Here is a 72,089-nt window from a genome sequence, read left to right on the forward strand (position 1 = left end):
GGATCCCAACTATCAACTGCGGGGGTTGGGGGCCTCCCAGCATATGGAGGTGGCACTGTTTTGGACACTTACACCCTCTGGTGATAGAAAGGTGTTAGTAGCAGTCTCCTGTAGAGGTGGTGCTGTTGGTTGGACACTTACGCCCTCTGGTGATAGAAAGGTGTTAGTAGCAGTCTCCTGTTGTAACTTTTCCCCTGGTGGCTTTTTCTGCTCAAAACTTTCTTCCTCTGTCTGACTAGCTCGAAAGATCTTCTCTTTTACTTGAATCTTTTCCTCTTTCTGACTAACTTGAGAGACCTTCTCTTTTACTTGAATCAATATGTCTTCTCCTTCCTCTACCTTTGTCTGAACTGAAGGCTTTGGACTAAGCAAACAAGATAACAACACCCACAATGTCAATGTGCCAACTGGCAGAGTTCCTGGGCTTTTTCTATTCTTTTTAAATCTTCACCATGATGGTTCCATTGTGATATATTCAACAACTTCTCCTTAAAAAGCCATGGGCTACATTTTTGTATTATATCAACGTATGCCCTGACTGCTCTTGATTTTACTGGGATGCCTCCTTCCTCTAACAATTTACTTAACACTCTTTTGGTTTGATTTTTACTAATTTCTGATCCCATATTTCTACTATAATACAACCCAACAAGATGACGCCAAACAAAACCGAGACAGAATGAAATAAAAATGGAACCACACAAAATCATTATATCAGCCTTTCTATCCTCCTGAAATGTACATCGTCCTTTCTCCCTATCTGTTCCTCAGATGCAAATAGTTTTTCCTCAGATGTGAGCGGTTTTTCTTCAGTCTCACTCATCTCCAGGGACAGGCAACTTAAAACAAAAGTGAAACAAAACAAAAAAAGAATCTTAAAATGGCTACCCATCCTCTCGCCCTGCCCTCAGGGGCAAGCAGTTTACCTTATCACTTACCCTCAGTTGTTCCCCTTGCGGCCCACCAAATGCCGCAGTCTGGCTGGGCACAATTCAGGAGCCACTTGTCAAAAGAAATGAACTTTATTTTTAGAACACACACACCAAACCACACAGCTCCTCAGGAAAACCTTCAGAGCCCAACTGCCACCACCAGCTTCCCACAAGCCTCTCAACCTCCCACACTCCTCCTGCTCGAGGCCGATTGGCTGGGTCGTGTGGGTGGAGCCAAAAAAAGTCCCCCAATGAGCAGCTCTGTGGTCTGAAAGGGGGGGGGGGGAACAGCCCAATGAGCATCACCGCAGAGGACCCAATCAGTTGGCAGCTAGAATTTTGCTGGGGCCGCTGTGAGCCAATCATCAGCTGGCAGCTGGAAGTTTGCTGGCAGCTGGAAGTTTGCTGGGGCCCCTTCAGCTGTGGCTCTCAACACCAAAGGCCAAATGTTTTCTCTGATATGCAGATGCTAATTCACAAAAAGGGTGGTGGTGGGGAGCCTAGGGAAGAATATAGGTACTTTGGATTAGATAGACAGGAGTGAAGAGAGGGAAGTGGGTATGGGGGTAGAAAGGACAATAGAATGAATGAGACATTGTTACCTATGTGTATATATGATTACACAATCAGTGTAACTCTACATCATGTACAACTAGAAGAATGAGAATTTATACTCCAATTTCATAGACTGTATCAAAATTCATTCTACTGTGTATAATTAATTAAAACAAATTTAAAAATAGGAAAAAAATTTTAAATTAAAAATAAAATAAAAGGGCTGGGGATGTGGCTCAGTGGTTAAGTGCTCCTGGGTTCAATCCCTGTGCCAAGAAAAAAAAAGCAAATAATTTTTTTTTTAAAGAGAGAGAGAGAGAGAGAGAGAGAGAGAGAGAGAGATTTTTAATATTTATTTTTTAGTTTTCGGCAGACACAACATCTTTGTTTGTATGTGGTGCTGAGGATCGAACCCAGGCCACATGCATGCCTGGCGAGCGCGTTACCACTTGAGCCAGATCCCCAGCCCAAAAATAAAGTTTTTCTTTCAAAAATATATGGCATAAATTTATTTTTTTGCTGGTTGGTTTCTTTCTAATAATCATCACTCTATATTCGCACCTTTGCTTCAAGGGCATGTCAGGGTTTTATAGAGATAAGTATTTCCCTTATATCAAGAATTTTAGGGTCAAGTGTAAAAATAATAACCCTGTTTTATCTTTTATAATATGGTATCTCAGTAGCCTATCTGCTACTAGAGGGCAGGAGGTTGTGTGCCAAGTGAGGGATGTAGAGAACAGACTCACTTATTTGAAAATCTGTATAACAAAATGAACCACAGGAGGACAGTGCCGAACAACTGAAGTTAAAATAGGAGCATTCTGGGCTTGGGTGAAGTTTCCAAGAAGCAGTGCTACACATGCCATGAAATTTTTTGGCCTGCAATATTCAAATGGTCCCAATGGAAGAGGGGGGGGGTCTCTGAGGAGGGTTTGCAGAGGCACCATAAGAATAGTAGTTCGGTAGTCCTTCAACACTTCAACATTTATTAATATCTTACTTGTAAACTACTAAAATCCAAGAACCATGGCTGTTCTGTTAATCACTGTATCCTTAGTGCCTTCACCAGGGTCTGCCACACAGTTCAATATATATTTACCAGTGAGTAAGAGACTCTCCTAAGCTCATTTTGAAAAACTTGATCTGACCTCAATATTCTGATATCTAATTCTGACAAGGTCTGCTTAGATTTTTTTTTTTTTTTAAGTTTTTGTTTTGCTACAAGAGAAGACCAACTCATTTTCCAGAACTGGCCAGTTACACAAATAATTCTTTGTTGCTTTCGGTTTCAATCTGAATTGCATTCCAGGAAAAGCCATTTCAAATACGCCTGCAATTAATCAAGAGGTCATTTTCCCAACTGGAAAAACACTTCTGCTAGGTCATTTTAAAACAGAATATCTGAAAGTGTATGCAACGTGGAGGGAGGAAGGGAGAAACGCCACACGTCAGACTTCCAACATAGCCCTATTTTGCTGCTATTTTACAAGCATGTGGCACTGAGCTTCCAAAAACAGCTTGCAGATCGGGCCCATTGCCAGGGCTATCATAACTTATAATCACATCTGAGTGTCTTTAACTCACCTCCATGCAATAAACATGATGACTTAAAAACAAAAACTGTGTCTTGTCACTTTTTTTGCTCAATAGATTAAAGCTTCCTGTTTTATACCATTCTATGGTTAGAACTATCTTACTTGTCCCTTTCCATATATATCCAGTCTATTTTTCACCACATGGACTTTCATCCTGACCAACCATGCCTGGAACTTGTTTTCCTCATTTCTTTCCTGAACACATTGTACTCATTAAAAATTCACCATAAGTCTCTTTTCCTCAGGGAAATATTTCTGACCAACTAATCTTAATTGGGTCTCCTTTCTATACTTACTCATAACACCTTGAATTGTTCACTTGCAATGCTTAGCAGAAATTGAAATTTTACGTTTATTAATATCTTACTTGTAAACTACTAAAACTGAAGAACCATGGCTGTTCTTCTGCTAATCACTGTATCCTCAATGCCTTCACCAGGGTCTGGCACACAGTCCAATACATATTTTCCAGTGAGTAAATACAATCATGTTTAAAAATGCCCACTCTCTTTTCAGTAACATATGAACTTTGCTCTTTGCATCCTCACCTTTCAGCCTTATAGATAAAATAAAGAAATTCTGTTCACAAACACAAAACATGAATTCATGGATGTGGGCTCATGTTACTATCATGTATCTTATCATTGCCATAATCATGAGCATCATCCTATTCTTAGCTTTTGAAGATTCCATAACCCTAAAACAACCCCTATGTCACCAAGATAGATAAATTTCACAAAGAGCAAGGGGAGCTCAGGGATTTCACTTAGGCTTCCTTTACAATATTAGTGATTGTGCTGGATTCTAGGACTCTAGTCTAATATCAGCTATTTTCTTAATATTATTGTCAATAGAAAATCAAAACAATAACAGGAGACTTCTGGTAACATTTTGAATTGCATCATATGAAAATTTTCTCATCATCATATAATGGGAAAAAAATTCAATGAGTTATGGCAAACAAGCTTCCTTGTCACATTAGCTTGCTAGTACTGTCAAAAAAAAAAAAAAAAAGAATTCTACCGTTCTCCCTTTGGGTCCCCAAAGCTCATGTCCTTCTCACATGCAAAATACATTCGTCCCATCCCAACATTCCCCAAAGTATTAATGCATCCTAGCATCAACTCAAAATCCAAAATATCATCTGAATATCATCTAAACCAGGTGGGAGGGAGTAAGATTGCAGGTGTGATTCATCCTGGGTAGAAATTCCTCTCCAACTGTGAATCTGGGAAACCAAATACATGGTTGGTCAGGCATCAGTTCTCTTCCTCTCTCTCTATTATAGCTCTTGCTAGAGACTTAACATGTAATTTTAAAGGACTCCTTCTGCTTTATTGGAGAAATCTTCTGTGGAAATCTCACCAACAAAATCAGATTCATATGGAAGGAGTCAAACTAAATTATCTTATTTCAGACATCAAATGTATATGATAAAATCCAGCAGGAATTCAAAAGTTGTGATATTGGTTGTCTCCAGCAGGGCTGTCAGAGGTTGTTAATACACTCCTTTGAGGTTTTAGCAATGGTGAATTTATGTCTAGGGTGTGGTTTTGTAATTTATATTATTTATATGCTTTATATTTGATGCACTCCTCTGAATGTGCCATATTTCATAATTTTGAAAACAGGAAGGGGATGTAATTTGTTAAAATATTGCTTTGAAAGGATCAAGAGATTTTGTTGTAACTGATTGAGTTGAGATCAAGAGACATTTCAAAATAGATTTGACTCACAGAAAGGCCCTCTCCTATAAGTTCATTAAAAAAACGCTTATTTTTAAAAATGTGTTTTATATCTTTACACTTCAAATCTTTTGTTGTTGTTGTTATTAGTGAACGATGTAAAGGCTAGTTCTGATTTGATCTTTTTCTAAGTGGCCATGTAGTTGTCTCTTCCTATTTAAAAGTCCATCTTTACCTTCCATACTTCCTACATAGTCTTTTTTTTTTCACTTTCTATTCTCTTCCATTGGTGATATGTATATTCAAGAGACATTACCAACATATCAAAATCTCTGGGACACTATGAAGGCACTACTAAGAGGAAAGTTTATTGCATTGAGCTCATTCATTAACAGAATAAAAAATCAATAAATAAATGATTTAACATCACATCTCAAAGTCCTAGAAAAAGAACAAATCAACACCAAAAGCAGTAGAAGAAAAGAAATAATTAAAATCAGAGCTGAAATCAATGTTATTGAAACAAAGGAACAGCTGAAAAAATTGACCAAACCAAAAGTTGGTTCTTTGAAAAAATAAACAAAATAGATAAGCCATGCTAACAAAAAGAAAAAGAGAAATTCAAATTACTAAAATACGTGATGAAAAAGGAAATATCACAATGTCACATCTAAAATACAGAAGATAATTAGAAACTATTTTGAAAATTTATACTCCAATAAAATAGAAAATATCAAAGACATTGACAAATTTGCAGTGGCATATGACCTACTCAAACTGAATTAGGAGGTCATACATGATTTAAACAGATCAATTTTAAGTAATGAAATAGAAAACACCATCAAAAGCCAACCAAGAAAGCTCAGGACCAGACAGATTCTCAGCCGAGTTCCATGAGACATTCAAAGAAAAATTAAAGCCAATACTCCTCAAAGTATTACATGAAATAGAAAAGGAAGGAACCCTTCCAAACTCATTCTATGAGCACCATCAGTACTTGGGCTCATTACACATTATTACTTATGATTCCTATTTACAAGCTCTAAAGGATTATAAATATGTAATGCAAAAATATTAAGTCACATGTAAGTTGTTACCTATTATAAGTTATGAATTAGTGAGGATTAGAGAAAAGGAAAAAGCTTTTTGTTTAGTCCTTAAGCTTATGACACAATTTCCATAGTAGTATTTCCTTTCATCCTCTAAAGATTTCCATTTCATGTTAACATTGTTTCCTTTGAATTTGGAATTTCTCTATGCAGAAGGCCAACTGAGAGTGCTGATAATTTTCACCACTGCCCATAGTATAGCAGTCTCCAACCAGGTAAAAACTGTGGATTGTTCCATGGTACCATTGGTGCCTCCCTGTGATGGCATCCAGCACATGACCATAAGCAGTAGTGATGCTGAACAGGGTACCATTCCATTTGACTGAGCCCATGTGATAATTTGCAATACCTAGACGCCTGGGTGACTTGCAATATCTAGAGACAAATTAGAAGACTAGGCAGAAGGCTTTGGGATTATTTAAATGTTGATTGTCCCAAGTTCTTTGTGTCTTTAGTGAAAAGAAATAAGGAAGCTTTGATGTACTTTAGAGTATGATACATCGAGCAGCTTGTGGCTCAGACATTGTTCTGTGGATATGCTGGATCTGATCTTGAAACCTTGACATTTCAGCTTGATGCATCAACTTGAGTTTTTCGGCTTCTTCCTAAGTGAAAAATAGACACACTAATACTTAGCAAAAAGTGAGGTCCGCTTCATTCTGATTGTCTAAACTATTGATTTGTCCTTATTTCCTTTAATCCACAGGAACAGTAAACAGTCCCTGAATCTCCCCACTCCATTCACTTACTCCAGCTTACTTCTGAAGTTATTCACACTACTACTCTTCATCTACATCCAGAAACATTGTTTCAGTCCCTGAAATATAGCTGTCCCTAGAATTCCATCCTAAAGCTCCCTTCCCATTTACACTACACAAGTTCTTTGAGTAATCTTAGTCACATCTTGACCTCAATCCTCTTTCCCAACTTTCTTTTTCATTTTTAGAAAAATATTAACTGTGTTTGTAAGAGGAAAAATTGACACAAAAACAGAATGTCTAAGTGATATGCAGCCAGGAGGCATCTGAGCCTTAGATGAGGACATGTTCCAGGTCACCACACTTTGGAGGGAAAAATACAAGAAAATACTGAGGAGATCAAACACCAGAGTTTGCCCATAATGGCCTTCAGGTTAGAGCTCCAATCTCCCAATACTCTAGGGCAGTTACTAAAAAACAGGTACCTGCAGGTTCCCCGATAAACCAGAGGGAAGGTTGGGGTATTGTCTGTCTCATCAGAGGCTCACATAGGAATTCCCTAAAGGATTTCGGTAGTAGCAACACTGTAGATCCCACTCACTGGAAAGGCACTCAGAAGACTATGAGATAATGGCCTTTAGTTATCTCCTTGGGGCTTCATTCACCACATATAAACTGGGGACAGAACAGTTCTGCTTGACGGTAAACAGATTAGATGAGCAAATGCTGCAGAGGGCTTTGTACAGTGCGTGGGAAATAAGAACTGCTGCTTATTGAGTGATGATAAACTAAAGGACTTGGTGAAATAAGCACTGAGTTCAAGGCCATCAGAATCAGATATGACTGATGCAAGGACAAGAGCAAAGACACTGAAATATGAAATTGACATAAAAAAGTATGATCAGAGCAAAGAATTGTCCAGAGTAATTAACAAATTAATAGAAAAAGCAAGTTACTGTGGGACAGAAATACCATGGTTTATACTTAAAATTCATATTCTTACTATATGCCAAACACCATTCTAAATGCAAATACTAAGGCATTTCATTATGACAATACCCTTAGAAAATATGTGTAACCACCATTTCCATTCTAGACAAAAAGAAAAGGCACAGAGGACACAGATAACTTGCTTAAACAATGCATTTGGTAAAGGTAGAGCTCGGATGCACACCCAGCTGTCTGGCTACACAGTCCCTGCCCTTAGCCACCCTAGTAGTCTGAATCTCCCCCACGGGTACTCTTTCACGGTCTTATCCTTATAGGGAAAGGACAGAAACACAGTCCTGAGATGCAACAATTGATCAATACCCCCAGATGACGTTCCTGCTCCAACTGTTGCTGTGCCAGACTCTTTGCTCTTTCTATCTCTATTTGTCTTAGTTGCTGCTCATGGAGTCTCTCCTTCTCTTCCATCATTTGCCGCATATGCCTGCGAATCTCCTCCACACTTTCTGCTTCAGCCTTGGCAGCCTCTGCTTTTGCACGTGCCTCTGAAGAGAAAGAAAAAACAAATAAACCTTCTAGGACAGCTCTGTCCCTCCCTTGGGCCTCCTGTTCTCATTCATTATTGTTCTAAACCATAGAGAAAATTCCCTGCCATTGTTTTTCCTTCCAGATTACCATCTGCAGCTGATCCTGCCATATTCAGATACCACCTGAGGTTAAGAAGGTTCTTTGTCTGTCTTGCTTCAGGTGAATCATCTCAGCTAGGCCAGGACACATGAATTTCAAATTTCTGGACATTTCTTGTCTTTTTTGCATTACTTCTGTTCTCTTCTCACCTTCCATCTCCTTTTCCTTGGCTGTGAGCCTGGTCTGTCTGTAGAACAGCTTTACTCACAGACTCTTTGGACTTTAAATACTTTTGCAGAGCTTCCTCAGCCTAGGAACCCCAAAAACATGCAGTTAGAACCTGGCAATGGTGATTGGCAATATGATAAAATCATGATTACTTTTTCATCAAACATCTTTTCCTGTTAAAAGGCGCTTTGCCTGCACCTGATGGAGATGTCCATCAAGCCTCTCCACAGGTGGGGTCCCAAACCTGGCTTAGCCAGTCAGAGCACCCAAGGCCCCTTGTTGAAAGGTGGAAAAATACTATGACTTTAATGTTATAAAGGCTGATATGGGTGCTGGCAAAGACACCTGTTCTGTCACCAGGGCTGTAAACTTGGGTTAGACTTAGACCCAGCAGTATCTCTTTGTAGCCATGTGGGTAAGTTTACTTGAAAATGAAGCCAATAGTCAGGAGAATGGAGCACACTAATGAAGTAGGATTTGGAAAGAAAAAAGGAAACAGACAACTGCTGATGCTGTTTGAACACTGGAATGTGACCATCATTTTATAGTCTAGTTGGAATTGCTTTTCTTAAACACTTGAAACTAAATACCAGGCACATAATTCCCAGGCATGCTCAGTGACAGAGTAAGTCTGAGCCAGATGAGACATCAATCTCATCTCTGTTCCTATACGCATGTCCTTTCTTCTGTTCTCAATGCTTTTTGTTAAAGAGGGGCCCCAGGATTTATCATAATTAATAGGTAAAACCAGGAATACCTGTATTCCTTTCCTGAATTGCTTGTGGTACTTTGTCTTCAGCTTCTCTGTCTTCTGAAGGTAGAGGTTATGGCCTCCTGGTTTAGAATAAAGCCCCTGTTTCACTACTTCTTCTAGAGGACCAAAAATATCCTGAAGAAAGCTGAGCAATGATCTGAAGAGGCTTCTTCATTCACTTACAAATGTCTTTCTGCTTTTCATCTAATAGGGTCTTCAAAGGGACAGGAATCCTCAGAGATATTAGCCACACCTCAGTACTTATGGAATTTATCTTACAGCAAATCTCTATTATTTTTGTTTAAGAAACTTCAAGGAATATAAGCAAGACTGTGCCCTTCCTGAAAAACTTTCAAGGACTTGAGAGTCTATGAAAAATGACATTTAGCTGGGCACAGTGGCACATGCCTGTGTGCCAGTGGCTTGGGAGGCTGAGGCAGGAGGTTAGGGAGTTCAAAGCCAGCCTCAGCAAAAGCGAGACACTATGCAACTCAATGAGACCCTGTCTCTAAATAAAACACAAAATAGGGCTGGGGATGTGGCTCAGTGGTGGAGTGCCCTTGTGTTCAATTCCCAGTACCCACCTATCCCCACCTCCCAAAAAAAAGAAGAAAGAAAAATGACATTTACTTTCGGGTGTGAAATTTTCTGAAACCCCTCTATTTCAATTTCTGCTTTAGAGGTGATCTTATGACCATAGACCTCTAACCTCAAGCCCTCGTTTTAAATGCAGCCTACTTTTCCATCATTTCTGACTTCAGTGTTTTCCACCCTCAAGGAGAAGGTAGAAGTCAATAATTAGCTGGAATGATGTCAGCTGACTAAATTAATCCTGGATACATTATACTTTAGTTGATCCACAGGGAAATTCTTTCTGCTTTATTAATAAAAGAATACTTTGCAAATATAATGATATAAAGGGATGTACTCAATACTTTGTAAATGCAATGTGTTAAATACTTTGTAAATACAATGTTTTAAAGGAATTAAATCAATTCAAATTAGCCAATTGGTGTAACATGGGAAAGGTTGTGTGCACATTTGAAAATTTCAGATGCTAAAAGTCCAGAGTACTTTTATACATTTGTTTGTTTTCAGAATGAGAGTGATAATGTGGCCACATAAGTGACCATCATTTTATAGTCTAATAGGAATTGCTTTTCTTAAACAGGTTTTATTATACCTTCTTTTCTATTAACCCTAATGCCCATGAACTAGAAAAACAGTTACCTATAATTGCTTCTGGAAACTTTGGTCCTCATCCTTGAAACAGTTCTTTGTGAAGATTTCTATGGCCTCTCTCTCACTGGCCCTGTGCAGGTCCAGCAGCTCTTGGAGGGTCTCTTTGGACAGCTGCACCTTCTGGCCCATCAGCTTTTCATAGTGGGCAAGGACCTTTTTTATTGCAGCTGCATTTTCTGTCTGGGCAGTGCCAGGACTTTGTTCTCCATGAATGGCAAATCCCCACTGTTGATAGTGTTGATGTAGGTCAGCACCAAGTTCTCTAGACCTTTACCAAGGAAAAGATGCTTGTGTTATTAGAGAGATACTTTATTATCTATGCCATTGAATTCTGAGAACAGCCAGTTGTAATGGTGCACACCTGTAAGCCCAGGGGCTTGGGAGGTTGAGGTAGGAGGATTGAGTTAAAAGTCAACCTCAGCAACATAGTAAGGCCCTGAGCATCAACTCAGCAAGACCCTGTCTCAATGTATTTTTTATAAAAATATAAAGAAGGGCTGGGGATGTGGCTCAGTGGTTCAGTACCTATGGGTTCAAGCCCGAGTACCAAAAAGAAAACACAAAAATTTAAGAACATTCATTTAACAACATACTGCCCCCAATTTTTCAGCATTCTAAACAGTATCCAAGTAGTCTAGATAAATTCCTTTGGCAAATTATGAGAGTAAGAAGTCGGGTGTTTCCTTTTTTGAGAAAAAAAGCAGGGTTCAAAGAAAATAGGAAAAATGTCAAAATGTAGCTCATAGCGGATGGTCCACGTTTACTCCTTCTCTGGAGAAGTAAAAAGTCATGCACATTCATTTGATTAGAATGCTATATGGTTTCGCCTCTTTAACCTCCCTTTCTTTCCTTCTTCCTCAGTTATCCATTTTTTTCAAAACTCTTTCACTTTTCACAGATAAACCAGTATGGGAGATACCATCCTCTGAAAAAGGGTTGATTGAGCAATTTAGAACAGGTTTCCGTTATTCTTTGTTGGAACTTCCCTGATTTACTTCTTGACCATTTACATTCTACTTCCCTCTATAATATAGCAGTTGTTTACAAAGTTCTGAAAGAGATGTTAGGAAACCTAGAGCCAGAAGTGTGCTTAGATATCTTTAGAGGTTCTAGATTTGGGGGCCTTAGTCCCATATTTATATTGTATTTAGATTAGAAAAATGTGGAAACTTCCAATTATGATCTATACCAATTACCTACAAAAAGAAGTTATATAAACCTAATCTACACACAGATATTGTGGGCTTACAACCTCTCATGCTCTATGGTGAATTTATTAATATGGGAGAGAACAACTTTGAGGTTTTGGACTACATGGTTAATAGCATGTGTATCTATATTAATAATAGTATTTTATATGTTGTTCCCAGATGCTATCTGGATAGCATCTTTAGTGCTTTTAGAAGAGCCAGATCTCTGACACATCTTTGAATGTTTACAGTGTTTGAGCCACACACATAACTACTGCTCTACCATTTACAACTCAGCCTGTGTGTACCTCTGGGATGCATTTTCTCCAATGCTGGTAGAGCCCATGACTTTTATAAAAGAAAACAATGCAAGAGAGGATCAAAACACATAGAAACAAATACACATTTTAGCTTTATTGTAACCTAGATTTAATTTCTAATCTCATTCTTGCCCTTTCTCATGAAAACATTGAAAATTTCTTCAAACTGTCAGATTGCAGGTGAAACCAGATTAATCAGGTGTCAGAGAAGACAAAGATAACTTAAATTGCAAATATGAACCCTGTTAGAACCTTAGATGGCAAAGGAAGAAAAATAGTATTAAGGCATTTCAAACTCTGTGTTAGTCCCCGCTAGTATTGTGTCTAATTAAGCAGGGAAAAGGAGGAGGAAAAAAAAAAAAAAAAAAACCTTACCAGACAACTGATGAATTCTGCTGCCTGTCTGAACACCAAAGTTCACTTTACTCCTGCTGTGTTTCCTAGGGCCCTTCAGGCAAAGCTGCACCCAGTCCTGATAGATGTTTCTTTCCCCTCCCCGGAGTCCGCGGTGCGGCTGGGGGAGGCGCCATATTGGAAGGTATAAAACTCCAGAAACGCGGAGTGACACACACACAAAAATACCCTAGACCGGCTCATTCCCCCATCTTTAAGGGCCAAGGCGCAGTACCCAGAGGACCTCCTGGACAGCGGGGGCATGGCGCAGGCCAGGCCGCGGCGGGACCTGCGGGGGCGAGAGCGCCTGCGCAGCCACAGGAGGGCGGGGGGGGCGGGGCGGGAGGCAGCGGCTTCTTTCTCATCGTAACCTGCAGCTTCCTCATGAGCTGCCGGTTCCCTTGACCTCCTGGGTAATTTTAAAAACTAACTGAACCTAGTAAATCTCTTCCCACCCCTGCTGGCGATCTTACCTTATCTAGGTAAAATCCGGAGCAGAGATCTTTTAGAACAGGCAGAAAACCTGCTTTAAAGGAGGGCTTGGTCAGGGTCAGTACCAACAGTTGTCCTTTAGTTTAGCTGTGATGAGTTCTGATGAGCATCTTCCCACAATCCTGGGGATTTTCCTTCTTCTCCAGCTCCCACCTCGCAGCAGACCCTTGGATATGGAGTATACGCACGCCAAAAGTCAGAAGAGGTTTTCAAACTTCTCCACAGGAAACGGAAACCACAGAGTCAATTCAGTTACTAGATGGTGCCCAGGGGATATTCTGAGCACCTCTTGTGGAAGGTTTGGATATATTTGGCCTAATTTTCCAGAAATTGCAAAGCGTTCCTGAAGGAGAAATGTTACCAAGGAGAGCTTCTGCAAGTTTTCCAAGTGTGTTTTACCTCTTTTGAAATATGATATTTACCTCCAGTTGGGAAGAACATATTTTTTGAGGTCTGGTTTTCTGAAAAGGTATTTGCAGTCACATAGGAATTAGTTTGTTGCTTTTACAGTAGGTTCCATAGTTGAGAACTTTAATTTACAGGAAATGACAAAAGGTCTTGGCACTTAGTACACAATGAATGCAGGCAAGGAAATTATTTTCTAAACATCTGCTATATTCCATGCACAGTGTTCACTGGTTTATGTGGAGTAAATATTCCACAAATATTTTCTCCCAATTTAAAAGAGCTAGGGCCCTGAGAGATTTTTAACTTGTTCAAAATTATAGAGCTACCAATTAATTGATCTTAAGTTTCAAACCCAAGCACTCTTTGAAGTCCTCTGGTTTGTGGTGTGTATTCTCATGATTGTCACCAGTACCATGATTCTTTTTAATAATTAAATCTCAATTTATTCTGTCTTTGGTTCTTTTGGATAAGGGGGCAGTACTGGGGATTGAACCCAGGGCGTCATGCAGGCTAGGCAAGTGCTCTACCACTGACTACATTCCCAGCCCCTAGATCTCAATTTTTTCTGACAACAATGCTACAGGACTGTTGCTTTTATCTGTAATTTAAAATAAACACAGGGGTTCTTAGACTGTGTTTCCTGAGGTTCCAGTCCTGAGCCCAGGATTTGAGATTGAGGGATTTGCTAAGAAGGTGATCCTACAAAGCAGAGTAGCAGAGAGGGAAAGAGAAGATGGGAAGAGAATAAAACCAAGTTACAGAGTCAGAAGATCATTTTGTGAGCCCAGCCCCGTGAGCTAACTCTAGGAAACAGTATAAAATCTGCCTGGGAAGCTGTCCTTTAGGATGGGGGCTTTTGCCTTCCATTTCCTTTCATATCTGAATGGGGATTACTACTGGGAGTATTGACCCTCTAGCATTGCTGGCCTGGCCCACATGTGGGTTGAAAGCAAATGCTCAGATAGGGTGTCTCTGATGTTTGCTGTAAGATGCCATTGGAATGTGCAGAAAGGGTAAGAGACATGGGGAGATGGTTGGAACACCCACACCATTTGTGAAGACCCCTTTCTCTCTGCCCAGATCTCCTCATATTTCACAGAAAATCCACTTCTTTCCTTCAAGACTTCTTCAAATGTTCAGCTAGTCATAATTTTTTTAATGTATCTAGTATAGGAAAGTCTAAGTGATAGTCCTCATTACTGCCATCGATTTCAGGTCATAATTGATATTCAAGATCTTTCCCTCTTCTACCCATTCTAAATTGTTCATACTTAGCCAGAAGTTCTTCTTGTGCATTCATACGGGACAAAAAAAAAAAAAAATCTGATTCTATGTTCCATTTAGGCTATGCTTGCTTCCAATACATTTGAACAGACCACAGAAATAACACAAGACTCCCAATGAATCCTTGAGTAGCATCATGCACAATATCCTCATTTAAATCATGGTCAGTTAAGTCTGCCAGTAAAACAACCTCGTTCATTGCCTGCTGGTTAGTGTAATAGGAAGTTTACAACATAGCCACATGGCAGCTACAGATTTAAATTTAGTGCAACCTTACTATGACCCTTGGGAGAAATACTGCCTAACTCCACCCTGATAATCAACTCTCTGCTCCAGTAGGAACTCAAGAAGTGTTTAGAGGATCAGAGATTCACAAATGAGTCCATGGGAACATTTCTATTTTAATCCCTTGGTTCCCAGGCCTATATATTTAGCCAGCCTGCAATGGCTGTTCGTTCATCAATTGTATACTACACCTTGAATGCCAGTGAACAATCCCACAGTGTGTCTTAGTTACATCACTAAGTGGATATTCCTTTTTTCTAAAAGCCTGACAGCTTCTCCATGATGTATCAGTACTAGTGCATCCTTGCTTGACTTGCTGCTCCTCTACCTAGAACCCTTATATTTTATCTGTTCATCACTTTTTTAAAAAGAAAACTCTTTTCATTCAGACCTTTCTCTCAGGCTTTGAACTGGGGGTATCCCAGGCTATGGCCAACAGTAATGGATATTCTAACAAGAAGCTCTATGTTTTAGAAATTTGGATTAGAAATATGTAGGAACTTCAAATGACATTTATAAATGGGATCTGTAGGGTTGGCCCAAGATGATTATAGTTAGGCTCTCTCCTCAAGCTTTCTGGTGGGCTATTTTTAGTATGTAGCCAAGGTCATAAACACTTTGATGCAGCATATGTACTCAGAGTCATAAACATGTTCTTGTGGGCATGGCCTCACTTATTTAATCTGTTAGCAATATGCCTTCTTATTTTCTGTTAGCAATGTGCCTTCTTTTTGGCCGGCATATAAATAGGCCTCTGGAATGATTGGTGCCGCAGTCTGGCTGGGCACAAATAACCGAGCCGCCACGAGGCACTTGTAGGTTCAAACAGGAAACTTTATTGCCTGAACTCCAACAGCACTCCATGCACACTCCCCGGGAACTCTCCCAAACACCACCCACGTGGCCCCTCTCAGGCACACCACCCCAAGTGGAACTCCCTACACTGGAACTTCACCAACCAACACGAACTCCCCAGGAATTGCTGGGAGAACTCCAAAATAGTGGGCGCCCAAGGCGGACAGCAGGGGCCTATATACGATTGAATAAATCCAGCATCATCTTAATGGCTCACCTCTCAACCATTACTTCTGGCAAAATGCCAGGGGCCATTCCAACTGGGCTGTGGCTCTCAACAGACTGGGGTGGGGGAAGATATTGCTGCCTCCAAAAAAGTATGTCTACTATCACTACTGCACCTGGCATGTTCATTCACCTGCCAAAATCCTGAATCTGTTTTCAGTGTCTGAGACCATGAAGGACAGGCCCATGTCTCTAACTATCCTCAACCAGGCCACAGATTGTGGACCTGTAGACAAGTGCACTTATCGTCTGAACACAACAGAGTATTTTCAGTTGGAACCACTTGGAGCAGAAGTATCTCACAGCCAAACTTGACCCAAATTTCTGACCAAAATACTGATTAAATCACTATGAGAAAATATTTTTTGTAAGTCACTATCTTTCGGAATAAATTTTAAGCAGCAATGTGCCACTACTTAAACACTGGTAGTTATAATTTACCTTGATTACAATGAGGAACCATAGTTACTTCTTCACAGTAGAGGTATAAGGAGTTTATTTGGAATACAGGGCACGACATGGCTTTTCTGTGGTCCATGTTGAACTGACAGAACCAGCAACCACAGTTCAAAATCAATGTCACTGAGAATTCAGACTTCTTAAGGTGATGATTTGGTTCACCTCACAAAGAACATAGAACATCTGAAGTGTCCCTGAGAATAAGGAAACCTACTAAGCAGTACTATAATATGACTATATGTGTCACTCCAACATTCATATGTCCCCAAGGTGATAGTATTAGAGGTGGGAGCTTTGGATAAATAATCAAATCATGAATGTTCTGCCCTCATGAATGGTGTTTGTCATTACAATAGATGTCAAAAGGGACAAACAAATCATTTTACCATTCCCCCATGTCAGGACACAGCAGCTAGGGGCAATGTTGGATGCAGAAAGTGAGCCCTGAGCAGCAACTCAATCTTGGACTCTCCAGGGTCCAGAATTGAGGGAAATAAATTTCTATTATTTATAACTTTCAAGTCTATGGTGTTGTTAGAGCAACTGGAATGGACCAAGGCAAGTGGGAAGACAGGCAAATGAAGAATATCAGTTATGGTTTTAAAAGCAGCTACTGTAAACAGGAAGTTAGTTTTCCACTAATCGTTCTTTAATAAATCCTTGCAGAGTTTCCTGGTGACAATGAATTTTTACACCTTAGATATGAGGTGTCCTCCAAAGCTCTTGTGTTAATACATAAGATGAAATGATTATATTATGAGAGCTGTAATATAATCAATAAATTAATTTATTCAATGGATTAATATTTGAAAGGACTACTGTACTGGGAGGTAATTCAAGGCAGGCATGGCTGGTAGAGGTGGATCACTGTGGTCATGTCTTTGAAGTATATGTTTTGCTTACTCTCGCTCCCTCTTTCTGTCTCTGTCTCTCTCCACCACCACCACCATATCTCTCTCTCCTTCTTGGCTACCATGAATCAAGAAGTTACCTTCCACTGTACTCTTCTTTCATGATGTTCCACCTCATCTTGGGCCTAGAGATATGAAGCTGGCCATCAGTGGACTGAACCTCTGAAACCAGGATCTCAAAAAAAAAAAGTCAACTTTTCCCCACCTCTAAGTTGTTCTGGTCAGGTGTTTTGGTCTCATAAATGACCATAACCCATACGGATACACTTTTTGAAGAGACTCTATCATGGACTGGTTCTACTGCAGAAGAGGGAGACTAAATTATATTCCTTATAGTCCAATTTGTACTCCAGATTATGTTACTGCATCCAGTTCTACCTGGGCTGGAACAAGTTTCATGCTGGTGAGTACTCTGCTTCAGGCCTATGCCTTTGCTATTTTTCCTGCCCTAAGACTTCTCTAATGCTCAGACTGGATCTCTCATTAGAACACACTTAAAATCATTCCTGTACAAACTAGAAGATAAGTCTGTGGGATCAGTCTTCATCCCAAAGGGACGGAAGTTGATGAATAAATGCTTTTCTTTCTTGACTTCTTGGGGTCGGAGTTCTGAAATGCATTATGTACCATTCCTCAAAATATTCCAGTGTAAATGAATGGTTCTAACACAGCTGCCTAAGTCTTTTTTTGTGCACATCTTGCTACCATGGGTCCTAGATGCTGTATGTGGAGATATAGGATCTGTTTGCCTGGTGAGGTTTTGATCTTGTTTTGATCCCATCCCTTTTTCTATGCCTCAATTCCTCCCTTTTAGAATGGAAAGGTTGACTCTGTGCCATTACTTATTAGATATATGTAACGTGCTTTTGGTTTTTATAGAGTTTCATAGCCAATAGTTTCCCAGGAGTGTCAAAAGAGACTTTGGATGTGGATATTTGGGCAATCTGAAACTGTAAAGAAAATAATACTATTAGTAATGGACTGAATGCATTTTGCATTGTGAGATGGACATGAGCTTTTGAGAATCAGGAGCAGAATATTTTGGTTGGGATATGAGGTATACTCCAAAGGATCCTGTGTTAATGCAGGAATTATCAGAAGTAAAATGATTATAGATCATTAGAACTGTAAAGCAATCCTAGTTTCAATGTCTAAGTCGGTGGTAAAACATTTTTATTGGAAAGTTCACCTTTAAAGTGAATGTATAAACACTCTTTCCTAACACAGCTTTTTAATTGTACTCTTCTTACACAGCATCAAAGTAAAATTTCATGATCAAGTTTTTCAATTGTCTTTATATAAAATTGAAAAATGCTATTTTTTTCCTTCAACTATTGAGGGCATATTATACTGGTAAAATGTAATCCAATGTGAGAACCACTGAATATGTAAAGAAAGACAGAGCAAACTTCTCAGTTCTTTTTTTTTTTTTAAGAGAGAGTGTGTGAGAGAGAGAGAGGGAGAGAGAGAGAATTTTTAATATTTATTTTTTAGTTTTCGGGGGACACAACATATTTGTTTGTATGTGGTGCTGAGGACCAAACCCGGGCCTCACGCATGCCAGGCGAGCGTGATACCGCTTGAGCCACATCCCCAGTCCACCTTTTCAATTCCTAATAAAACTTTATCTTGAAGAGGGCATGAATTACAAAACAAAGTGAGAAGGGATCTGTGTTAATGTTACAAAATGTTTGAGCATCTCTATCAACAATGATAAATTATATTGGATAAGTTGCAGAAGTCATCACAAGGAGGCTTTATTTCTTTAGAATCTTGAAGGATTCCTCAAATTTAGCAAGGAGATATTGTAGAACATTTATTTTAGAGCAAAGAAATGGAATGAGAGAGAGTATATAATGACAGAAAGTAAATGGTTCAGGTTAACCTGTGTCACTGCAGGTGGTGGGCTTACTGAAAGATCAGTGGCCACCTGGGCTATGGACTGTCTTTCAGAGGCATGCTTCAGCCTTTATTTTTCACTACTGTCAATCTGATAGCAGGAGCAAAGAAAGCATAAAGAGGAGATAATGGAGAAAGAGAGAGCTCATCAAGAGGCTGTTGCTACAGTTTGGAAAATATGTTATGTCCCTGCCCCTTTGGCTTGAGGGTAAGCCCTGCACCACAGGACCATCCAGGGAGGCTGGTTCCTGGTATCCCTTGATTCTATTCCCAAGAAGCCATTTTACTCATCTACAAGGTTCAGACAGAAAGAGAGGAATGAGGAATTTGTGAAGTGCAGACTCAAATTCTGTGACACAGATGTACAAATAATCTATATTTACTCTCTTTGGCCATACCAGCTTGCAGTGCAGTTAGAAAAAATATAACCTCTCTCTAGGTTGCCGTGAACTCCTCATGTAAAATATAATCACAGAATATTTAAAGGCAAACGTTTAGTATAACTCTGAGATATATGCAACCATATCTGATAGAGATTTCTTTTAATCCTGAAATTAAACTTGGCAATTTCTGGAGACGAATCCAAGCTGGGCTAAGTACAGTGTTCTCATAGTTACTGAGACAGAGAGGGACATACCTAGTAGACACGCACATTGTCCAAGCCTAAATAACAACAGTCCTTTCTCTATTAATGGGATCTAAAATGTCAGTGTCTTTCTGTCTGTCTCTCTACCTCTCTTATATATTTTGTTTGTTTTCATTTTGTTCATGCAGGTATAAGACATGACTCTACAAAAGAAGATACTCAGGCTTATTTGTTCTTTCTGACCACAAGGAAGATTTATGATCATTATTTGATAACGGAAGAAAAACGCAAATTTGGCATCATTCTTCTCATTCCATGATTTCAAGCTGTTGCAAGAAAGAACATCTCTTAAAATGATATTTGGAAAGCCTCATAAAAGTTAAAATATTGATTAAGGAAAGCTTGTTGAAATAGTTTCCTAAACTGATAGTTTAATGACACTTTATTTAACTGAAATAAAGTTCTTCTCTGTTCCATTAGTTGAATCCCCGAAATAAATGTAGTATCTTCTTTAGAAATAGTTTTGCTTTAATTTGTGGTTTTCTTTGATTGTTTGTTTGTTGTTTTTACATGTACTCAATTTGGGGTCTGGAGAATATACTCAGACAGGATTAGTATCACTTTTTTGATATCCATGTGAGATAGCTATGCAGAGTCTGCTAAAACTGAAATGTCACAGCAATATTGAGACAGACTTTCTAGCACACCAGACCTTACATAAAGATTAATGTCGTTACAGAACGTCACTGATGAAAGTTCAGGCTTGTGGTACTTTCAAGGTAGCTATCCATAAAAACGAAACTCAAATCCAGCTGAAGTACGATGACACTAAACCCTTGCTTGCCCCAAACATCTTAATACAAAAGAGCTATGTCTATTTCCATCACAAATATTATCATACAATTCTCAACTATTTCTTCAGCAATGAATGATTTAAAAAATTGTGAGACACATGGGAAAATGAAGTTAAAACATATATAGAATTATATATTATGATGAATTATATATGTATGATGTTTAAGGATTCTAGCAGAAAGGTGATTAATATACATGAACAGATGTGGATTTGCAGGAGGAAAGTGGAAATTGTTGACAGTCAGATGGAAACTCTGTAAACCACAAATCACAATATTAGTAATGAAGAATTCTTCAGTGGGCTCAACAAAATACTACACATGAATATAACAGAGAGAAGAATCAGAGCCCCTGAAAAAAGTTCAATAGAAATTAACTAAACAGCAGCACAAAGAGATTCATGAGTACAGTCAATGATAGCTGAGTTCCCAGGAGCTTGGGGCATCCCCAAAACCAATGTCAAAGAGTTTACTGTAAATATGATTGAGATTCCAAAAGACAAAATGGAAAGGGAAGAGAACATGGCTGAGAGCTTTCTGAAACTACTCAAAGACAACAAACCACAGGTCCACAAGTTCAGAGAACCCGAGTAGAATAAATGCAAGGAAAACACACTCATGCACATCATAGGCAACATAATAAAACCTAATATAAAGTAAGCATTTTGCAGGCAACTAGAGAAAATGTTACATATGAGGAATTAAAAATAAAAATAGGAGCAGTTATTTATGGAAACTCTACAAGTGAGATAAAATAGAAAAAACATCTCTAAGATATTGAATAGAAAATGGCAATTCCAAATTCTTTACCTAGTGACAATGTTTGTAAATAAATGTAAATACAGAGATTTTAAAATTTTTATTTTATTTTTTATTAGAGCTTAATGATTACACATAGTTTCTGGGTTCATCCTGATAAACTCAAACATGAATGAAAATCCATTTCAGTTCATGATCTCCATCTCCCCTCACACTTCCCCTCCTCTCTCTTCCTCTATTCTACTAGCCTTCGTTTTACTTGTCTATTAATTGTAAATACAGAGTTTTACAAATTATAAAAACAATGAAAACAAATATTAATGGATTCAATGTAATCCAAGAAAAAATATGATTTTTTTCTGGGAGGTACAGAATGATCCAATAATTTATATAGAAATGCAAATGTTTAAGTACAGCCAAGAAATTTTTGATGAACATTGTAGAAAGACTGAGCACAGTAGAAATAAGACATAATTCTTATGATTCTTTAGTTTGTAATACATCATTATATTTGTGCTTGAGTGGGTCAACAGGCCGAAAGAATTGGGAGAGTTGCAAAAAAAACAGTCATATATTGTTATCAAACTTACAATTTCTTCATGAGTTTGGAGACAAAGACTATCTTCTGTTTAAATTGTTTTGGGAAAATAGGTCATCCTTTTTCAGAAAAATACTTTGAACCCATAATTCACACTACATAGATCTTAAATTTTTGCAGAAATTTATACAGATACATATGAAAGGTCAAATGACACACATTTAGAGAAATAAATATATAAGGAGCACCATGTCGATAGATGTGAAGATACACACAGGCAATCACACATACATCCCTCCTACCATAAAGTAAAATGTTGTTGACTACAGTCAAAAATTCTTTTCACAAAAATTCCATAAAAGGTGTTAAAGCAAATCACAGAATGAGAAATGACATTGACAAATCATATAACACACAGGAAACTCATATCCTTTATATTTAAGGAATGCCTAAAAATCAAGAAAAAGACAGAATATGATAGAAAAAGACATCACAAAACATGAGAAAGAACTAGTGTACAAACACATGAAGAAGTGTTGCACCTAATTTATTTGAGAAAAATGCAAATTAATATCTCAATAAGATACAACACATTACCATATACAGTACAGCCCCTGTACTTCAAAATGTGGGCAATTTTGGCGTGGAAACAATCATATTATGCAAGAAAGACTCTGAAGTCATGGCAAAGCTGATGTAGAAGGACAAGATTCACTTCCTCTAACCTAGGAAGTCCATTCCTAGGGGTGTTACACAAGGCAATTGTGCATACATACACACACACACACACACACACACACACACACATACATATTTCAAAATCAACTGAATAATATTTCAGAAAAGATAAACCTGAGAATTTATATATTTATCAATAGTAAAATAAACAAAGTCATTTTATTATATACAATATATACATTTCCAACTACACAATGAAATAGAAGAATCTTATTGATATCTTTTTGGAAATGAAGCAAAGTACAAAAGAAGACATGCAATAAAATCTGATTTATCTAGAAAGAAGGTCAAACTAACTTACGTTATTTCAGACATCATTTGTGTATGATATAATCCATGAGGAATTCAAAAGTTGTGATACTGGTTGTCTCTAGTAGGGTAGTCAGAGGTTGTAATACACTCCTTTGGGGTTTTAGCAATGCTCAATTTATGTTTCTGGGGTGTGATTTTTATAATTTTTATGCTTTATATTTGATGTACTCCTCTGAATGTGTCATATTTCATAATTTTGAAAAACAGAGAAGGCGATATAATTTGTTAGAATCTTGCTTTGAAAAGGATCAAGGGATTGTGTTATAACTGATTGAGATAGAGGATCAAGAGAAGTTTCAAGATACTTTTGACTCATAGAAAGGCCCTCTCCTATAGGTTCATAAAGAATATAACCTTGGTTTTCTTAAATACAGTTTATATTGTTACACTTTAAACTTTTTTGTTGTTGTTGTTTCAGTGTAGAATGTAAGATCTGGTTCTGATTTGGTCTCTTTCTAAGTTTGCCATGCAGTTGTCTCTTTCTATTTAGAAGTCCACCTTTACTCTCCATACTTCCTATAGAGTTTATTTTGGACTTTCTATTCTGTTCCATTGGTGATCTATACATTCAAGACTCATTACCACATTTTTAACCTTTATTTTTAACAATGTATCTTCTTTTTTGTGTTGAGTACTTTTATGTTGTTTTCACACTGTGCTTTTGGTTTTCATTCTTTCAGTAATTCTCTCTACATTTTAATATATTACTTACTATTGTTTTATTAAGCATGACAAGAAAGACAATATCAAAATGGTTATTAATGTGGGGTCCAGATTCAAAAGCCCCCTGTGGTATTGCCTTGAGATGACTTAATTATCTTCAGTGCCTTAAATTTAATAACTTTAATAATAGTCCCACTAATAAACATGAAAATGTTTTAAATAATGATAATTACAATAAAGCAATACTTCATGTTCATAGGATTTTGTGAGCAATAGATGTGCTATTACAGGGACCACAACTGGAACATGGTGAATCCTGAAAAAATATTAGCTGCTATTACTAACTATTTACGATGCTAAGGAATAAAGAAGTTGTACACGTTTACTATTGCTGTTGTAACAAATGACCACCAACTAAGTGACTCAAAACTTATAATAAGAGTGAGATCTGAGTTTCTAAAAAACATTTCAGTAATAATAAATTAAAATGCGGCTCCGGGCGGAGAAGCTGAATGTGTAATCAGCAGTGGATTGTAAGTACCCGAGGCAAAGAAAGCTCAGTGCGCCCCGCCTTTTTTTTTTTTTCTTTTTCTTTTTTTTTGAATACTTTTTATACAGGGAGAGTTTGTGGATTGGGTTTGTTGGAGGGGCTGTGGTTTCTGTGCCGAAAATCCACTCCGCGGGAGCCGCCATTTGCTTTCTGCTTGCTGTCTTGATGGCTCTGTATACACTGTCCGGCAGCCGCACCTAGAGGTTGGAGCTGGGCTGCGTGCCGAGCCCTGTCCTCCGAAGGCTGGACTGCAGCCTCGAGCGTCTCGGTGGCCTGTTCGCCGCTGCACCTTCGGGCAGAGCCTGCTCTGGGGTCGTTCTGCACCCCCCTGCCAGGGGACCCGTGCTCCGGAGGAGGGGGATGGAGAGCCGCGGCGGCAGCCGCTTGGGCCCCTGGGGCCGGGCACAGGGCTGAAGAGCTGCAGAAGCCAGGGCGGCTCTGCTATGGTCGCAGACAAGCATGGCCCAGAGACAGCGACAGCGGCAGGGTTTCATTTCTAGAAATCTGGACTGGAAACAGAAGCAGCAGTTTGTATAATCCCAAGAACTTGCTTATACCAGGAAGCTGTAAGGGCAACATGAATAGCATTGAGGAGATGTAACATGGTGGCAGGCGCAGAGAGATCAAGTCTCTGACATCTTCAACTGCGCGGGCATAGGGAGCCGTAAACTGTCTAAATGCTGTTTGCTCAGGAACACTAGGCAATGCTGAGCTGACGTGGATCTGGGGTGTACAGGCTGGGCCCCTCAGAACACACACACAGAGCCCGAATCGGAAGCAATTAAGCTCCGGTTCGCCTGCTTCGTCTGCTTCGTGTGACTCAGCACTAACGACCCCGCTGAAATAATTGGCCGGCCCTTAGGAACTTACAGAGGTAAAAGCCAACCGAGCCTTCATAGGCAGTGGCCACAGGACTGAAACGGGGATTGGGAGAGACAGTCAGGACCCACCCGTTGCATTGGTCACCCGGCAAAGGGAACAAACGGTCACCATTTGCATGGGATATCACCATGGCAGAGAAACGGCGTCACGGGCGGAGGAGATAACTGCATTGAAACCAGCGCGACAGGTGTGTAATCCCCTAGTCATCTCTCTCCACACAGCAGGGAAAACTTAAGGGCCACTCCCAGCTCTCCTGTGAACGCAATAACCAGACCGAGGGAATCAGGAGTGGCGCTGGACTCGCGGCGCGGAACTCCCGGCTACCGCTCCCACCAGTGCTGACAACTGAGGTCTCTTGCACCAGCTACCGGGGGCGTGGCTACAGGAGGGCAAGCAAATTCGCTGGGGGATCTCAGCCCCAAGCTCTACAAACTTAGGGTCTGAGGGAGGCAAACAGGGAGAGTGAGCCCAGGTGTTCATGAAAACAGGGCTCCCAGGAACAGCAGACCTGGCGTGTAGCCAGTATTGTGGTGAGCGCCACAGGTGAGCACGGCCTGGCTTGAGGAAACACAAGACAAGGCCCTAGACACTCAGGATTGGAGACCCGCCCAGTCTAGGAGAAAGAGCTGCTGCACAGTGAATGGTTCCCACCTATTGAGAGGAGAAGCTTGGCCCAGTGGGCACAGCTCCACCTACTGGAAGAGAAGTTAATAGAACTCTAGGACTGCATTTATTATTATTATTATCATTTTTTTTCTTTTTCTTTTTTGTTTTTTTTTCTCTTCTTTTTCTTTCATTTTCAATTTTTATTTGTTGTTGTTCTTTAACTTTTTTTCAATGTTTCTATTTTTTTTAATTTTTTTTATTTTATTATTTTTTTTTTAATTTTAATTTTCATTTTTTATTATCACTATTATTTTTCTTAAAATTTTTTTTCATCTTTCCTTTCTTTCTTTATTATCTAATCTTTGTTATTCTTGTTTCTTTTGTCTTTTCATTTCTTTTCAATTTTCTTATTCCCCCTTCCTTGAATTCTACCTGCCTACTCTCATTCTCTTTAGTGACTTCTTCCCTTCCCTTCTAATATCTTTCCTCTCAAGCATCAAATAAATCTATAAGAGTAAACAGTAACTCAGCAGTCAAACAGAACAAGAAGAAACATGAGCAGCATAAAAAAGCAAGGAAGAAAAGTAGTACAAACAATGAAGGACAGCCTAAATATTCAGGAGGACCTAGAGTCAGCAGAAAAATGGTCATATAAAGAACTCAAGGAATACCTTAGACAGATGGAATGGAACCTTAAAGAAGATACGAGACAGCAAATTCAAACAGTGAAAGAACACTTTGAAAATGAATTACATAGACAGATAAAAGAAGAAGTTAAGCATCTTTATCAGGAGATTGAGATTATAAAAAAAAACCAAACAATAATTCTAGAAATGAAGGAAACGATAAACCAAATTAAAAACTCAATTGAGAGTATCACTAACAGAGTGGAGCAAGTAGAAGCCAGAACATCAGATAATGAAGACAAAATATATCATCTTGAAAAGAGCCTAGCCAACTCAGAAAGGCTGGTTAAAAACCACGAGAAAAACATCCAAGAGATATGGGATAACATAAAGAAACCAAACCTACGAGTCATCGGGATAGAAGAAGGTACAGAGATTCAAACCAAGGGAATGAGTAACCTGCTGAAAGAAATAATTACAGAAAACTTTCCAGAAATAAAAAAGGAAACGGATATACAAATTGTAGATGCATACAGGACACCGAGCACACAAAATCACAGTAGACCAACGCCAAGACACATTGTTATGAAGATATCCAATATACAGAACAAAGAGAAAATACTAAAAGCTACAAGAGAAAGGAGGCAGATTACATTCAGGGGTAAACCAATAAGGTTAACAACGGATTTTTCATCACAGACGCTGAAAGCGAGAAGATCCTGGAACAACGTATTTCAAACACTGAAAGACAATGGATGCCAACCAAGAATTCTGTATCCAGCAAAATTAAGCTTCAGGTACGATAACGAAATAAAAATCTTTCATGATAAACAAAAGCTAAAAGAATTTGCAGCCAGAAAACCAGCATTGCAAAGCATCTTGAGCAAAACACTACACGAGGAAGAAATGAAAAACAATAACCAAAACCATCAGTGGGAAGTGCCTCTATAAAGACAGAGGGCGGGGGGAAAGCTAACCATGGAGAAACAAACTAAATTAAAAAAAAAAAAAAAAGAAGAAGATAAATAATCAAACATGGCTGGAAGTACAAACCATATATCAATAGTAACTCTAAACATTAATGGCTTAAACTCTCCAATAAAGCGACATAGGCTGGTAACATGGATTAAAAAAACAAATCCAACAATATGCTGCCTCCAGGAGACACATCTGATTGGAAAAGACATACACAGGCTGAAGGTGAAAGGTTGGGAAAAAATATACCACGCACACGGTCCTCGTAAGCAAGCAGGGGTGGCCATCCTCATATTGAATAAAATTGACTTCAAGACTAAATTAATCAAAAGGGATAAGGAAGGACATTATATACTGTTAAAAGGAACCATTCACAAACAAGACATAACAATTATCAATATTTATGCACCAAATAATGGTGCTGCGACGTTCATAAAACAAATTCTCCTCAAGTTCAAGAATCAAATAGACCACAACACAATAATTATGGGTGACTTCAACACACCTCTCTCACAATTGGACAGATCCTCCAAACAAAAGCTGAATAAAGAAACTATAGAACTCAATATCACAATCAACAACCTAGACTTAACTGACATATATAGAATATATCAACCATCATCAAGTGGATATACTTTTTACTCAGCAGCACATGGATCCTCCTCAAAAATAGACCATATATTATGCCATAGGGCAACCCTCAGTAAATATACAGGGGTGGAGATAATACCATGCATTTTATCTGATCATAATGGAATGAAACTGGAAATCAATGATAAAAGAAGGAAGGAAAAATCCTACATCACATGGAAAATGAACAATATGTTACTGAATGATCAATGGGTTACAGAAGACATAAAGGAAGAAATCAGAAAATTCTTAGAGATAAATGAAAATACAGACACAACATATCGGAATCTATGGGACACAATGAAAGCAGTTTTAAGAGGGAAATTCATCGCTTGGAGGTCATTCCTCAAAAAAAGGAAAAACCAACAAATAAATGAGCTCACACTTCACCTCAAAGCCCTAGAAAAGGAAGAGCAAAACAACAGCAAATGTAGCAGAAGGCAAGAAATAATCAAAATCAGAGCGGAAATCAACGAAATTGAAAGAAACTATTGAAAAAATTAACAAAACTAAAAGTTGGTTCTTTGAAAAAATAAACAAGATCGACAGACCTTTAGCCATGCTAACGAAGAGAAGAAGAGAGAGAACTCAAATCACTAACATACGGGATGGAAAAGGCAATATCACAACAGACACTACAGAAATACAGAAGACAATTAGAAATTATTTTGAAAACCTATATTCCAATAAAATAGAAGATAGTGAAGACATCGATAAATTCCTTAAGTCATATGATTTACCCAGACTGAGTCAGGAGGATACTCACAACTTAAACAGACCAATAACAATAGATGAAATAGAAGAAGCAATCAACAGACTTCCAACCAAGAAAAGCCCGGGACCAGATGGGTATACAACGGAGTTTTACAAAACCTTTAAGGAAGAATTAATGCCAATACTTTTCAAGTTATTTCAGGAAATAGAAAAAGAAGGAGCTCTGCCAAATTCATTCTATGAGGCCAACATCACCCTGATTCCGAAACCAGACAAAGACACCTCAAAGAAAGAAAACTACAGACCAATATCTCTGATGAACCTAGATGCAAAAATTCTCAATAAAATTCTGGCGAATCGGATACAAAGGCACATCAAAAAAATTGTGCACCATGATCAAGTAGGATTCATCCCTGGGATGCAAGGATGGTTCAATATACGGAAATCAATAAATGTTTTTCACCACATCAATAGACTTAAAAATAAGAACCATATGATCATCTCAATAGACGCAGAAAAAGCATTCGACAAAGTACAGCATCCCTTTATGTTCCAAACATTAGAAAAAATAGGGATAACAGGAACTTACCTCGACATTGTAAAAGCTATCTATGCTAAGCCTCAGGCTAGCATCATTCTCAATGGAGAAAAATTGAAGGCATTCCCCCTAAAATCTGGAACAAGACAGGGATGCCCTCTATCACCACTTCTATTCAATATAGTTCTCGAAACACTGGCCAGAGCAATTAGACAGACGAAAGAAATTAAAGGCATCAAAATAGGAAAGGAAGAACTTAAATTATCACTATTTGCAGATGACATGATTCTATACCTAGAAGACCCAAAAGGGTCTACAAAAAAACTACTAGAACTAATAAATGAATTCAGCAAAGTGGCAGGATATAAAATCAACACGCATAAATCAAAAGCATTTCTGTATATCAGCGACAAAGCTTCTGAAACGGAAATGAGGAAAAACACTCCATTCACAATATCCTCAAAAAAAAATAAAACACTTGGGAATCAACCTAACAAAAGAGGTGAAAGATTTATATAATGAAAACTACAAAACCCTAAAAAGAGAAGTAGAAGAAGATCTTAGAAGATGGAAAAATATACCCTGTTCATGGATAGGCAGAACTAACATCATCAAAATGGCGATATTACCAAAAGTTCTCTATAGGTTTAATGCAATGCCAATCAAAATCCCAACGGCATTTCTTGTAGAAATGGATAAAGCAATCATGAAATTCATATGGAAGAATAAAAGACCCAGAATAGCAAAAGCAATTCTAAGTAGGAAGTGCGAATCAGGCGGTATAGCGATACCAGACTTAAAACTATATTACAGAGCAATAGTAACAAAAACAGCATGGTACTGGTACCAAAACAGGAGGGTGGACCAATGGTACAGAATAGAGGACACAGAGACTAATCCACAAAGCTACAACTATCTTATATTTGATAAAGGAGCTAAAAGCATGCAATGGAGGGAGGATAGCATCTTCAACAAATGGTGCTGGGAAAACTGGAAATCCATATGCAACAAAATGAAACTGAATCCCCTCCTCTCGCCATGCACAAAAGTTAACTCAAAGTGGATCAAGGAGCTAGATATCAAATCAGAGACTCTGCGTCTGATAGAAGAAAAAGTTGGCTCCGATCTACATATTGTAGGGTCGGGCTCCAAATTCCTTAATAGGACACCCATAGCACAAAAGTTGATAACAAAAATCAACAAATGGGACTTACTTAAACTGAAAAGTTTTCTCTCAGCAAGAGAAACAATAAAAGAGGTAAATAGGAAGCCTACATCATGGGAACAAATTTTTACTCCTCACACTTCAGATAGAGCCCTAATATCCAGAGTATACAAAGAACTCAAAAAATTAAACAATAAGAAAACAAATAACCCAATCAACAAATGGGCCAAAGACCTGAACAGACACTTCTCAGAGGAGGACATACAATCAATCAACAAGTACATGAAAAAATGCTCACCATCTCTAGCAGTCAGAGAAATGCAAATCAAAACCACCCTAAGATACCATCTCACTCCAGTAAGATTGGCAGCCACTATGAAGTCAAACAACAACAAGTGCTGGAGAGGATGTGGGGAAAAGGGTACTCTTGTACATTGCTGGTGGGACTGCAAACTGGTGGGGCCAATCTGGAAATCAGTATGGAGATTCCTGGGAAAGCTGGGAATGGAACCACCATTTGACCCAGCTATTGCCCTTCTTGGACTTTTCCCCGAAGACCTTAAAAGAGCGTACTACAGGGATACTGCTACATCGATGTTCATAGCAGCACAATTCACAATTGATAGACTGTGGAACCAACCCAGATGCCCTTCAATAGATGAATGGATAAAAAAAATGTGGCATTTATACACCATGGAGTATTACGCAGCACTAAAAAATGACAAAATCATAGAATTTGCAGGGAAATGGATGGCACTAGAGCAGATTATGCTTAGTGAAGCTAGCCAATCCCTAAAAAACAAATACCAAATGTCTTCTTTGATATAATGAGAGCAACTAAGAACAGAGCAGGGAGGAAGAGCAGGAAGAAAAGATTAACATTAAACAGATAGATGAGGTGGGATGGAAAGGGAGAGAAAAGGGAAATTGCATGGTAATGGAGGGAGACCCTCATTGTTATACAAAATTACATATAAGAGGTTGTGAGGGGAATGGGAAAATAAACAAGGAGAGATATGAATTACAGTGGATGGGGTAGAGAGAGAAGATGGGAGGGGAGGGAGGGGGGATGGTAGAGGATAGGAAAGGTAGCAGAATACAACAGTTACTAATAGGGTATTATGTAAAAATGTGGATGTGTAACCGATGTGATTCTGCAATCTGTATTTGGGGTAAAATTGGGAGTTCATAACCAACTTGAATCTAATGTATGAAATATGATATGTCAAGAGCTTTATAATGTTTTTAACAACCAATAAAAAAAATTAAAAAAAAAATAAATTAAAATGCTCAGAGAAAATGGCACATGTGGTATATAGAAGCTTCTATTATATGACAACATAGAACTTGAGAAATGTTGGAAATAAACATTTACTCAGGATGCTCAGTAAAATTATCTCTTAAAATATGCTAGAAAGGGCTGGTGTTGTAGCTCAGTGGTTGAGCACTTGCCTAGCACTTGTGAGACCCTGAGTTCGATCCTTAGCATCACATTAAGATACATAAATAAAATAAAAGTACTGTATCCATCTACAACTACAAAAAATAAAAATAAATATGTTACAAAGAAAGAAAGAAAGAGAGGAAGAAAGAATAAGAGCAAGGGCCGGGGTTGTGGCTTAATGGTAGGGCCCTTGCCTTGCATGGGTGATGCACTGGGTTAGATCCACATAAAAATAAATAAATAAAGGTATCATATCTATCTACAACTAAAATAATATTTAAAAAAATACAAGCTTATACCCTACAATTCTGGAAATCAGAAGTCTGCAAGGCTAATCTCAGGCATTAGCAAGTTTGTGATTCATATGAAAACTCCAGGAGAGAATCTATTTCCTCACTTTTCATTATACCTAAATAATTTAATCATTTAATTTCATGATAATAAGATCAATGGGGACAGAAATACATAGTCTAGTTCTTAGTACTAAAAAACTATCCCTGTTCATCTTTCAGTGCCTTTTCTTGTCATTTTGTATCCAATGACACAGTTCTGTTCTAGGTGACAGAGTATGTGGGGACACATGGGAGCCAAGGAAGCTGGTGGGAAGGAAAGTTTGTGGACCACTGGTGGAAGCAAATTGCTCCTCTAGAGTTTTCTAAGGGGAAGACCTCTTATTTGGTGGAGAGATACTAGAGAAGTGTTAGTGAGCTAGATGTCAGATTATTTGTAGTGTGGTCTAGACTAACAGTATAAATGGTGGGAACTTTGGATAAGCAGATTAAATATGGTATGACCCAGGTTTAAAAGTGTGTTGAAGATGAGTAGTAATGATAAAGAAAGTTGTTCTTTCCAACTATGCCATTTCCTCAGGTGTAAAATACATGTTATTTTCTGTTTTGTGGTCTGCATAGCTCACAAAGATTCCTATAGAGTATTGCTAAACAAATGCTCAGCCAGTGTGCTGGTACCTTATAGAGTTGAGGTCAAGTCTAGAAACATAGCTGAGCAGACTTTTGCTGATACAAGAAGTTTAGAGAAATAAAATTCTCAAAGAACAGAAAAAAAAGTACAGATATTAACACTCATGTGCTTTTCTTTTGTATATAAGTAAAAAACATTTTGAGCAACTAAAAAATAAATGATGGACTTCTAATATCTCCCCACTGTTAATTCTTTACATAATTAAGTAGTTATAAGGGATAAAGAAATGTAACTTTGTGGAGTATTCCTACAATTTTTAAAACTTTTATTGGAGTTAAACAAAACAAATAGAAAGGCATAGCAAAGTGTATTTTAATTCTAGTTTTAAAGAAATTCCTAATCTCCTGATGAAAATTTAGAAGCTTTCCCCATAGAATTTAACTACTGTGAAACATTTTTAAAAAGAGTTAAAACCATAATAGATTTATGGCTTAATAATATTTTATAGTTAAAACTATGTATTAACAGATACATTCATTTAATCAATATTTTTAAATAATCAAGAGGCTCTCATAAAAGACTGAAAAGGTTATGAGGATTTAACTTTCACATAGAGAAAGTATAAAACTAAATGAGCATCATCAGAATTTTGGCACATTACACATTACTTATGCCTATTATTTATGAGGTCTAAAGGATTTTAAATAATACATAAAGATTAAGACCAATGTTTTCTATTATAAAATTCTCTGAGCTATGAACTAACTCGGGTGAGGATGAATGCAAAGGAAAAGGCTTTCTCTTTAGCCCTTAAGCACATGACACAATTTTACAGTAGTATTTCCTTTCATCCTCTAGAGATGTCCATCTCATCATAACATTATTTTCTTTAAGCTTGGAATTTCTCCATGCAGAGGTCAACTGACAATGCTGATGATTTGCACCATTGTTCATAGAAGAGCAGCCTTCACCCAGTTGAGAAGGGCACATTGTTTTAACTTTACCACTGGGGCCTCCTTTTGATGGCATCTAGCACTGGGCCAGCAGCAAGAGTGATGCTGAACAGAGGCCAAAACCTAGAACAATTTCCATTTGATTGTGGTTAACAACACCTAGGTAATTTGTCATACCTAGAGACAAAATGAAAGATTAGGCAAAAGGCTTTGGGATTGTTTAAATGTTCATTGTCCCACATTTTATAGTTTCTCATCTTCAGTGAAAAGAAATAGGAAGAGGAAGCTCTGATGTTTTCAGTACGTTAGAGTATGCTACATAAATCACTAGCACGGTGGAGATGCTGGATCTGATCATGAAACCTGGTGATTTGAGCTTGAGGGATCATGTCACCCCTTTCCTGAGAAGTAATAAATAAAAACAATAAAACTTAGCAATAAGCAAGGTCAGCCTCATTCTGATTGCCTACACCACTGACTTGTCCTTACTACCTTTAATGTACAGAAACAATAGACATTTCCATACTTTTCTTTTCCACTCAGGTAGGTCCATTCTACTTCTACAGTTAGTCACATTCCTCTTTCTCTAGTTCCAGAAACATCCAGTCCCTGAAATGTTGGAGTCTGTAGAATTCCATCCCAAGGCTCCTTTTTCACCTACGCTACCCGATTTCCTTGAGTAATCTTTGTCACAACTTGACTTCAATCCTCTTTCCCAATCCTCTTTTCCATATTTAGGAAAATATTAACGGTGTTTGTAAGAGAAGAAACTGACACAAAAACAGAATATCTAGGTGATGTTCAGTCAGGCGAGGTCTGAGCCTTAGATGAGGGAAATTGTCCAGGTCACCAAAATTTGGAGGGACGAGTACAAGAAAAGAATGAGGGGATCAAACACCAGAGTTTGCCCATAATGCCTTTCAGAAAAGAGCTATAATCCCCAAAATACCCTGGGGTAGTTACTGAAAATCTGGTATCCACAGATTCCATGGTAAGCCAGGGAAAATGTCGGGATGTTGTGTATCTTATGAGGTGTTCCCACAGGAATTCGCCAAAGAATCTAGGGAGCAGCAACACTGAGGATACCACTAATGGGAAAGGCAGCTTCAATGGCTCACAAGGGTGTGAGATACTCATATTTAGTTATCTCTTTGGGGCATCGCTAACCTCATATAAAACTGGGGACACAACAGTTCTGCTTCACAGTAAATAGATTAGATGAGAGAATGCATGCAGAGGGCTTTGTACAGTGCTTGGGAGAGAAGAACTCCTGCTTATTGAGTGATGAGAAACTACAGGACTTGGTGAAACAAGCACTGTGAGTTCAAGGCCATAAGAACCAGAGATGACCAAGGCAAGGACAACAGCAAAGACAAAATGCAAGATGAAATTGATGAAACAGGTATAATCAGGGCAAAGGATTTTCCAAAGCCATTAACAAATTAACAGAGAAGGCTAATCACTGTGGGACAGAAATGTCTTGCTATAGATTTAATAATTTATATTCTTATTCTACTCCACTCACCATTCTAAATCCAAATATTAATGTGCTTGCTTATCACAATAACCTCACAAATATGTCTAACCCCCATTTCTATTCTATGCAAGAGGAAAACAGGCACAGAGGACATAGATAACTTGCTTACACCATGTATTTGGTAACAGTGGAGCTTGGATGCACACCCCACGGTCTGATGCCACAGTCCCTGCCCCGAGCCACCCTAGTACTCTTCATCTCACCACACTGTTTCATGCTCTCATCCTTATAGAGAAAGGACAGAAACACAACCCTAGGCTGAAACAACTGATTCAATACCTGGAGCAGATGTGCCAAATTCCTGTGTTGCTGTGCCAAAATGTTTGCTATTTCTATTTCCATTTGTCTTATTTGCTGCTGATGGAGTCTCTCCTTCTCCTCCATCATTTGCTGCATCTGCCTATGAATCACCACCGCACTTTCTGCTTCAGCCTTGGCAGCCTCTGCTTTCACACGTGCCTCTGAGGAGAACAAGGAAAAGGATAAACCTTCTAGGACAGCTCTGTCCCTCCCTTGGGCCTCCTGTTCTCATTCCTTATTGTTCCAACCCACACAGAAAATTCCTGCCATTGTTTTTCCTTCCAGATAACCATACTGCAACTGATCCTGCCATACTCAGATACCACCTGTGGGGATAAGAAGCCTCTTTGTCTGTCTTGATCTAGGTGAATGATCTCAGCTAGGCCAGGATACATGAATTTCAAATTTCTGGACATTTCTTGTCTTTCTTGCATTACTTCTGTTCTCTTCTCACCTTCCATCTCCTTTTCCTTCGCTGTGAGAGCATGGTCTGTCTGTAGAACAGCGTTACGAACAGACTCTTTGGACTTTAAATACTTTTGTAGAGCTTCCTCAGCCTAGGAACCCCAAAAACACACAGTAAGATCCAGGAAATTGTGTTTAGCGATGTGCTACAATTGTACTTGTTGTTCCATCAATCATCTTTTCCTCTTAGAAGGCGCTCTGCCTGCACCTGATGGAGATGTCCATCAAGCCTCTCCACAGGTGGGGTTCAGAACCTGGCTGGGCCAATCAGAGCACCCAAGGCCACTTGATGAAGAGAACTCATTCACAGAAGGAAAAATACTGCAACTTGAGTGTTTTAAAGACTGGTAAGGATGCTGGGAAAGACATGTTCTGTTCCCAGAGGATTGAGGCACTAAGAGGAATTGAACTTTTATTCAGTTGTATCTTCCTGGTTGTCATGTGGGGCAAGTCTATTTGAAAATGAAGCCAATTATCAGGAAAATGGAGCAGAATAATGAAATAGGGGTTGGAAAGGAAAAGGAAAAGAAGACAATTGAGGACACTGTTTGAACTCTGGAAAGTATTCATATTAAAAACTTTTGATTTTAGATATTTAAACCAATTATATTTTTTCTTAAATAAGTTACAATAATTGGAACTCTGTTCTGTATAGCCAAAAATGGTCCCTTTGTTGCAGTCAGTACTCATGTTTGCAATATAATTTTAGTGATTATGGTGATGGTTCAGTTTAATTCCACAGCTATCATTAGCACACCCACATCCTGTGCTAAAATACCAACACCAGGTACATAATTCCCAGGCATGCTCATTCAGTTACAGAGTAACTCGGAGGCAGAGACATAAACTGCACTTCTGTTCCTGTGTGCATGTCCTGTCCTCAATGGCTTTTTAAAACAGATACCTCAGCATTTCACATAATTAATAGATAGAATCCTGGGAAATACCTGTATTCCTTTCCTGGGCTGTTGATGATACTTTGTCATTAGCTCCTTTGTCTTCTGAAGGTAGAGATTATGGCCTCCTGGCTTAGAATAAAGCCCCTGCTTCACTGCTTCTTCCAGAGGACCAAAAATATCCTGAAGTAAAGCTGAGCAACAATCAGAAGAGGCTTTCTCATTCTGCTTACAAATGTCATTCTGCTTTGCATCTAGTAGGGTCTTCAAAGGGAAAGAACCCACGGAGATATTAGCAACACCTCAGTCTTTCTGAAATTTATTTTTAAAGAGATTCTCTATTTATTTAAGAAACGTCAAAGAATATAAGCAAGACTATACCTTTCCCAGCAAACCTGAAATAGTTACAAGAATGATAGTCTATAAAATATGGCATTTATTTTGGGGAATGAAATTTCCTGAAACCCCTCTCTTGCATTTCTACTTTAGATGTGATCTTATGTCCACAGACCTCTAAACTCAAATCCTCATTTTAAATGCAGCCTACTCTTTTTCAGCATTTCTGGTTTCAGGATTTTTCTACCTTCAAGAAGTAGAAGTGAATAATTAGCTGGAATGACGTCAACTTGCTCTATTAATCCTAGATAGCTCATACTTTAGCAGATCCAAATGACAATTCTCTCTGCTTAATAAAAAGATAAAACATGACTTTGTAAATACAATTTTTTTTCTTTTCACATTTTTATTGGTTCATTGTAGTTTTATATAATGATGGGATTTGTTTTTATGTATTTAAACATGCAAAGAATACAACAATATATTTTGGCCAATATTATTCCCTGTAAATACAATGTTTTAAAGGAATGAAATCAATTCAAATTTAGTTCTTGGGTGTAACATGGTAAAGTTGAGCTGTGTGCATAGAGGAAAACTTCAGACCCTAAAGGGCCCAGGTATTTACATTTTGTTTACAAATGAAAAGTGACAATATGTACACATAGGCAAATATCATTATTTTCTAGTCTAATAGGAATTGTTTTTCTTAAAAAAGACTTATTGTGTTATTCACAGTAATATTTTTCCTTCTGTTAACCCTAAACCACATGAATTAGAATAAAACACACAATTACCTGTAATTCCTTCTGGAAACTTTGGTCCTCATCCTTGAAAGAGTTCTTTTTGAAGATTTCTGTGGCCTCTCCCTCGCTGGACCTGTGCAGGTCTACCAGCTCCTGGAGGGTCTCTGTGGGAAGCTGCACCTTCTGGCCCATCAGTTGGTCATAGTGGGCAAGTGCCCTTTTTATTGCAGCTGCATTCTCTCTCTGGGCCAGGGTCATGACTGCGTTCTCCATGCAGGGCAGATCTCCACTGTTGATAGCGTTGACATAGGTCAGCACCAGGTTCTCTAAACCTGCACAGAGGAAGAGATCCTGGTGTTATTTGCATAAAAAGTCAATGAAACAATTGACTAATTGATTAATTAATGTCAACTAATTCTGATAACATTCATTCAACAACTTTCTGACTAGTAGAGAACTTTCTTTAGGAAATCGTGAGATTAAGAAGACAGGTGTTTCCTTCTTTGGGAAAAGAAATAAGGGCTAAAGAAGAAAATAGCAAAAAAGTCTAGATATATGATTGTATGATTTTTTAAAAAATATTTTTATTAGTTTTTGATATTTTTTTTTTTACTTCTTTGTATGTGGTGCTGAGAATCAAACCTAGGGCGACACACATGCTAGGCAAGCGCTCTACGGCTGAGCCACAACCTCAGCCCCAAGATATATGATTGTATGATTTTAATCCTTCTCCATAGAGAAATAAGCAGATGATCTTATAAAATCATGCACATTCATGTGATTGGATTTTTTTGCCTCTTTAATCCTCCTTTTATTTCCCTCTGCCTTGGATTTCCATTTTCTTCAAAATTTCCTCTTCTCTCATTTTTTTTTAAGTATTTAAGTTATCATACCATTCTCTGAAGAGAAGCAAATTATACAATTTAGACCAATTGTCCCTTATTCTGTGTTGGAACTTCCTGGTTTTCCTTCTTTGTCATTTTTCTACTTCCCTCAATAATACAACAATCATTTACAAAGTTATGAAACCTGAAGTTGTTAGGTAAAGGTAGAGCAAGAAGTCTGATTGGATATTTAGAGGGTTTAGTTCAATACTGGACCTTAGTTCAATACTTGTAGCAACCAAGTTCCATTTTCACAGGGAACAGGTATGTGTCACTATATCTACCAAAATTGTGACACACCACATGCATCTAATTTATTTGTTGAACAAATGCTGTCAATCTATGGGGAGTAATCTAAATGAACAGGGGAAGACTGAAAGATAAAATATCTAACTTCATCATGTTCCTATTTCATGTAACCTTATAGGCATTACTAAAACAAATATTAGAAATACTTTTTGTATTCATTATAGCTTTTGTAAACATGGTGCATATGATTTGCACAGTGGTAATTGTTTATGCAATGTTGACCCAAGGACCTTGTTACATGTTACACATTATGTTGAATAGAAGGAAAATCCTTAAAGAGATACTCACAAGGTCCATTGACCTTGATGCCTCCTGGAAGTGTCTTGATCTTGGACTTGTTGAAGATGTGGGAAGAGAATTCTGCCATTTGTTGCACAAACTGAAAACTCAGCTCATCCTCCTTCAGTGGGAGATCTTCTTCTGGTGAGTGGGTGAATCAAAGACAAAGCACTTCCTGGTTGGAAAGAACTTCTGAATACACAGACGAGGCAAATTGAAACTTTGAGTTCTTTGATCACTACCTGGAGAAGAAAAAAAACAGTATTTATTTTCTTTAGAATTTACATTCACTTTAATCTATTCTCCTCAAATATATGTCCTTTCCCTGGTGTTACTCAACTTATTATGTCTTCATATACCGTTAGAAAAATATTAAGGATAACTAATCAGGGGAAAGAAAAAAGGAAAGAATTTTTCCCAAGAACAAGGGAGTAATAAATTTTGATATTGAACATATTACTTCATTTGAAATTAATAATATTCATTATTTTTTTAAAAAACAGCTAGGTGGATAAATAGGGAAAATGATACATTTAGCCTTCTACCCAAAAGAGATCATTTCTTGGGTTACTTTCCTTCTTCTTTCCAAAACCAAAGCATTTATTTACCTTTCTTCATCTTCAGTGAATTCTGCAGATATTCATCTGCTGTCATGAGTTGTCCATCTCTTTCCAGGCTTAGGTAGAAGTCTCTTAGAGTCCACACCAAGTCTGGAAAGAAGTTTCCAATGTCATCAGCATCTTTCACTCCATTGTCAGGCAATGTCCTTGCCCTGAGTATATCTGTCAGTTCTGTCACATTGCTGAGATGATTAAGGAAAAGTAGAAGAAATACCACAGCATCTAAGCCTATATTTGATTTCATGTTCCCTAAACCTGCATTTTGCATTTGGCAACTAACAAATCAACATTTCATCATCAGTGAATATGAGGGCTCTTGACTGTACATTCAGTGTCTACCCATTTTCATTTGGGGGATTTACAAAGTTTCACAGACTTGCAGCTGATGAATGGCGTTCTCTGTGGCTTTGGTGCCATCCTGAACCTCACAAGGATACTGCAGTAGGTCAATAGCCCCCTGGTCAATTTTGTTCATGGTATTGTATACAAAGGTGCTGCTCAGAAGGATTGCCAGAGCAAAGATCTGGATATCATTCTTATCATCACCCTAGAAGTCAAACAAATTTAAGTCATGTCAAATGGCATTTCCAAATGAACTATCATTGAAAATAAGATTCTGATATACAAGTGTTAAGCAGGGAAAACACAAGTGATCAAACACATGAACTTCCATAGTTTTATCATTGATAATTTTACCCGAAAGCATACATTTCTAACTCCCAAGTCTCACTTTTAGCCACTGATAGATAATTGCAAAATTAATAGTCAATGGGGTAACCAGAATAGTAAAATCAAGGTTTTCCAGGTACTAAAACAAAATCAGCCTATGTGAACAATCCATATATCTATTTTATCAAATAATTATTATCCACAGGGAGTTCATATTACTGATCTTACCTAATTTTAATGCTGTGGGATGAACTCATAATTAATATCGCCATTTTGTAAGGAAACTGAAGCTGAAATTTTGGATTACTATCTTTGCATCTTGGTAGGTAAATCAAATGTAAAAATCAAAATCAAAACATAAAAAACAAACAGAGGACATTCAAGAGAAAGTTTGGTTAGTTGCAAAAACCAGCTCATGAGAGTCAACTGTGTACATCTCTTCTCAAGTCTGAGTTTAGTGACTTCGCTTGAGTAGCTTGTAATTAGTTATGATAGGAATCTTTATGGAATGCTCAAGTTGTACAAATCCAATTCATTTTCTTCTGTGAACTTGTTGCTAAATACTTATTAGAATATAACTAGAGAAGACCCATGCAGTAAAAAGGATCCATGTGTCTACTTCTCCTATGATGAGTTGAATAAGACCCAAAAGAATATAAAAAATTTAGGGAGACTCACTCTTCTGTCATGGTCAGAAAGCAAAAAGTGCCAGAGCCCTGAGTTGAACCGAAGTTCATCTCATCCTGTGCCCACTACTAACCATATAAGCTTGTAAAGTGAGTTTATTTGCACCATTTTTATATACCTGGGAACTACTAAGCAAAAACATCAATGTAGTTCTAATACTCATTCTGCATTATAAGTATATTTTCTCACTTTAGGCTTCCAAACACTATTGAAAATAGAAACAAAAAAATGAGGGGCAATATAGTCCAGTCAAGTAAAAGTACAAATTTATAAAAACAAAATGAAAAACTCCTTGTACAAAGCATGTTCAGTGATAAGGAGTTTAATCATAAGAGAATCTTCTGTCCTTACCTTCTCTACATCACCCAGGCCTTCGGTGTCCAGCAGAACTAAGGTGTGGCCTGGCTTCTCAGGATGAGGCACACACCACATCCAGATTCCCTTGGTGTGAGACTGCACAGTGGAGCCCACAGAGAAGCCTGCAGAGGGGAGTGCAGGGGTTGTCACAGAGAAGGTGATCTAGAATTCGTGTATTTTCTTGATGATTCAGTTAGGGTTTGAGGAAAGCAAGATAAGAAAGCAGCAGAAAATACGATCTTCATTACAATAGAGAAATGGGGGAATAAAGTCAAATTTTGTAAGTGGAAAATTTTTATGGTTTTCATAATAATATGCAAGTAAATTTTTTAAAGTTTATAATTATGCATATGGACCATCTTATTATCCAAAGTACATGTTTGAAGACAGGAATTGGTGTGAATATACTTTGTCTACAATCAGAGATATGAAAAATTGTGTTCTGTATATGTAATAAGAATGGTAATGCATTCCGCTGTCATATATAAATAAATATGGAAATTATTTCATTGATCTCATTCTGTATGAGGGGAATATATTGTGTTTCTCCCTGAAAGACATTAAGATCGACATTTTTAAAAAGTTATATGTCAGGGACAGAAACCTTCCCTTTATCTCCCCAAGTTAAAAGACCCAGGTGTGGCCCAAACACTGGTTTTCACTGTCCCTCCTTGGCACTGTCTTTTTCCCCTCCATCCCCATGCTGGACGCCCATAGTGTGGTGGACAGAAGGCTCAGCAGAGCTCTGTTGGTGGCACTCACCCTTTTTCTTCCCAGCCAACTGGTTCATTAGGTAGGATTTGCCTGTGCTGCAGACACCCACGATGGCCACCACCACCATTGGCTGCGTGATGGCCGACAGGATCTGCAGGGCTTCCTGCTTGACCACTAGCTGCCCCTCCATGTTCTCGATGAGGCACACAGGGCAGGGCATGTAGGTCTCTGAGGCCATATCTGGGGTGTTCCTTAGTCTTCAAGGGAAGAGGTAGGATGAGCAGCAATTTCTAGTCTTCAAGCAGAAAAAGCCATTTTGCTTACTGAACCTGAAAACATAACTGTTCCCCAGCATGGTCTCTTTCTGAAGACATTAAAAAACAAAATATAAAAAAAGATAATCAAGAGCACCATGGTAAAGTCGGTCCTAGGCCTGCTATCAGTTACCTTGCTTATTCTTAAATATTTGGTGGACATCGAAAAATTTATTTCCTGAATCTTACCTACTGGTTCTTTGTATCTAACTCCTTCCCCTGGATTTTGGTTTACTTATATTCCTTTTTTATGTCCCTAGCTTGATTATTTGCCAAATATAAATTTTTGTATTTCTCTTACTTAAGTCCAGGTCCAAAGTGAATTGCATTAATTCTAAGCCATTATCTAGCATTAAAAATAATTTGCAGGTGCTTATTTCTTAAAGCTGCACTTTTGAAGTGCTTTTTACTTAGTTAATAAATCCCTTTATTGAAACAAATGTTCAAAGCATGATGATTTTATGACTGGCTATATGAGTGGATGACAAAACTTCTTTTATTAATATTTAACCAATTTCTACTTCTGTTCTTTAGCTCCTGTAATCTGAGGAGTCTCTGGTAAAATATTTTTAAGCAAATTTTTGCTTTTCTGACTTGTCATACTGTTAAAATTCTTCTTGAGTTTTCTGCCATTTTACAAAACTAAGAATTCACTATCTGTTTGACTTTATTTTCATGGACATCTTAAAATGAATACTTCTGGACTATTGTTGTAGCAGACTATATAAGCTGTGAATTTCTTTGTTGTTGTAGACAACCATAAAGATCCATTCTCTCCCTTTCTCATACCCAAAGCCCTGTCAATCCTCTAGAAAAGACAAAACAGAAACTGCTGCTTGGAAACAATAGTAGGAAGTCACAAATTGCCTTCACACATGGCACAGCTCCAGGGCATGGAAGTCAGAGAATGCTTGTACTGCAGAAAGGGGCAATTTTATGATGAATTTAGAAGCTCAGATGCCAGGTGTCTTTCCATTTTAATATACTGCTAGTACAATATTGGCACCATAGATAAGTAGAATTCTGGCTGCCTGACTTACATGTAGCAGATGTGAGAATCATATTTAGATTAGAAAAATGTGGCAACTCCCAATTATAATCTACACTAATTAGCTATAAAAACAGAAGTTATATAACTAAATCTGTATACAGATATTCTGAGCTTACAAACTCTCATGCTTTCGAGTGAATTTACTAACGTGGGAGCTAACAGCTTTAATGTTTTGGACTTTCTCGTGAATAGCATTAGCATGTGTATTAATAATAGTGTTTTATATATTGTTCCCAGGTGTTCTCTGCGTAACATCTTTAGTGCTTTTAGAAGACCAAATCTCTAGCACATCTTTGAGTATTTATAGTGTTCGAGCCACACTCATAACTGCTGCTCTGCAATTTATATCTCAGCCTGCGTGTGCCTCTGGGATGCATTCTCTCCCACTCTAGTAGAGCCCAAGACTTTTATAAATGAAAACAATGTAAGAGTGGATCAAAACACATAGAAATCAGGGCTGAGGGTGTGGCTTAGTGGTAGAGCACTTGCCTAGCATGTGTGAGGCACTGGGTTTGATTCTCAGCACCACACATAAATAAGTAAAAATTAAAGGTCCATTGACAACTAAAAAATATTTTTAAAAAGCACATAGAAAACAAATGCACATTTGGATTTGTAGTGAGTTAAATTTAATTTTCAATCTCTCAGCCCTGTAACTAGCTATCACATTGGCATTTCACTCAATTCTTTAAGCCTAAAGTGGAAGTAATGTTTCCTAAAGTGGAAGTAAATGACTCTATTTATATCAGTACAGCTACTATTTTTTAAAAAAGAGGTTTGCAGGAGAGAGAGAAAAAGTTCAAAGAAGAAAAATGCCAAGAAATAAAAGAAAATGCTAAGAAGTGTTGTTGATAGATTTTTCTGGAAGAAAACAATTCTTTTTTAAATCCATGTTAGTCTATCTTGGGTTTTATGTTTTATTGTTGCTGTTTTTATTACGTTTGCTTTTGATTTATTTTGTGTAGTTTTGTTCAAAGTTTAGAGGGAAAGGAAAAGGCACTGATCAAAGAGATATGTGGAAATCAAACAAACATGAGACTCATTAGCATGTGCTATGGAAAGAAGTTGAGAGGAGGAAGGAGTTCCAAGGAGTGACAAAATTGCTAGACCAATATTGAGTTTGGAAATTAAATCTAATCCACAATAAGCCCAAATGTGCATTTGTTTTCTATGTGTTTTGATCCACTCTCGCATCTTGTACATTTATAAAAGTCATGGGCCTCTACCACAGTTGGAAAGAATGCCTCCCAGAGGACAGCAATATGGAGCTGTTGAATTAAGTGATCCTAACAGCAGAGACACTAGAGTAGAAAAAATAGGAACCAACACAAAAGGGACTAAGGAGATTGCAGGAGTGGATGGCATGGGGGTTTAGGGGGCAAGCCAATATGATAACCATATATTGCTCTTTTCAAGAAACCACTTCATTGTTCACTCTGGGTTTCAATTTTTCCTTTTTATTTTCTTTCTATTTTCTCTTTTCTTTTTTCGTCCTTAACAATGCCAGCAAATATTTATGTTGGTTGACGTTTTCATTTATTGCTCCCTCATGAAAATAATGAAAACTTCTTAAAATATTCAGGCTACAGTTTAAACAGCAAAACCAGGTGTTAGTAAAGACAAATGTCACTTAGTGACAATTATATGATGGGACATAAGGTGGCAGAAGAAGAAAAACAGTATTAAGACATTTTGAACCCTCAGCTACTCCCCACTGCTATTGTGTCTGATTCAGCAGGAAACAAACTTAGCAGACAATGAATTCTGCTGTCTATGTGGCTACACCACAATTTAGTCTTTACTAGATCCATTATGTAGCATGTCAGGCAGAATGCCATGCTATACTGGATACAATGTTTTAAGATCTACCGGAACCTTGCAAATCTCTTCCCACCTTGCCCATGTCCTTACCTTACCTGTAAAATCTGGAGCAAAGATCTTTTGGAGCCAGTAGAAAAGCTGCTTCCAGGAGTACTTGGTAAGATTAGTCCCAACAGCTGACTTTAGTTTAGCTGTGATGAGTTCTGATGAGCTCTTCCCCCAATCCTGGGGATTTCCATTCTTTCCCACCTCCCACCTCCCTGAAGATAACTTGAATATAAAATGTAAGCATGCCAAAAGTCAGAAGGGGTTTACCAAACTTCTCTACAGATAACTGAAACCACAGAGCACATTCAGTGACTAAGTAGTAGCAAAGGGGATATTCCAAGCTTCCTCTGGTGGAAGGTTTGGATACATAGCGTAACTGAAGGAGAACTTTGAGCTCTTTTGTGAGTTTTCCAAGGGTGTGTTATTTGAACTAGCTTGAGATAAGATGACATTTATCTCCAACTGGGAAGAACATACTTTAGTAGGTCTGGTAAACTGAAATGTTAAGCGCATCTATGTAGTAGTTAGTTTATTGCTTTTATGGTAGGTTCAGAAGCTGAGAATTCAATTGATAGGAAAAGACAAAGGTCCTGGCATTAGTACACAATGAATGCAGACAAGGAAGTTATTTTCTAAACATTTGCTAACTCCATGCACAGGGCTCACTAGTTTAGATGGAGTACCCTATGTTAACTCTCCCAATAAAAATTGCCTCCATTTTAAAACAGCTAGAGCCCTCAGAGGTTCAGTAACCCGTTCAAAACCACAGAGCTACTGATAAACAGATCTTAAGGTTCAAACCAGAGCACTTCCTGGAGTCCTTCTGGTTTGTGGTGTGTCATAATTGCCATCAGCGTCATTACTTCTTTTTCATAATTAGATCTCTTTTTATTCTGACAACAATCATATAGGACCATTGGTTTTATCTGTAATTTAGAATAAACACAGGGGTCTTGGGCTGTGTTGCCTGAGATTTCCTTCCAGAGTCAAGGATTTGAGACTGAGGGATTTGCTCGGAAGATAATGCTACAAAGCAGAGTAGGAGATAGGGAATGAAGCCAAGGAATGGGGCAAGAGCCAGTGGTTCCTTTTGTGTGAACCACGAGGTTAGTCCCTTGAGCTAACTCCAGGAAACCAGGTAAAATCGGCCTGGGAATCTGGCCCTTAGGATGGGAGCGTTTTCCTCCTGCTTCCTTCAATATCTGCAGCATGATCCTGGCAGCCTGACTCCCTGGCATTGCTGGCCTTGCCATGTGTGCCTTGAGAGCAAACACTAACTAGGGGATCTGAAATATTTGTTGTAAAACATCAGTGGAATGTGCAGAAAGGGTAAGTGGTAAGGGAAGCTGGGTGGGGCACCCACAGCATCTGTGAAAACCATTTCCTATTTGCCAAGATCCCCTCATATCTCACAGAAAATCCACTCCTTTCTTCAAGGCTTCTTCAAATGGATGGCTTCTCATAATTTTTTTTAGGTACCCACAACAGGAAAGTCTAAGCTATAGCCCTCATTATTGCCATGGATTTTATGATCAAAATTGATATTCAAGATCTTCCCCTCTTCTACCCATTCTAGATTACTCATACTTAGCCATCAGTTCTTCCTTTGTACTTACAAGGGATCCTAAAAAATCTGTTTCTGTTCCAGTTAGGCTGTGCTTGTTTCCAATACATTTAAACCAACCACAGAAATAACAACAGACTCCCAATGAATCCTTGAGAACCAGACATACTCTTCCTTCTATCACGTACCATCTGCTCACACAAATCATGGTTGGTTAAGTTTGCCAACAAAAAAAAATATCTCACTTATTGTTTGAAGTATGATTCAATAGTAAGTTTACAAGAGACCTATTGAATGACAGCTGTAGATTCAGATGTATTGGAACATTATTAAGACCCTTTGGAGAAATGCTGCCTAAATTTACCTTAAGAACCATTCTTATACTCCAGCAGAAACATAGGATGTTGTCAGTGGATCAGAAATTCATGATCGAGTCCATGGAGAATATGTCTATTTATCCCTTGGTACTGAATTCTCCAGTTACTGTAGAACTGCCTATATTCACTTCAGTTTTGTCCATTTTGACTTCAACACTTGAGAACACCCATTATTAGTGATATAAATGTTTATAATTTTATATCTTCTTTCTGTATTAGAATATTTATTAGTATGTATTATTCTTCTATCTCTTCTACCTCTTTTGATTCAAAGTGAATTTTGTTTAATATTAGGGTGACTATACTAATCCTAATAGTAGGGACAGTATTCACATGTAATATTTACCATGGGGATTATATTTAATATCTTTTTTTTCTTGGTACCAAGGATGGAACTCAGGGGTACCCAACCACCAAGCCACATACCTAACCCTATTTTGTATTTTATTTAGAGACAGGGTCTCACCTGAGCTACTTAGCTCCTCAATTTTGCCGAGGCTGGCTTTGAACTCATAATCCTCCTGCCTCAACCTCCTGAGCCGCTGGGATTATAGGCATTGTGCTGCCACCCCCAACTTATATTTAATACCTTAAAGCCATAAAACTCTAATAGAAACTTATGCCAGCTTCATTTCAATAACATACAAAAGACTTAATCTTCAAGAGGTTCTTCCTCACCCCTTTTAGTCATTGATATGATGAAATTATACCTTCATATGTTATGTGCCTAAAAACATGAACTAATCATTTCTTGAAACAACACTGTCTCTTAAATCATGTGGACAATAAAATACAGAGTTAAAAGCCACAGTTACAATAATGATAGCTTTAAAGTAATAACAACTAAAGCCAGCAGCTGAACTCTTCAGATCAGGCTATCAGCCTACTTTCTCCCTTGCCTCCCCATCCCTCAGATTCAATGAATCAGAAACTAAGGATTTTCTGCTCAGAAACTAGGGATTAAGCTGTGAGTGAGCATTTCCTGCCCGGCTCCTGTGCAGGTCAGTGTGGTCAAGATAAAGCTGCCAGTCTGCTCCATTTCCTCTTCCCACTTTTCTGTTGCTACTTTAGGGAAGAAATTTAAAACAAACTGAGGGTGTATTGTTTCATTCTCACAAAGAAAATGGAGCAAACAACTCAAAAGTAATTTATGTAGCGTTTTTTTGTTTGATCTAAGAATAGAGATATTTTTTATTGTTCCTAGAATTAAGGATTTTTAGTCAACTTTCCAATGTTTGGATGATCCAATGTTTGGATCATTTATTTAGAAACAGTTCAGGATAAATAAACTTTGGCCATTTAGTAGTGATATTTGAGAGTTGATCAGAGAGACTGAAAGTTAATTATTCCATATAAAACCAGCTTTATCAAATGTATGTAGTATTGAATGTTGTTAATACAAGGAACAATCACTTTCTTTCAACATTGCTCATTTTATTGTAGACACTACCACTTTCTTCTATTCTTTTTTAATTAATCAACCTAGTATTTTTAACCAACAGGTAATAACTAATTTTTTAAGATGGAAATTGCACCTTAAGAAACATCTTTTTTATTTTTTCATTTCCTATCAGGGCACAATCACAAAATCAGTGTCTGAGGACGGAAGGAGAAAGGTGGAAGAGGCAACCCCACAGCAGTGCCTCTGCCTCCATGAGGCAGGAACACCCATAGACAGACAGGATAAGGGCCTCAGAAAAGGCAAAAGGGGAGGAGAATATCATGATATATCGGAAGGAAACGTCAGACCTATAGAACATCCTGTCACTGCCCCTGACAGCTTTAACCACAATGGCTCTTTTTTAGCTACCCTACTCCTACCGTTAACAATAGCTGACCACCAAATCTACCCTTATGTAAAGTGTTTCCTCTCCCCAACAGACATGTCAAACCACAAGGTTGGGTGGGTCCTCTTAATTATGTAAATAAGGCATTAAACTTATGCACGTATTAAGCTCAGAACATGAAGAGTTCGATTTGTCCCACACCCCACCAGTCACCTGCACTGGGCCATCAGTTATGCTTTTAAAAATCTCTAGACAACAGACACCCATTGGCATCTGTCTCTTGAAACCCCCTCCCATTTTGGGAGCTGTGCTTTCTATTACTCTAATAAATCCATTAACTTTGCTCTCACCCTGTGTCCACAGATTTCATTCCTTGAATTTGTGAGACAACAATCTACTTGACATTCATGCTCCATGTAACACCAGGAACCTGGATGTTGGTCTCTCAGGGAAAGGACTTCAGTTCTCCTTCCTCAGAGGAACGTGGAAAGAACTCCTCAGTTTCCCACGCAGAGCTCCTTTCTACCATTCTCTGGTAGATGCCCCAGGAGAAGCAGCACATCCTCAGAAATAGGGCAAGCACTTTGGCAAGAATTTGGCCTCACAGACACCTCTGGACCAAACAGAGATGCTGGCAATTGGGAACACAGCACCCAGCAGGTGGAACACCTCAGAGCCACCTGTGTGCCCCCTAATATCTCTGTCCACCTCACCAGTTAGGATGAGAAGTGGAGACTCACCATTCCCAGTGACCTTGACTCCTTCCCTGAGGGTCTTGGTCCTTGTGTTGGTGAAGACCTAAGAATAGAAAATTTTTTTATTGTTCCTGGAATTAAGGATTTTTAGTTAATTTTCCAACATGTCCTCAATATGAGCTAGGAACTCCTTTTCATATTTTGTCTGGTCAAAGATAAAACATCCAATTTTAAAAGATATGCCTGGTATCCTTCATAGATATGTTGAAATTTTTAGCTTTGGGATTTTCACCTGAGAAAGAGAGAAAATGGAGTTGCAGTGAGCACAGTCTTGGGATAAGGTAGCTCTAGAATTTTGACTGGTGATTCTTGTTCTTTGGAGTTATTTTTTCTTACAGATCCATTTTTACAAATTCATTCAATGCCTCAGTGCAAATCAAACTCATACCAATGATGTATCTCTGGAAATAAAATAGTAGGAAGCATTTTCCAAGGCAAAGAAATTTATAGCTGATATCCATAGAAACAAGAATCGCTCATGGATTATTAAGTGATGTTATGGTTTAGAATGAGGTGTCCCACAAAAGCTCATGTGTGAGACAACATGAGAATGTTCAGAGGTGACATGATTAGATTATGAGAGGTATAACCTAATCAGTGGATTAATCCAAACCAATGGTATGATAACTAAGTGGTAACTGTAGGCATGTAGGGTATGGCTGGAGGATGTAGGTCACTGGGGTATGTACTTGGTGTTTGAATTTTGTCCTCTCTCTCTCTTTCCTTCCTCTTTGCCATATCCTGTTTTCCTCCACCGAGTCCTTCCACCATGATGTTCTGCCTCATCTCAGGCTCAGAGCTACTCCCCCCCCCCCCCCCGCCTACATTGCCAGGTCTTTCGGTCACAGTGACACACTGCTAAAACAGATGTTTACTAAATGACTTAATTAGTTAATGGTCATATATCAATCTCTGGTTTATGCCTGCTGATATAGCACTGCATGAAGAGGAGCAACAAAAAAGGATAATAAGAACAACAATTAACAAGGATCGGATGACACTTTATTCATTAAAGAAAACTTTTGATAAAATTGTGTATAATTTTTTTTGCTATGAATTCCAAAGACCAAACACTACCTAAATGTAATTTAAAGAATTTCCTTCTACTTAATAAACTCATGTTTTTTTCCAGGTATTCACCCACCTAAATTCAACATATTAAGATGATTTGTAAACTTAAATAGCATCCACATAAATAAATCTGTTAGAATAAAGAGAAATATGTGATGGGGAATGAAAAATGGACAATCCAGCAGATATCAGATACGTTGAAAAACTATAAACTGAAAGTCACCCTAGATCTATTTAGAATGTGTGATTATTTTTGAAGAGGTTATAACTATCCATTAGCTAACAGGTTACACATTTCCTTGGTGCCTATGCTATTGTAGATATCGCTGAGCAAACCTAGTTCTCCATTGCAGTTTTATGTCTAACAATAATCTTGCTCATTAATTTCTTTTTTATTAGTTCTAATTAGTTATACATGACAGTAGAATGTATTTATGCATTTCTTTTTTTTTTTTCTTTTAATTTTTTATTGTTGGCTGTTCAAAACATTACATAGTTCTTGATATATCATATTTCACAATTTGATTCAAGTGGGTTATGAGCTCCCATTTTTACCCCATATACAGATTGCAGAATCACATCAGTTACACATCCACTGATTTACATATTGCCATACTAGTGTCTGTTGTATTCTGCTGCCTTTCCTATCCTCTACTATCACCCCCCCCCCTCCCCTCCCCTCCCCTCCCCTCTTCTCTCTCTGCCCCCTCTACTGACATTCGTTTGTCCCCCTTGTATTATTTTTCCCCTTCCCCTCACTTCCTCTTGTATGTACTTTTGTATAACTCTGAGGGTCTCCTTCCGTTTCCATGCTTTTTCCCTTCTCTCTCCCTTTCCCTCCCACCTCTCATCCCTATTTAATGTTAATCTTCTTCTCATGCTCTTCGACCCTACTCTGTTCTTAGTTACTCTCCTTATATCAAAGAAGACATTTGGCATTTGTTTTTTAGGGATTGGCTAGCTTCACTTAGCATAATCTGCTCTAATGCCATCCATTTCCCTGTAAATTCTATGATTTTGTCATTTTTTAATGCAGAGTAATACTCCATTGTGTATAAATGCCACATTTTTTTTATCCATTCATCCATTGAAGGGCATCTAGGTTGGTTCCACAGTCTAGCTATTGTGAATTGTGCTGCTATGAACATCGATGTAGCAGTGTCCCTGTAGCATGCTCTTTTTAGGTCTTTAGGGAATAGACCGAGAAGGGGAATAGCTGGGTCAAATGGTGGCTCCATTCCCAGCTTTCCAAGGAATCTCCATACTGCTTTCCAAATTGGCTGCACCAATTTGCAGTCCCACCAGCAATGTACAAGTGTACCCTTTTCCCCACATCCTCGCCAGCACTTGTTGTTGTTTGACTTCATAATGGCTGCCAATCTTACTGGAGTGAGATGGTATCTTAGGGTGGTTTTGATTTGCATTTCTCTGACTGCTAGAGATGGTGAGCATTTTTTCATGTACTTGTTGATTGATTGTATGTCCTCCTCTGAGAAGTGTCTGTTCAGGTCCTTGGCCCATTTGTTGATTGGGTTGTTTGTTCTCTTATTGTCTAATTTTTTGAGTTCTTTGTATACTCTGGATATTAGGGCTCTATCTGAAGTGTGAGGAGTAAAGATTTGTTCCCAGGATGTAGGCTCTCTATTTACCTCTCTTATTGTTTCTTTTGCTGAGAAAAAAACTTTTTAGTTTGAGTAAGTCCCATTTGTTGATTCTAGTTATTAACTTTTGTGCTATGGGTGTCCTATTGAGGAATTTGGAGCCCGACCCCACCGTATGTAGATCGTAGCCAACTTTTTCTTCTATCAGACGGCGTGTCTCTGATTTGATATCAAGCTCCTTGATCCATTTTGAATTAACTTTTGTGCATGGCGAGAGAAAGGGATTCAGTTTCATTTTGTTGCATACGGATTTCCAGTTTTCCCAGCACCATTTGTTGAAGATGCTATCCTTCCTCCATTGCATGCTTTTAGACCCTTTATCAAATATAAGATAGTTGTAGTTTTGTGGATTGGTTTCTGTGTCCTCTATTCTGTACCATTGGTCCACCCGCCTGTTTTGGTACCAGTACCATGCTGTTTTTGTTACTATTGCTCTGTAATATAGTTTGAAGTCTGGTATCGCTATACCGCCTGATTCACATTTCCTGCTTAGCATTGTTTTTGCTATTCTGGGTCTTTTATTTTTCCATATGAATTTCATGATTGCTTTCTCTATTTCTACAAGAAATGCCGTTGGGATTTTGATTGGCATTGCATTAAACCTATAGAGAACTTTTGGTAATATCGCCATTTTGATGATGTTAGTTCTGCCTATCCATGAACAGGGTATATTTTTCCATCTTCTAAGATCTTCTTCTATTTCTCTCTTTAGGGTTCTGTAGTTTTCATTGTATAAGTCTTTCACCTCTTTTGTTAGGTTGATTCCCAAGTATTTTATTTTTTTGGAAGATATTGTGAATGGAGTGGTTGTCCTCATTTCCATTTCAGAGGATTTGTCGCTGATATACAGGAATGCCTTTGATTTATGCGTGTTGATTTTATATCCTGCCACTTTGCTGAATTCATTTATTAGCTCTAATAGTTTCTTTGTAGAGCCTTTTGGGTCTGCTAGGTATAGAATCATATCATCTGCAAATAGTGATAATTTAAGTTCTTCTTTTCCTATTTTGATGCCTTTAATTTCTTTCGTCTGTCTAATTGCTCTGGCCAGTGTTTCGAGAACTATGTTGAACAGAAGTGGTGAGAGAGGGCATCCCTGTCTTGTTCCAGATTTTAGAGGGAATGCCTTCGATTTTTCTCCATTCAGAATGATGCTAGCCTGAGGCTTAGCATAGATTGCTTTTACAATATTGAGGTATGTTCCTGTTATCCCTAGTTTTTCTAGAGTTTTGAACATAAAGGGATGCTGTACTTTGTCGAATGCTTTTTCCGCATCTATCGAGATGATCATATGGTTCTTATTTTTAAGTCTATTGATGTGGTGAATAACATTTATTGATTTCCGTATATTGAACCAGCCTTGCATCCCAGGGATGAATCCTACTTGATCATGGTGCACAATTTTTTTGATATGTTTTTGTATCCGAGTGGCCAGAATTTTATTGAGGATTTTTGCATCTAGGTTCATTAGAGATATTGGTCTGTAGTTTTCTTTCTTTGAAGTGTCTTTGTCTGGTTTAGGAATCAGGGTGATGTTGGCCTCGTAGAATGAATTTGGAAGTTCTCCCTCTTTTTCTATTTCCCGAAGTAGCTTGAAAAGTATTGGTATTAGTTCCTCTTTAAAGGTTTTGTAAAACTCTGCTGTATACCCATCCGGTCCTGGGCTTTTCTTAGTTGGTAGTCTTTTGATGGTTTCTTCTATTTCCTCAATTGATATTGGTCTGTTTAGGTTGTCTATATCCTCCTGACTCAATCTGGGCAGATCATATGACTTAAGAAATTTATCTATGCCTTCACTATCTTCTAATTTATTGGAGTATAAGGATTCAAAATAATTTTTGATTATCTTCTGTATTTCTGAAGTGTCTGTTGTGATATTGCCTCTTTCATCCCGTATGTTAGTGATTTGAGTTCTCTCTCTTCTTCTCTTCGCTAGCATGGCTAAGGGTCTGTCGATTTTGTTTATTTTTTCAAAGAACCAACTTTTAGTTTTGTCAATTTTTTCAATTGTTTCTTTTGTTTCGATTTCATTGATTTCAGCTCTGATTTTAATTATTTCTTGCCTTCTACTTCTTTTGCTGTTGTTTTGCTCTTCTTTTTCTAGGATTTTGAGATGAAGTATGAGATCATTTATTTGTTGGTTTTTTCTTTTTTTAAGGAATGAACTCCAAGCAATGAATTTTCCTCTTAGAACTGCTTTCAATGTGTCCCATAGATTCCGATATGTTGTGTCTGTGTTTTCATTAATCTCTAAGAATTTTTTAATTTCCTCCTTGATGTCTTCTATAACCCATTGATCATTCAGTAACCTATTGTTCATTCTCCAAGTGATGTATTCTTTTTCCTTCCTTCTTTTATCGTTGATTTTCAGTTCCATTCCATTATGATCAGATAGGATGCATGGTATTATCTCTACTCCTTTGTATTGTCTAAGAGTTTCCCTGTGACATAATATATGATCTATTTTTGAGAAGGATCCATGTGCTGCTGAGAAAAAAGTGTAACTGCTTGATGTTGGGTGGTATATTCTATATATGTCAATTAAGTCTAGGTTATTAATTGTGTTATTGAATTCTATAGTTTCCTTATTCAACTTTTGTTTGGAAGATCTGTCCAGTGGTGATAGAGGTGTGTTGAAGTCTCCCATGATTATTGTATGGTGGTCTATTAGACTCTTGAACTTGAGAAGAGTTTGTTTGATGAACATAGCTGCACCATTGTTTGGGGCATATATATTTATGATTGTTATGTCTTGTTGGTGTATGGTTCCCTTAAACAGTATGTAGTGTCCCTCTTTATCCCTTTTGATTAACTTTGGCTTGAAATCTATTTTATTTGATATGAGTATGGACACTCCTGCTTGTTTCCGAAGTCCATATGAGTGATATTATTTTTCCCAACCTTTCACCTTCAGCCTATGTATGTCTTTTCCTATCAAATGCGTCTCCTGTAGGCAGCATATGGTTGGGTCTTGTTTTGTGATCCATTCTACTAGCCTGTGTCTCTTAATTGGTGAGTTTAAGCCATTAACATTTAGGGTTATTATTGAGATATGGGTTGTTCTTCCAGCCATATTTGTTTATTTATGTTACTAAACATGGTTTGTTTTCCTCTTTGATTATTTCCCCCCCCTTTACTGTCCTACCTCCCACTGTTGGTTTTCATTGTTATTTTCCATTTCCTCTTCCTGTAATGTTTTGCCAAGGATGTTTTGAAGAGATGGTTTTTCTAGCTGCAAATTCTTTTAACTTTTGTTTATCATGGAAGGTTTTAATTTCATCTTCCATCCTGAAGCTTAATTTCGCTGGATACACAATTCTTGGTTGGAACCCATTTTCTTTCAGTGTTTGAAATATGTTATTCCAGGATCTTCTAGCTTTCAGAGTCTGTGTTGAAAGATCAGCTATTATCCTGATTGGCTTACCCCTAAATGTAATCTGCTTCCTTTCTCTTGTAGCTTTTAAAATTCTCTCCTTATTCTGTATGTTGGGCATCTTCATTATAATGTGTCTAGGTGTGGATCTCTTATGATTTTGCACATTCGGCCTCCTGTAGGCTTCTAGGATTTGGGATTCTGTCTCATTCTTCAAGTCTGGGAAGTTTTTTCGTATTATTTCATTGAATAGATTGCTCATTCTTTTGGTTTGGAGCTCTATACCTTCCTTTATCCCAATGACTCTTAAGTTTGGTCTCTTTATGTTATCCCATATTTCTTGGATGTTCTCCTCATGGTTTCTTAACAGTCTTGCTGAGCTGTCTATGTTCTTTTCAAGTTGAAATACTTTGTATTCATTGTCTGATGTTCTATCTTCTAAGTGTTCTACTCTGCTGGTAGTATTCTCAATTGAGTTTTTAAGTTGGTTTATTGCTTCCTGCATTTCTAGGATTTCTGTTTGTTTGTTTTTTATAACCTCTATCTCCCTGTATAGTTGATCTTTTGCTTCCTGGATTTGTTTGTGTAATTCATTGTCGAAGTGATCTTTCATTGTCTGATTTTGCTGTCTAATGTCTTCCTTGAGACTCCAGATCATCTGAAGCATGTATATCCTGAATTCTTTATCTGACATTCCATCTGCTGCAGCTGTTAACTCTTCTAAAGTTGAGTTGATCTGCATTGCTTGTGGTCCTTTCTTTCCTTGTCTTTTCATACTGCTTGCGTTTCTTTCTGCTAGGTGAAACTGTTGTGTTTTTGAAAATTTTTCCCCCCTAAATATTTATATTGCTCTTGTATTGTTGAAAAGTCTCCCTTGCAGGGTCGGGCGGCTGTCTGCCTACCTTGCAGGCGTGGGCGGCGGCTCTACTCTGCCCCTCCTCCAATTGGTGTGAGGTGTCTACCACGCCCGCGGACCCCTGGGCCTGTTCTGCCGGTCGGTCGCAGGTCTGCCTACCTTGCAGGCACGGGCGGCGGCTCTGCTCTGCCCTTACTACAATTGGGGTGACGTGACTACCGCGCCGGCGGGACGCTGGGCCTGTCCCGGGCGCGGGCGAAAGCTCTGCTCTGCCTCTACTCCAATTGGGGTGACGTGTGTACCACTCCGGCAGGCCACCGGGCCTGATCCGCGGGTCGGTTGCAGGTCTGCCAACCTTGCAGGCATGGGCGGCGGCTCTGCTCTGCCCCTCCTCCAATTGGTGTGACTTGTCTACCACACCCGCGGACCGCTGGGCCTGTTCCGGACGCGGGTGAAGGCTCTGCTCTGCTCCTACTCCAACTGGGGTGCCATGCCTACCACCCCGGCCGGCCGCTGGGCTTGTTCCACCGGTCGGTCGCAGGTCTGCCTACCTTGCGGGCTTGGGCGGCAGCTCTGCTCTGCCGCTACTCCAAATGGGGTGACGTGTCTGTCGCGCCAGCAGGCCACTGGGTCTGTCCCGCTGGTCGGTCGCAGGTCTGCCCACCTTTCGGGCACAGGTGGCGGCTCTGCTCTGCCCCTACTCCAATTGGGGTGACGTGTGTACCACGCCGGCAGGCCACTGGGCCTGATCCGCCGGTCTGTCGCAGGTCTGCCTACCTTGCAGGCGCCGGCGGTGGCTCTGCCCTGCCCCTCCTACCACACCCGCGGACCGCTGGGCCTGAACTGCAGGTTGGTCGCAGGTCTGCCCACCCTGCGGGCATGGGTGGCGGTTCCGCTCCGCCCCCACTCCAATTGGGGTCATGTGACCACCACACCAGCGGGCCACTGGGCCTGATCCGGGTGCGGGCGAAGGCTCTGCTCTGCCGCTACTCCAGTTGGGGTGACATGTGTACCACGCTGGCAGGCCACTGGGCCTGATCCGCCAGTCTGTCGCAGGTCTGCTTACCTTACAGGCGCGGGCAGCGGCTCTGCCCTGCCCCTCCTACCATGCCCGCGGACCACTGGGCCTGTTCTGCTGGTCGGTCGCAGGTCTGCCCACCTTACGGGCGCGGGTGGCGGCTCCGCTCCGCCCCCACTCCGATTGGGGTCACGCGACCACCACGCTGGTGAGCCGCTGGGCCTGCTCCGGGCGCGGGCGGCGGCCCCGCTCCTCCCCTCTGGCTCAACGACATAGCAAGAGAGACTCAGGTGTCTGTGACTCACCCTCCCTACCAGGAGACCAACTGTTTCTGTCGCCGCTGGTATTGATGAAGGTCTCTCCTCCGCCGCTTTCTGATGACATCAGATCTCTGCTGTGTTGGTATCCTATGCCAATGGCAGCATTTCGTTCCCTTTGCCGGGTGACCAAAGCAACGGGTGAGTCCTGACCGGCCCTCACAAGCCCCGTCTCAGTCCCGTTGCCACTGCCCACGAAGGCTCGGTTGGTATTTACCTCCACAGTACTTTTTTAGCAGGACCCGGACCGAGAAGCAGTTTCGGCGGGCTCCTTAGCCCTGGGCCAGAGCAGTTCCGGGAGCCGGAACTCGGCCGTTCCGTGCTCAGTGTATGCTCTGATAAGAGCAGGCTCCAAGAAGCAGTTTCCACGGGTTATTTAGCACTGAGCCTGAGTAATTTGTCTGCAAGCCGCAGGCGAATGGCAGCCTGAAATTACCTGTTCTATGGCTGAATGAGCTGCGATCAGTCGAAAACAGGGATGGTGACGTCAGCTCTCCAAGATGGTAGCCGCTGGCCTCCTCTGTGGTCTGACCGGTGTGGAGAACCGAATTGGACCGCTTCCTTCCCCCGTCTCAAACCCAGAATTCAGCACTGAGTATGGTGCTTACACAGCTGGCAGAAGCCCGCAGAAACTGCAGTGCTGTATCCCTGCGTAGCTATCTCCTCGTTTCCCAGCACGCGCCGCAGACTCTAGCCGCGGGGCGATTTGCTGAATAAGCAGTGTGACCCTCCGTACGGACAAATCTCTCTCGTTTGAGCCCCCGTAGCCGATCTTCGTGCGATGGAAATCCTTCCTCCAGGTTCCGGAGCACCCCACTATTGCTGGAAATTCCTAACAAGATAGCCTTTAGCCGTCCTGACTCGTCATTCTCCCGCACAGTGACGCGGCACACGGGGGCAATGCACTCCCCTCGCCGCCATCTTCTGACAAGGGGAACAAACTTTATTTCTGAACTCCACCAGCACACTCCACACCCGCTCCCCGGGAACTCTCCCGAACACCACGTGGCTCCTCCAGGAACCACCAACCAGAAATCCCTCCTCTGGCACTTCCCCAACCAATGGGAACTCTCCGGGAATCCCCGCAAGAACTCCAAAGTAGCAGGCCAAGGTGGACAGCAGGGGTCTAATGTTACAATTGAATATACAGCTTAACATAACCATTATCATCTCAATGGCTTGCTGGCGTCACCTCTCAACCACTTTGTTCTGGCAAAAATGCCATGCATCATTCTGACTGGGCTATGGCTCTCAGCATAGTAGAGTAGAGGAAAGAGAATGAGAGAGGGAAGTGAGGACAGGAAGGGAAAGAGGAGGGAAAGAACTGAAACAGATTTCCATGCATGCATGCATTTGTCAGGAGGAACCCAACTTCTTAGCTCTAGGAATAATAATAATAAAAAATTGAAAAGCTTTATTTCAGAACTAGCCTGAACTGAGAGAAGAACTCTGGTAGAAGTAAGGTTTGCATGATTATGGCATGTATTTACTATGGTAAACCTCATAGTTTTGCTAAGAACTAAAGATAGTGATGTCATTCCTGGGTAGCTACTGTGAGTGGGAAGCTTGAAGAATACAAAGCACATGAGTGTCCAGTCCCTTAGCGATAACAGGCAGAAGTTCTACACTAATGTGTAGGTATTGGGGCGCAAGTCTCATGCTTTCTAGTTTCCTATTCTCGTGAGCAGACTTTTCCTATTGATCTGACTTATGCTATTTCTAGTAGTATTAAACACTTTCATTCTCTCCTGGAAATGTGTCCAGCCACGTGCAATTTTGTTTTGAAGTGTGTTTTCACCATTTTTCAGAATGATTAGTATTACATAACTCCTGCCCCCAGCATTCAAGTTGTTGCAATTATTATTGCTGTAGATGACAGAATTGAAGCCTGCTGTTCACTTTAATACCAGATTTAGTTCACAGTTACTTATTGATTTTGCTGTTGACAACTGCTGGCTTCATCATTCCTGTTCTGGTGGTAGCTAGTGTTGTAGAAGTCACCATACATGTTGTGTATTTATTTTAATGCTGTTTATTGTTTGCTTTGGATGTTCATACTGTTGGTTTTCCCCTTTTCTGTAAGGTCCTAGGAATCTAAAGGAACACTACAAGTTCATAGGGTACAGACTCTGCTTCTGAACTAAATTCAGCCAAAAAAAAAAAAAACATTGGATCTTGCTCTACACACAAATTAAAAGCACTCAAGATTCAGCTATATCTTATTTAAAAGGATAGAAAAAACAAAAACACAAACTAATGACTAGGCCTCAGGTATGAATACCTAGAAGTGAACCTTCAGGACCCATACATGGACATCCACTCTTACAACAAAAACAGAAAAGAAGTAACACAAAAGTTGTAGATACCATACCTATGAGAGGGTCTCAAACTAGATCACTCTTGGACATTTTAGTAGGAAAAGTCTGTGACCTAAAAAGGTCCACATAGAAGAATAGAGAAGAAATTCATCACAAAAGATGTATAAAACACAATACAGATATACAAGAAACATGAAAAAAAACAAGGTAAAATGATAACTTCTAAAGGTCACAATTCACCAACAACTGACTACAAAGGTATTGAAGTGGATGAAGTACCCGATAAAGAATTCAAAAGAATAATTATTAAAATGATCAATAAATTCTAAGAAAAAAAAAACTGAGTGAGAGTAGATCATGCTGAAGACAACATCTCAAAGCTGGAAGGTAAAGTGGACAGCATTGAACATTCAGACAGTATTAAAGAAAGGAAAATAAGTCACCATGATAATAATTTAAAAGAACTTCTTAGATACATTATGAGATCAGATTTAAGAATATTTGGAATTGAATTGTGGTGTGAGATATAGGTGAATAGAAAGGACAACCTCTTCAGGAAGATACTAACAGAAAATGTTCCAAATATTGGAAATGAGATGAACAGCCAGATATTTGAGAATCACAAATATATAAGATCATAAAAAGAAGCTCTCACTTGTGGCACACACGTATAATCCCAGTGGCTCGGGAGGCTGAGGAAAGAGGATCACAAGTTCAAAGACATCCTCAGCAACTTAGTAAGTCCCTATGTAACTTAGCAAGACCCTGTCTCAAAATTTAACAAAATAAATATAAAGAGCTGGAGATGGACTCAGAAGTTAAGCATCCCTGGGTGAAAGAAAAGAAAGAAAGAAAGGAAGGAAGGAAGGAAGGAAGGAAGGAAGGAAGGAAGGAAGGAAGGAAGAGAAAGAAAGAAGAAAGGAAAGGAAAAGAAAGAAAATAACTTTTCCACAATACATTATGATAAAATATACTGAACAAGAATAGAATTTTTCAACCTCAAAATAAAAACATCAGGTCACATTTAGAATCAAGCCATCTGATTCCTCAGCAAACTCAACAGGTAGATTTGGAAGGGTGTGTTCTAAGTCCTGAAAGAAAATAACTGTCAACCTAGACTGTTGCATAAAACAAAGCAATTCTTCAAAAACTAAAGAAAAATAAACACTTTCCAAGATAAGAAGAAGCTAAAAGAATTCATGGCTACTAACTTAGTACTACAGAACTTATATAAGGAGATAGTCCACTTATTTTTCCAAATGAATATCATGACTGCTTTTTCTATTTCTTTGATGAATGTCATCAGAACCTTAAAAAGAATTGCATTGAATCTGCATAGCACTCTTGATAATATGCCATTTTGATAATATCAATTCTGCCTATCCAAGAACATCTTCTAAATTCATCTTCTAAATTCTTCTTCAATTTCTTTCTTTGGTCTTTTGTAGATTTCATTGTACAGAACTTTCACTTCTTTGGTTAGAGTGATACCCAAGGTTTTTTTTTGTTTTGATTTGGTTTGATTTTGGGTTATTGTGAATGAAATAACATTTCTAATTTCTTTTTAAACTGATTCATCATTAGTATAGGAATGCAATTGCTTTATGGGTGTTAATTTTATATCCTACTAGTTTGCTGAATTCATTTATGAGTTCTAGACATTTTCTGGTGGAGATTGTTTTATTGGTGTGTGGAGGGGTTCTAAATATAGAATCATGTCATCAGTAAATAGAGACAGTTTGAGTTTTTCTTTTCCTAATCATACCCCTTTAACTTCTTTCTTCTGTATAATTGCTTTGCCTAGAATTTCAAGGACTCTGTTGAATAGAAGTGATGTAAGAGGTCATCTCAGTCTTGTTCCAGTTTTCAGAGGGAATGCTTTCAATTTTTCTCACTTTAGAATAATGATGGCCTTGGTTTTAACAGGTATAGTTTTTACAATATTGAGATATATCCTACTATCCAAGTTTTTCTACTTTTTTTTAACATGAATGAATGCTGTATTTTGTCAAGTGCTTTTTCTGCATCTATTGAGATAAACATGTGACTCCTGTCTTTAAGTCTATTAATGTGTTTAATTACATTTATTGATTTCCATATATTGAAGCAACCTTGCATCCCTGGGATGAACCCCACTCAATCATGGTGCACTGTCTTTTTAATATGTTTTTGTATGTGATATGTCAGAATTTTATTGGGAATTTTTGCATTTATGTTCATCAGGATATTAGTCTGAAGTTTTCTTTCCTTGATGTGTATGTTTGGTTTGGGTATAAGGGTGAGGCTAATATTACAGAATGAGTTTGGAAGAGTTCCCTCCTTTTCTATTTCATAGAATAATTTGAGGAGAATTTGTGTTAGTTCTTGGAAGATGGTAGGATTCAGCTGAAAATCCGTCTGATCCTGGGTTTTTCTTTGTTGGTAGGCTTTTAATGGTGTCTTCAGAAACTGTAAATTTATATGTAGCAGAATAAAACAAAACCCCAATCTCTCACCCTACACAAAACTCAACTCAAAGTGGATTAAGAACCAGGCATTAGACCAGAGACCCTGTGCTTACTAGAAAAAAAAACGTAGGCCCAAATCTCCATCATGTCGGCTTAGGAACCAACTTGTTCAACAAGACTCCTAAAGCCCAAGATGTAAAATCAAGAATCAATAAATGGGATGGTATCAAACTAAAAGGCTTCTTCATAGCAAAAGAAACAATCAAGAATGTGAAGAGAGAGTCTACAAAATGGCCCCCTGCCCCTCAGATAGAGCATTAATCTCCAGGATATATAAATAATTCAAAAAACCTAATACACACAAAAAAATTACCCAATCAAAAAGTGGGCAAAGAAACTGAACAGACACTTCACAGAAGAAGAAATATAGTAGGTCAACAAATATATGAAAAAATGTTCAACATTTTAGCAATTAGAGAAATGCAAATTAAAACTAGATTGAGATTTCTTTTCAATTCAGTCAGAATGGCAATTATCAAGAATACAAGTAACAATAAATATTGCCAGGGATGTGGGAGAAAAGGTACACTCATATATTGCTGGTGGGACTGCAAATTGTTGCAACCACTCTGGAAGCAGTATGGAGATTGCTCAGAAAACTTGGAATGGAACCACCATTTGACCCAATTATCCCACTCCTTGGTATATACCCAAAGTACTTAAAAATAGCATATAGGGGCCAGGATATAGTTCAGTTGGTAGAGTCCTTGTCTAGCATGCACAAGATCCTGAGTTCAATTCCCGGCACGAAGAAGAAGAAGAAGGAGGAGGAGGAGGAGGAGGAGGAGGAGGAGAAGAAGAAGGAGAAGAAGAAGAAGAATTCCATACAACAGTGATGTAGCCACATCAAAGTTTATACCAGCTCAATTCACATTAGCTAAACTGTGGAACCAACCTAGATGCCCTTCAGTAGATGAATGGATAAAGAAAATATGGTATCTATATACAATGGAATATTACTCAGCCATAAAAAATTACTTTATGACTTTTGCAGATAAATGGGTGGATCTGGAGACTCTCATGTCAGTGAAATAAGACAATCCCAAAAAAACTAAAGGCTAAATTTTCTCTCTGATATGTGGATGTTGACATAATACAAAGGCGGGGACAGGGGTAGGGGGATGAGGGGGGAGTCAGGAATAGAAGTTCATTGGATTAGACAAAGAAGAATGAAGCGAGGGAGTGGGCTGGGAAGAGGAAAGACAGTAGAATGAACTGGACATAGCTTTCCTATGTTATATATATGAATATACGACCAGTGAAATTCCACATTGTGTACAACCACAAGGATGGAATCCTAGTGAAGAATAATTTATACTTCATGAATGTATACTATGTTAAAATATACTCTGCAGTTACATATATCCAAAATAGAACAAAAGAAAGATGGTAAAATTAACAAAAAAACAGGGAAATGAACTGGAAAAAAAAGAAAGAAAATACTCCACTCAAATAAAAAGCAAACTCCAGAGTTCACAAGTGAACAAATATAATTTCAAAAACAGCCAAGTAAATTAGAAACAGGATCACATTAAACATTAGAAATAAATCAAAGAGGCAGGAGTCAATAAACAACTCTCTATAATTTCACTGACTATAAATAATCTTAACTATCACACTAAAAGACATAGGCTTGCAGAATGGATATAAAAAGAGGACACAACTAGGTTTTTTTGCAAGACATCCACTTTACTGGCAAAGACAGTCATAAGCCGAAAGTGAAAGGGTTGAAATTGATATATCATGCACATGGAATATGAAAACAAGGAGTAGTAGCTACTCTCATATCTGGCAAAGCTGAATTCAAGCCACAGTTAATCAGAAAAGGCAAGGAAGGTCACTTCGTGCTGGTAAAGAGAACAATCCAACAAGAAGATATAATAAATAATAAATATTTATGCTCCAAATATGGATGCAGCCAATTACATGAATGAGACGCTACTCAAATTGAAGCTTCACATAGACTCCAGTACAAAAATATAGGATGATTTCAACACACCTTTCTTACCAATAAATAGGTCATGCAGACATGCGTTCAGTAATGACCCTTTGAATTTGAAAAAAATATAAACCAAATGGACTTAACAGACATCTATAGAGTATTTCATCCAACAACAGCTGAATTCACTTTCTTCTCAGTGGCTCAAGGAAATTTCTCCAAAAATACACCATATTTGATACTACAAAGAAACACTTATAAAATACAAAAAAAATTATATAATTCCTTGCATCTTTTTTTGATCATAGTAGAATGAAATTAAAAATCTATACCAAAAAACCTTTCAGAAACTGTATAAATGCATGGATATTGAATGATACACTTAGTTTTTGTTGTTGTTGTTGTTTTTATTGTTGTTGGGGGAGACTGGGTTTGGTATTGAACTCAGTGATGCTTACCACTGAGCCACATCCCCAGCCCTTTTAATATTTTATGTTGAAATAGGGTCTCACTGAGCTGCTTAGAGCCTTCCTAAATTGCTGAGGCTGGCTTTTAACTTGCAATACTCCTGCCTTAGCCTTCTGAGCCACTGGGATTACAAGCGTATACCACTGCAACTGGCTTGAATGATACACTTTTGAATGATGAATGTGTGATAGAAAAAATAGGGGAGAAATTAGAAAGTTCTCAGAAGCAAATGAGAATACTGATACAACATACCAGAACCTCTGGAACAATATGAAGGCAATTCTAAGAGAAAAGTTTGTAGCTATGAGTGCCCACATAAGAAAATCTGAAATACACAATTTAATGATGCACCTTAAGGCCTTTGAAAAAGAACACACCAATTCCAAAATCTGTAAAGGGGAAGAAAAACATAAGATCAGAGCTAAAATAAATGAAATTGAAAGTTTTTAAAAAATATAAAAGGATCAATGAAATGAAGAGTTCGTTCTTTGAAAAGATAAACAAGATCCATAAGCCCTTACCAAACTAAACAAAAGAAAAAGAGAGAAGATTCAAATTCATAAGTTAATTTAATAAATTAATTAAATAAGGCTAGGCTGCTGGATTTCAGTCCCTGGGTTTAAAAAACCCATCTTTCTGCAGATGAGGATGTGAAGCACTGCTGAATCGTTCATGCAGAAATTCTTTGGGGTAGTCCAAGGTGGGTGTCAGAGAAGCTGCAGCACAGGAAGGAAACACAGGGCATGTGCTTTCGCTATGCAGTTACCTCTTTACAAAACCAAGAATCACAACCCAGTGCAGCCTAGCGTAACATAGGCTGCAACCTCCTGCCACCTGCGCTGTCCTTCTGCTGCCTTCACCCACTCTCCAGTATGGGCTCCGCACCCCAAGTGTTGAGTGTGCACTTGGGGTTTCAATATTGTTAATGAATGGAAGGCCAGCTTAGGAGAAGATTTACTTGGCCAGGGCAACAAAGTCTGGGGACAAGTGTTCAGGCACCCTGTTTCCCACAAGTTCTGTGTCTGGCTATTTCCAAAACCCAGGATTTTCAAAAACTGGAAAACAAATCTGATTTATAGCCAGCTAGTTAAGGGATGGCTGATTTGAGACAAAGAGAATTGCAATCTAAAACACAAGATCTTTTCAAGGATTTGACTGTTTTATACATTTTTGCCCCTGGCTGGAAACTCAGTGAGTGGCTGAGGCCAGGCAGACTGTGCCCTGTTTCTCCACACAAGGACTTTGGCTTCAAAAGCCAAGGCATGTCCCTCCTCCCCAGGTGGCTTAGGTGTCATTGGCCCCACAATAGATGTAGAACAACAGGCAGGAATGTCAAAACAGTGACCAGAGACTGAGTATTTCAATACCTTCTCTCTCAGTTGTACTTTTCGGGGAGGGAAAATAAGTTTTTGTTTGTTTTAAAATTTTTACTCCCTCATCTCTTGTTCTCCCTCTCTCTTGGTTTTTAAAAGTATTCTCCTCATGAGTATCAGCATTTTTTCATTAGCAATAAAATTACATACGTGTAGTGTGTGTGCATAGATAGATGGATATATGTCCTCCAACTTCACATTCCAGATATGATTACTGTTCCTTTGAAACATAGTCTTCCAATGTATGCACTAGATTGGATCTAAGTCTTGAGGACCTAGAATGTATATATTTTGGATCTTTGCTTTAAGTAAAAGACAAAAACACAAAATAAAAGTGATTAGTGATGTCTGTAGGAGAAGAGAATTCAGTGGTAGAGGGCTGCAGTGTTAGACTCTGGGGTCAATCTCCAACCAAAAAAAAAAAAGAAAGAAAAGAGAAAGAAAAATGGGACTATTTATTAAAAATTATCAAAGAATCATAACCATAAGCAATTTTCTAAAGCTGACAAATGCCACAAATATCATCTGTTTGTTTGTTGTCTTTATCTTTGATTAAGTAACTTCCTCTCACATTTAAATTTTAGTATGAATAATAATTTAAACAACTAAAAATGTATTAACTTAAGGAAGGAAGTATGATGTGTTAAACCATAGGACAAAATTATATAATCAGATTACTCTTTGCCTATACATGCTGCCTTCATGGTTCTAGGTGCAAATAAATAGACACTGTGTTCTTAAAATAGATGTGGATGTTTCATTGGCTAATTTCTCTACCTAGAATGCTCTGAGCTCCTCAAAAAGACATCAAGAGTGTCCCTCTCATTTTCAGCAGTATATTTGTGTAGAATTTATTTTTTGACAATAACATGACAAAAGCTAAGTACTGATAGCTAGAAGTCACAGCTCCGTTTTTATAATATCATCTAAAATAACAATTATCCAACATTGTTACTTTGAATACCATATCAGAAGATAAACTTCAAAATGATAATTTTGAATCTTCTCATTTTTCCTTGATGTGTCCTGAAGTGCTACCACTCACATATTTGAAAGTTTATGTTCATATGAGCTTATTACTAGCACCTCCTAATTTCACAGTTAAAACATACTATTATTTTGTGAAATGAGTTTATCAGTTTTCATAAATAACCTTTGTTTTGTTTTGTTTTAATTGAACCATACTTCTTTTTCCTGCAACATTTAGGAGTACAATTACTCATACAGATAATACAAATGTGGAGCTCATTGCTATTGGGTGTTTAAAGATGGAAAAAAAAAAACAAGGTTATTATTTCAATCAGTTTGTATGTTGATGGTGAAAATCCAATAAAATATAGCAAAAAGCAATGGATATCAAAATGATGATAAAAATAACAGTGTATGTGGTTCCTACCTAAGCAACAGTTAGTTTTACTTGTAAATATTATAGGTTGCCACAGTCTGGCTGGGCACAAATCACGAGCCACTGAAGCAGGAACAAACTTTATTTCTGAACTCCACCAGCACACTCCACACAGGCTCCCTGGACTCCCCCGAACGCCACGCGGCTCCTCCAGGAACCAGCAACCGGAAATATCCCTCTTCCGGCACTTCCCCAACCAATGGGAACTCTCCGGGAATCCCCACTAGAGCTCAAGCGGAACTCAACGGGAACTCCGCTAGAACTCAAAAGTCATCATCTTAATGGCTCGCTAGCGTCACCTCTCAACCACTACTTCTGGCAAAAATGCCATGCATCATCCCGACTCCGCTGTGGCCCTCAACAATAGGTGGCTTCACAGAAGTGACATTTCCATTCTTTAAATAGATATTTCATTTTCTATTCTTCAAGTGGATCTTGAAGAATTACTCAGAGTTTAGCAAAAAGATCTTGAAGAAAATATATTTTAGAGCAGAAAATACAGAGTAGTAGGGGCTAATCCTGGGAAACAAGCCTCCATCCAACGTAGCCAGTGAAACAGGCTCACTGAGGATGAAGTAGAAAAATCACTGGGGACCCAGTCATGGGTTTGTTGCACACTCAGGAAGAGACTTTCAAGGCTACGAGGTACTTAGCTGTGTTGGAGTTCCTTCTCTCTGATGGGAGGGAGATAGAATAAATTGATGGCACTGGAGATGCAAATCGTTTGGTGGTCTGTTGATACAACTTGAAAGATACGTTAACCCCAACCCTTAGACATGAGTGAAAGCATTACTTCACATGGTCATTCAGAGATTCAGATTCCTGCCTTCCTGTTGTTACTCTCACATTAAGGCACTGCATTCATCTGCAAGATCAAAGATTGACAACTACTACATCTGGTATCCTGAATAAGTAGGATGGGAAAAGAGCGACTAAGGCTTGAATAATGTTTCAGAGTTCTATGAACAAGACCTACAAAGTAACATAAAAGTATTCTGATGAAATCTCCTGTATAAACTTAATCACCAGAATCTATCTAGGTGCAAGAACAGCTAGAAAAAAAATGATCTCTACTTTTGTTGCCAGAAGCTGATTTCATAAAATAGAGGCAAACAATATATAAAACTGTAAGTTCTGTCATAACTCTATATAGAACAACACACACACACACACAAAAAACAGGTATTCCTATAATCTTGAAAAGAAATTAACCATTACTAGAATTGAACCTGCTGACCTATTCAGTGGCCTGGACTTCCTGAGACAATGAGACCAATGATGTAAAAAGTCAAACTCCAGAGGAAAAAAATTCTCTCTCAGCAAATCGATCAATGTCTTTCTCTCTTTCTCTTTGTCTCTCTCTCCCTCTCTCTCCTTCTGTCTTTTGCTCTTATTTTTCTTTTTTTATTTTGTTCATGAGTTTTAAAAGATACAATTGTAGAAATGAAGAATATAAAGCTTGTTATTTTAGTCTTTAAATTAAAATTTGTAGCATTGTTATTTTATTAGTATTTATCATATTTTAATAACTATTATTTATTATATATATTTTGGTGGAAGATTCTAGTTATTACTCTTTTTAATGTAGAAGAAAAACACATTTGGAGCCTATCTCCTGGATTTTATGGTGGGTAACTTTTGCAAGGAAAAATACCTTAAAAAAAAAAAAAACATTCTGTAAGCCTGTCGGAAGTATACATACAATATTGGGGGAAGGACAGTATTGTTAAATGATTTCTTAAATTGATGGAATGAGACTTACAACTGAAATGAATTTTTTCATGTTTCAGTGGTCTAGTAAGACAACTCTACAAAAGATGAGCCAACATCATTGTTTAGAAATTGTGATTTTTTTTTAATTTTATTTTCTTTATTTTTATTCATTCATTTATCTTAGTGCCTGTACTCAGCTTTGGAGTTTGATGGAAATTCTCAGGTGGGAATTCTTGTTTACTATCACACTACTCAAAGCTTGATGAGGGAACCACAAAACCACAGATGTCACAGCCCTTCTAGAGAAGCACAGACTTGAAGTAGTTTCCATACAGAATTCTGAATAAAATTAAATCAGAAGTACATGGATTCATGGGTGCATCAAAATCATATTAAAGAAACCAGGCAATAGTCTGTGAGGAAGTGAGCACTCGCTAAGGATGAAGTCTGCTGATAACTTGATCTTGAACTTACGAATCTGTTTATAAGCCAGTCTATAGGTGGCTAATAAACAGCAGTCCAAATGGACTACACACCTCCACTCCAGCTTATAAGTCAAAAAAATACGTTTGTACTTTATAGTGGTGCTAGGCAACTTGTGGTTGTTTACTTGCAAAAACTAGGAGTCATTCTATGTTGGCACTTGGGCTCAAAACGGAACAACACATGGCAAACCACTGCTGCAGAAAATGGAGTGATTCAGAGCTGGGCACAGCCTGAAAACCGTGTTCTATTATTCATCACGGATGGACTCACAGAAGGACACAGGCTGCTCTCCACAGGATTAAAGCAGAAGGCTATCAATCAAGGACTATGAAATTTAGGCCAAAAGTAGGAGAAAAAAATTAAATCTGAGAGAAAATTTTAATGAACAAGAAAACAAATATGCAAAAGATAGAATCAAAACATGCAAAATCTTGTTGTCCGATGAACATTAATGGAATTGACAAAACACAAAGAAGCAACAAATTGCCATCTTTATTTGCAAAGGATATAAAAATGACTCAGAAAATCTTCTACTATACTAACAATTAGAAACAAGCAGATAATCAAAGCATCTTTATTGTGTTAATCTACTAGATAACCTGAATTTCCAAAGGAAATAATGTTCCTTGAAGACATACATTTTAATTTTTGTCTGAATATGGAATTGAAAAGTAATAAACTTAAGATTTCTCGTAGCAAAATTCAAAAAAATTATTTCTTTCAAGTAATAGTTTTTGGGCAAGTTTTATATATCATATGTTGCAATGCAATTGGTCATTTATATGCTAAAAAGTATTCCATAGACACTAGCTACATTCAATACTTGGACACTCAGCAGGTCATACCTGGGTACATCTGAAGTATTGACATTGAGGCTGCTTAAATGATTAGTTGTTCTCACCCTCATGGTGTGAGCAAAAACCAAGCACTTGATAAGGTTGCAAGGCTAAAAAAAAAAAAAAAGATGATGTGAAAAGGCAAGAGGCACGGCAGGCACAGATCTGATCATGCCAGCTGTGCACAATCCAAAACTACAAACCCTGACAAATCTCTACTCATTCCATAGAGGATCCCACCATAGACCTCACAGTCTCCAGGCTGGACTGAGTCTTGCTTCATAGGAAGCACCTCTCTAGGCTACAGATGTACTGTTTGAACATTTTCGCCTCCCTGTCAATTTTATGAACACAACATTGGCAAAATTTAATCTGAAGCTCTTGGGACTGAAAACCAGGTTGTCAAATTTGTGGAGTTGGGAGTCCAAGGTCCCTAACTTCTAAGCACCAGGAGCTACAAATATCATCACAAGAACCCAACATCTCACAATAGGCCACATGGTTAGTCATCACAGCAGAATGCAAAGGACTAAGGTGAAGAGCTAGAGAGCCCCCAGGGGCAGATGTCAGGGACACTGGGAAACAGAATCCAGAGTAGTTTGGAGCCCAGTCAGTGCACTCAGGACTCACTCCCCAAGGGATTCTAACTTGCACCCCCATTGCCAGGAGAAAGGCTGACTTTACAAG

General features: G+C 38.6%; 2 protein-coding genes across 4 annotated transcripts; both read right to left on the reverse strand.

Annotated features, from left to right (window-relative positions):
- Positions 1-5,114: 5,114 nt before the first annotated feature.
- On the reverse strand, positions 5,115-12,963 carry LOC114092522 (guanylate-binding protein 5-like). Of its 3 annotated transcripts, XM_071618024.1 has the most exons (7): positions 12,750-12,963; positions 12,259-12,397; positions 10,362-10,641; positions 9,135-9,345; positions 8,359-8,459; positions 7,886-8,067; positions 5,115-6,481 (listed from the first exon to the last, which is right to left on the reverse strand). In XM_071618024.1, the coding sequence occupies exons 5-7, from the start codon at positions 8,363-8,365 to the stop codon at positions 6,362-6,364; spliced, it is 309 nt and encodes a 102-aa protein (XP_071474125.1). In that variant the 5' UTR covers positions 8,366-8,459; positions 9,135-9,345; positions 10,362-10,641; positions 12,259-12,397; positions 12,750-12,963; the 3' UTR covers positions 5,115-6,361. The 3 variants fall into 3 exon arrangements, with proteins under 3 accessions (XP_071474125.1, XP_071474126.1, XP_071474127.1); XM_071618025.1 differs by lacking the exon at positions 12,259-12,397; XM_071618026.1 differs by lacking the exon at positions 12,750-12,963 and having other exon boundaries at positions 9,135-9,211; positions 12,259-12,549.
- On the reverse strand, positions 10,362-42,582 carry LOC114092546 (guanylate-binding protein 5-like). Its single transcript, XM_071618613.1, is given in 13 exon segments — positions 10,362-10,641; positions 12,512-12,685; positions 35,195-35,310; positions 35,365-35,546; positions 35,840-35,942; positions 36,798-37,010; positions 37,877-38,157; positions 39,307-39,426; positions 39,429-39,539; positions 39,906-40,099; positions 40,355-40,464; positions 41,625-41,752; positions 42,393-42,582. Coding segments are annotated over 13 exon segments (2,202 nt in total).
- Positions 42,583-72,089: the final 29,507 nt, after the last annotated feature.

Source organism: Marmota flaviventris, chromosome 10 (assembly GCF_047511675.1).
Source record: "Marmota flaviventris isolate mMarFla1 chromosome 10, mMarFla1.hap1, whole genome shotgun sequence".
Lineage (NCBI taxonomy): Eukaryota > Metazoa > Chordata > Mammalia > Rodentia > Sciuridae > Marmota > Marmota flaviventris.

What these genes read in the sequence shown, in the direction of transcription:
- LOC114092522 (XM_071618025.1), bottom strand. An exon ending in AGCAGGAACGTCATCTGGGG is followed by an intron (nt 6,482 to 7,885) that starts GTATTGATCAAT and finishes TTTTTCACTTAG; the next exon opens with GAAGAAGCCGAAAAACTCAA.